The sequence below is a fragment of the Tetrao urogallus genome (genome assembly GCF_951394365.1).
Source record: "Tetrao urogallus genome assembly, chromosome: Z".
Taxonomy (NCBI): Eukaryota; Metazoa; Chordata; class Aves; order Galliformes; family Phasianidae; genus Tetrao; species Tetrao urogallus.
Window position 1 is genome coordinate 66,041,281 of NC_136816.1, and position 67,671 is coordinate 66,108,951.

Consider the following 67,671-nt stretch of genomic DNA (forward strand, 5'->3'; position numbering starts at 1 on the left):
GCCACTTTGTTTGTTGTCACCAACCTCCCCCAGCCCAAGGTGACTCCTTCCCTTCAGCCGTTCTGCAGACTCTGCCTTACCAACTGCACTCTCCCTCCCTCTGCAGTGGTCCTGAAGCTGCCTGAGTCCTTGGCCATCACGGGCGGCTACGCACAGCAGTACCGTGCCGTGCAGCTGCACCTGCACTGGGGCTCACCTTCGAATCCTGGCTCCGAGCACACCGTTGACCACAAGCGCTTTGCTGGGGAGGTGAGGAGTGTTCTGTCCTGCTGCTGGGCTGGTGGCACAGGACCGTGAGCTGCACACAGCCAGCTCGGGCTGATCTCATCCCTTCTGGTACAGCTGCTGTCCTCCAGGGCGGGTTGTCTGCCCATGTTCAGGGCAGCTCTTGGTGATCACTGCTCACTGCTATGGCACCTTTATCCCACTTCACCAGCAATGTCCCCCAAGCAGGAGCTGCATCTCTCCCCCAGAATATATTCTGTCCAAGGAAGTGAGCACCATCCAGGGGTGCCCATCCCACATCGGGGCTGTGTTTCCTTTCAGCTCCACGTGGTCCATTACAACACCAAGTACGAGAACTTCAAGGCAGCCCTAACTCAACCGGATGGGATGGCAGTGCTGGGGGTCTTCCTGGAGGTGAGCAGTCCTTGAGCAAGGAGGGGAAGGAAGAACAACATGATCTAGAGGATGAAGAAGGGGACAGAAGGACATGAGGCCCTTTGCCAGCAGCCATTCCTTCCATCACTGCTCTGTTGCAGGTTGGGCCAAGGGAGAACCCATATTACCAGCAGATACTCGAGCACCTGCATAGCATTCAAGGAGAAGGTAATGCCCTGCTGGCACTGCAGAGGAAGGCTGTAGCAGCTGTTGGCTCTGTGCACAGGAGAAGCTTGCACAGCAGCAGTTCACTGCTGCCCCATTTCTCCTCACAGATGATGAAGTCCTTGTGCCCGGGTTCAACATTGCTGGCCTGCTGCCTGACAACCTGCACCTCTACTTCCACTACAACGGGTCCCTGACCACCCCACCCTGCCATGAATCCATCAAGTGGACTGTCTTCAACCAGACGGTGATGCTCTCCAAGGAACAGGTCTGTTGGCCATGTGCATGCTGGATCTTGGCTCCTCAGGGCATCCCGCATCCCACCCCACTCACACTGCTTTCCTCCCAGATGTCCGTACTGGTGAGCAGCCTGCACACAGATGACCACCGCCTCCTCATGAACAACTTTCGGCAGGACCAGAGCCTGCACAGGAGATGGGTGCTGGCAAGCTTTGAGCCCAGCTCCTCCCGGGAGAGGCAGGTGCCTGCAGGTAAGGAGTGTGTGAGCATCCTGGGGGGAGGAGTGATGCTTCAGAGCTCTGCTTCTCTTGGTGAAAGGTTTGTGCATGGGTTGGCCCTGCTCCTGTCCTTTAGTTTGTCCTCAGAGCACTTCCTAGCACTGGTGGTTTCCAGCTATGACTCGAAATTCCTGTTTGCCCTCAGGTGTGACTATCTCTGCATCACTAAATTCGTGCCATTCTCAGTTCTCTGAACTCACTCAGGGTTTTATTTTTTTGCTGTCCAACATCCTGTTCCCTCTCCCTTTGGGCGGCGTTTCCGATGCCCTGTGTCACACTGAGTAACAGCACCAAGGCCTGGGGCAGTGCTGGGGCTTCCCCTGGCCATGGGCTCCCATCACTGCAGTGCCCGGGCAGCACCATGGGAATGCTTCACTGAAGTCTAGCAGATAAAATCTACCGCATTTTCTTTGTCTAGAATCTCACTTATCAAAGAAGGATATCGGGTTAGGCTGGCATTGCTCTATCTTTGGTAAACCTGTTGGCTGCTTTATCGTGTTCACCATTTACCTCCAAGCCTCTTGACACTTTCTGCAGAAGCTGCTCCCTGGCATTGTAGAGGTGGGGGTGGAGGTGCAAATACTGTTTTTTTTCTCTTATTTGCTATTTCTATCAAAGCCCTGAGCTCATACAAAGCCCTTGACCCCAAGCAGCAGTGGCACTGCTGTTGTCGTGGTGGTGGCTTCCCTGAACCATGGGACACTGCCACCGATAGTGCCAGCCGGCACCACACAGGGAGGCACAGAGGCGATAATGCAGCTGTGCGCAAGCAGCACCATTGTGCTGGGTAAATATTTGCCTGGCACAGCCCCGGCCCAGCATTTAGGGCATGGACATGCACTGGCCATCCTATGCAGGGAGCAACGTGAGCAGCCTGGCTCTAGGGCCAACCTCTTGTCACTTCTGGCAGAACCCATAATTGTGTTCCCCTCGCCTCTGGGCACCCCCTGACTGTGATGTGTCTCTTTCAGGTGATGGCACCTCAGCAACAGCAGGTAGGGGAGATGCCGGGGATGAAAAAGGGACTGGGGTGCCTGGTGGGGATGGGGTTTCTGGCAGCCTTGTGCTGCGCTGAGGGGCAAAAAGCCAGGGGGGATACTCTAGATCCACCCTGGTGTCCCTGCAGCATGCTCTCACACTAGTTCTTGTTTCTCAGCAGGACACACCAGCTCATTTCATGCAGGTAAGCATGCTGGCTGCTGGCTTTGTGTTGGCTGCCACCAGCCTGGCACCATTCCCCCCCCCCAACCAACCTTGTATCATTTTTGGGCTCAGGAGATGTGCTGGCTGTGCTTTTTGGAGTGCTCTTTGCCATCACAATGCTGGCTTTCCTGCTCTATGTCTACAAGAACCGCAGCCAGAATGCACGGTAAGTGATGGGAACACCAGCAATGGGCAGCAGTCCTCCCCAGGGATAGCAGCACCCACTGCAGGACAGCTGTTAGCAGGGCCCCCTCCTGCTCTAACCTATCCTCTTCCCTCCTGCTCCAGGCTGGACTCACCCACTAAATCCAAGGTCATCTACACAGCAGCCACAGCCGAGAACACCGCCTAAGCCACTCCCACTGAGCTGCAGGAGGACCTCCAGTAGCTGCATGGACTGTTCACCTGGGACAGCACCTAGCCTAAGGGGATATTTTTGTTACAAAAAGGATAAAACCATTAAAAAAAACAACAAAACAACTACGATAAAAGCTTTTTGCTCTGCCAGCCACCTCTTGCAGAGGAAGCATCAGCCTCCATCCATGCATACGGCAGAGCTCCAGAGCAAGCAGTGCAGGGCTCCTTGCACAGTCCCACCCTGCCCTACATCGCTCTGGGACTTCTTCCTCCTCTTATTTGTGCAGAGTGTTGGAAAAATATCACAGCGCCGTGAAGAAATGCAGAGGTGACGGTGGCAGACCCACCACTCCTGGCTAACCCCCGCCCTGCTCCCCTCTGCAGCTGGAGCCAAGAGCAACAGGCTGGGCATGGAGCAGGAGGAAGCCTGTGAGCAGCCTCCACCGCAGTGCATCAGTCAGAGCTCTATACAGGAGCAGGAGGAAGGATGCTTGCATGGCCAGCACACAACTTTTGCTCACCTCTGGTGCTTCTTTTATTGGTACAAAAGCCCACTGTGGACAAAACCGCCTCTCAGCCCTGAGCCCATTGGCAGTCCTCCCTGTCCTGTAGCAGGTTAACAGGGGGGTAGCTGCCTTAAAATCCCCTTTTGACTCAGTGAGAGGGCAGTGATCCCCAGAACAGCCCCAAGCCCCCCTCCCCAGGCCGTGCCAGCACCAGCTGCGGCCCACCGCTCACCCCAAGCCCTTGAGTGCATGTCCACCAACAATGGTGGATGCGTTCTGCCCCCATTCCTCCACATCATCCCCTAACCTTGCCATGCCAACCCCCATCTGCCCACCCTGGGATGCTCACTACAGTTCAGTGCAGGGGCTGCATCTCCCAGTACAGCAAGTCGAAATGGAGAAAGTAGCACCAAGCATTCAGTCCTGGCCCCAGCAGCACCTCACAAAGCCACTTCCCAGGAGAGGAGGAGACATTGTGTCCCCTGTAGGCACAGGGGACTGCAGGACATCTTCTGTACCAGGGGGAAAAAGTGAGGGGGCTTCCTGGGCTTGGGCCTCCAGCAGTCCAAGGAAATACTTCCCAGGTGATAGCTCAGGGCCAACAGAGCTGAGTCCCCCAGACTGAGTTGTCCCCAGAGGGGCAGAGGAGCAAGCCGGTCACAGCACCGCTGCTGCAGCCGGATGGCAGCATCTGTCCCTGCTGGGGCTGGCCAGGGTCCCCCGTTCCAGGAGAAAATGTATTGCAGAAAAGGCGACGGCCAACCTTGCCACTGACAGGGGAGGGCAGGGGCAGCTGGGGATGGGAACGTCTGCAGGGCCTCAGGATGCTGGCTGGGGGCTAGCTCCACTCTGTGCACCTGCAGGAAGCAAGGGGTCAGTTTTTACCAAATTAACTTCCTCAGAGAGGCAACAACCCAAACCCTGGAGTCTCTTCCTTTTAGCTATCACCTTGCTTCAGTCTCCAAGACACCCTGCCCCACCTCAAGACACAGTAACCAAAGAAAACTCCATTTGGGTGACTTACAGAGCAGGAAGCGGCGCAGGTTCTGGACAGAGCCCCCTGACAGCATATATGCCCAGACAGCAGCAATGGCCATCAGCACATAGGAGGGCACCAGGCTGCCTACATAAAGCGGGTTGCAAAATGTCTGCAGAGAGAGGAGAAAGGGAAAGGGTGAGCAGGATCTCTCATGGCCTAATTGTCACACACAGACACAGTGTCCCCCTCTTAGTTCGCCTCAGCGCTCTGGGGAGTGGCTGGAACAGGATGGGGACAGATCAGCATCACTCATGGTTCCAGGGGTAGGAAACTAGCTCCAGGGTTTGGTTAGTGATGGGCACAGCCCATGGGGAACTCCTAGTAGGGAGTTATGGTCTCTACGTGCTTTGCTGGTGCACATCTAGTGAGGATGTATCAAGCTGTAGCCCAATATGTAGTATGAATTTAGCATAGCATAGTAGCAGGAGTAGCTGCTCCTCCACAGGCACAGGCACCAGCATACCCCACAGCCACCCCTAGTGGCAGCACTGAGCTCTGCTCCCGGCTACTTACCGACCCTGAAACAGCCAAGTGCATGACAACGACGGCCACGACCTCCCACCAGTGTCGGTTCTCACAGCCGTGGAAAAAGAGGATGCCCCAGAAGGTGTGCAGGAAGATCAGCACCATGGTCATGAAGGCTGCCGGGACAACAGTGGGGAGGTAATGGAGATTCAGTAATGCTGCAAGGTCAGGGCTGGACAAGGTCACAGGGGACTACAACACCACAGACTGGGGCTGCAAGTGGCTACGATACAGCTATGTGTCTGCCACCCCTGTGATGAAGGCTCAGGGCACAATCCTGTCCTCACCTGAGGTCAAGAAATAGAGCTGTGAGTCCCCATGGATGCCCACGGTGCCAGGTCCCAGAGCATCCGCCAGGAGGTTGATCATGGAGAAAGCACCGCTCATGAGTCCGAAGCCCACACCAGCCACTGCCAGGACACAGAGAGGCTGTGACACCCCAAGGACACAATCCCCCCCCACCCAAGCACCTCCAAGACCCCAGGAGACCCAACCTCATCTTCCCCATGCAGCACTCACCATATGCCATTTGCTGGATGGAGATGGGGGAGCAGCCGTCCTCGCTGAGGGCCACCAGCCCCTCGATGGCCTTCCTGCAGGGGACAGTGTGATGGGGCACCACATGGCACCCTGGATGGATGGGGCAAGGGACTGGGGACTGTCCTGCACCAGCCCACGTCTCTCATGAGTGTGCAAAAAGGGTACAGTTCTGCTGCTGGCAGGCACCTGGCCTTGTCCTAAATGACCCTGAGGTTGATTAATGAATCAACAGGCACTCTGAATGTTACTGAGAACCATTTAGGACTCTGCTGACAGCTCCTGGAGTGCTGACCGAGGGCAGCATGTGGCTGCCAAGCTGGCCGTCACTGCAACAAGCACCATGGGACCTCCTTGAATTTTTTTCCAGAGAGCAAGACAAGCACACGCCAATGCTCAGACACCGGCTGGTGGGATGCTGCAGGCAGCAGCACCCCTGGTTGTGAACACAGTTCAGGCATCAAAGAGCTGAGATCTCAGGAGTTGTATTTTCTATGAGGTGGTGAAAAAATGCAAGGAAGTGCAGAGAAAAACACTGAAAGCTAGAAAAAAATAAATTTTGGGCAAAGAAACACAGAAAGCTAAGTGTCCTGAATGTCACTGTGCAGCCAGGAAGGCAGTGGTGCTGGCACTGCCGTGGCTCTGCAGGGCGAAGCACGGATCTCTGCTACCCTCTGCCTGCCTGCCGCAGTGCTGCCAAGAGGAGCGGCATGAGCCCTCCTCCTCTTCCTCCTCCTCCTCCTTGCTGCTGCTGCAGACACCGTGGGGCTGGGCCCAGACTTTGCCCTGTCCAGGCAGGGGTGTGCCACCCACAGCAGCCTGGGCTGGGGGAAGGCAATCCTGCACTCACAACACTGCTCCAGATTGGGCAGACTGCAGTGTTGTGGAGCCTTAGAATCTCCTCCAGGCTCCTTCTGCTGATGCAGAGCTATTCCTGGGAAAGGGATAAGGCTTGCGACAAGGGCTGGTCCCTCACCCTTCTGCAACCTCCATGCAGCAAAGTGGGAACCTTCTTGTCTCTGGCATCCCACAGGCATTTGTATGAGCTGCAGGAGCACCACCCACTCCAGTCACAAGAAGGGCGGGCAGTGAGGATGCTACAGGAGCTTAAAATCACAGCCAACTCACACTGAGATGACACTACCACACAGTCAGCCTCCAGCCCTGCAGACCTGGGGCTGCTCTTCACTACGCAGACATCCTCCACCTTAACCCATCTCTGTGCGGCGATTTTGCCCGTAAGACCTTTTGCCTCATAAAACCCCCTGACTGGGACCCCGAGCAGCAGGATGATGTGGCACAGGGTCAGAATGGCTTCTCCTGGCACCAGGCTCACCGACATTACGTGCCCCCAGCCCGGAGCCAGGCCAGAGCTGCCCTTACCTGAGGAGCTTGTAGTAGAGGAAGCGGAATGCCTCCTGCAGCAACACGGAGAACATCACCCCGAAGATCAGGAGCCCCTTCTGCAGCGGCTCATCACGTGGGTCGCTAGCCTTCACAGCAATGAACCAGATGAGGGAGGAGAGCAGCAGTGAGACTAGCCAGAAGAATGCCCTAGGGAGGTGGGAAACAGCAGCTGAGCTGTGTGGGCACCAGCACAGAGCCATGGTGGGGCTCAGTCCCTGCTGCAGGAGGGCTAGCACCAGTCCTGCAGTGCCGCTGGCTCCCATGCTCCTACAGACCCCGTCCCTGCCGTGCCACAGCTATAGTGGCACCAGTGCAGTGGTTGAGCAGACATTGGCACCAGTATGAGTAGTGGTACTGGTGGTGCTTTCATGCTCACAAGGTGCCCACCAGCACCCAGAATGGTGCTCAGGCACCTGAACCAGCACTAGTACTGTGCCAGCCCCCTGCATGCACTGCTATCAGTGCCATAGTGGTGTCCAGGCACCAGATCGGTGCCCTGGCACCAAATCGGTGCTCCACCACCCCCACACTGGTAACGCTACAGTACTGGTGCCGTGACATCTCTGCACTGGTACCAGTGCCATACTGGTGCCTGAGCTCCCCACAATGGTACCAGTCCCATACTGGAGTCCCAGTACCAGAGCCGGTACCACACCAGCGCCTCATGTCCCCCCCCCGGTACAGCTCCTATAGAGATGCCCCGATGTCACCGTACTGGTAGCACCCCCACACCAGCGCCCTATGTCCCCCACCCCGGTACCACTCCCGTCCCGGTGCCACGACGCTCCCATACCGCTACCAGTGCCACAGCACCGTACCGTGCCCCGACATTCCCCAGCCCCGCACTGACCCCGCGATGAGGATGATGATGCGGAGGGGGTCGCGGGCGATGGTGAAGAGAAAGAGGCTGAACGCGGGCCCGAAGGCGATGAAGGTACACCCGAAAAAAACGGCGAGCGTCATGGCGGCGGGGCGCGTGGTACGGGGGTGGGGCTGCGGCGGGACGGGACGGGGCCCGACGGGGCCCGGCGGCGGCGGCGGCTGCTCCCGGCCCGCGCCCTTCCGGGGCCGCCTGACGTCACACGCCGCGGCGCACCGCCGCCCGGGCCGGAAGAGGCGGGCGGGCGGGGAGGGGGGAAAACGGGCGTGACCACCCGAGGGGGGCGCGGTTTGCGGGTGGGCGTGACTGGGTGCGGTCTGACTGCGGGGGCGGGGCGGAGCTTCGGCGTGGGAGGGGTCTGCGCTGCGGGCGGGGCCTGATGGAGGCGGGGCCTCCCGGGAAGGGAGGATGCCGTCATGGTGGTGTGGGGTTGTGCTTTGGCGTGGCCGCCGGCGTGGGCGAGTTGAGTGCAGTGTTGCGGCTGGGGCAGAGCAAAACCGCACAGCTGCACGGGCTGGGCGGAGAGCGGGCAGAGCAGCCGAGCGGTTTGGGGCTCAACACGAACTGACGTGAGTTCTTGTGGCCCAGAAAGGCAGCAGCATCTTGGGCTGTCAGCAGGGGGGGGCAGCAGGGAGATGGAGGTGCCTGTCCCCTCTGCTCTGCAGTGCTCCGCTCTGCTCTCCTTTCATGAGGCCCCGTCTGCAGTATTGCGTCCAGGACAGGGGCCCCCGGCGCAGGAGGGATGCAGAGCTGTGGGAGCAGGTCCAGAGGAGGGCACAGGGACAGTCACAGAATCGTGTGAGTTGGAAGGGATCTTCAAAGGTCATCTGGTCCAACTCCACTCCCCTGCAGTGACCAGGGACACCCGCAACACCCATCAAGTGCTCAGAGCCCCCACTCTGACCTTGGGTGGCTCCAGAGATGGGGCATCCACCACCTCTCTGGACTACCTGTGCCAGTGCCTCACCACCCTGAATATGAAAATCTTCCTTATATCCAATATAAATCTCCCTTCTTTCAGTTTGAAGCCATTTCTCCTGTCCCATCACTACAGAGTCTGTCCTCTCTTAGATACAGGCAGGCCGCCCTCAGGTCTCGCTCAGCCTCCTCTTCCCCAGGCTGCACAGCCCCAGCTCTCAGCCCGTCCTCACAGGGAGCTGCTCCATCCTGACCATTCGTGCGGCCCTCCTCTGGACGCTCTCCAGCAGGCCCCCGTCTCTGCTGTGCTGAGCACTCCAGCTGTGGACGCAGCGCTCCAGGTGCGGTGTCACAGCGCAGAGCAGAGGGGCAGGATCCCCTCCCTCGCCCCGCTGGCTGCGCTGCTTTGGGTCTTGCAGTGAGTTTCTTATCCATCAAACAGTCCACCCATCAAATCCACATCTTTCCAATTTGGAAAGAGGGTTGTTGTGGAGAACTGTAATGGAGATGGAATACCTCTCCTATGAAGAAAGGCTGAGGGAGCTGGGAGCTATGAAGAAAGGCTGGGGATGTTCAGCCTGGAGAAGAGAAGGCCCCCGGGAGTCCTTATTGCAGCCTTCCAATGTTCATAAATAGGAGAGTGACCAAACTTTTTCCATGGACAGACAGTGATAAGAAAGAAGGAATGGCTTTAAACTGAAAGAGGAGGGATCCAGATTGGATGCTGGGGACATTTTTCATTGAGAGGGAGGTGAGGCGCTGTCACTGCTGCCCAGAGAGCTGTGGTGCCCCATGCCTGGACGTGCTCAAGACCAGGTTGGAATGGGGCCCTGGCCAGCCTGAGCTGGTGGAGGCAACCAGCCCGTGGCAGGGCGGTGTGGCATGGATGTGGCTCCCAGCTGACTCTTGGCCAGCACCAGCCTCCTGGTGCTTCTCCTTCTTGAAGAAAAAAGGGGAGCAGAGGGTGAGCGAAAAGCAGAACTGGGGATCAGCTGGTGGTCATAGGCAGAGCATTACTCTGGGAGCAGCTTCCAGGGCCTTGCAGAAATTGAGAGTTTAGAGGTGAAGAAGAAGGATCTGGCATAGGGATGTAAATGGTTAAATGGACCGACCCAATCCAGGAGGCTGGAATGGGGAAAATCACTGGGTGTGAAAGGGCTCTTTGTCCCAGCAGGAAGGGACGCCCAGAGACTGAGTGGTGGGGACGCACCCTGATAGGAAGTCTGGGCAGGCTTGTTTGCAGGATAGGGTGCTGCTCACAGGGAAAGGCTGTGGTTTTGACTTGCTCTTTTACAGCAAGACAAATCCATTTCAGGAAGGTGCTTTTACCTAACACCACTCAACACAGTGATGTGCTGTAGGGAAGCGAGGCAGACCCAAAGAAAAACTCCAATCCTTGCACAGGACAGGCTCTGCTAGGAGAGCAATGTCTCCCTTCCAGCACATCCTGGGATGCCACAACCCAATCAGGAACAAGCACCAAGGCAGGGAATGGAGAGTCCCTGTGTGAAAGATGCCTTTTGCGCATTGCCAGATGCAATTCAGAGTTGCAAATATGATTTGGAGACCATGAGGAGGGCAGGAAGCCAGCTGTACCTGGGTAGGAAAGAACTTGTGTCTCCGCCTTTCTTCTGTGAGCCAGGAGGCACAGCAAATAAAGGAAAGTGGATGGGAAAGCTCTCCCTGTTGCTTGCTAGGTTGATGGCTTAAACCAGCAAGGGGTCAGCATGAATTATGCTTCCTGGCCACATAAGGCTATGCTGTCAAAGGGATATCCGCCAAACAGTGTGAGACAGCTGGGCTCCATGCAAGCCACAGGGGGCCCAAAGCAGAGGGTGGGACTGGATGATGGCTTTAGGCATCCCCAGGGAGTCCACCCCCATTTGGTGACAGCGATGAGATACATCCTGCTGCTCTTCTCTTTGTGTTGGAGAAATTACAACAGAGTGGGAGGAAACTTCCTGAACGCTCTGGGAATTGGTTGCCTGCTGTATTAATACTTGCTAGTTTATATAGCTGTCCCTTAGGCAGGCGTACAGACGTACAGGCGTACAGATACTGAGCTGGGTGAGACACTGGAAGGTAGTAGTGTGTGTATGTGTGTAGTCATGCACTTGTACACGTGCCCGTGTGGCACTGTTTGCATGGGTCATGAAGCAGAGTCAATAGGAGAGAGCCAAGGATCCTGTGGCTTCCCCAAGTGCCAGGCAGATAATGTACTGGGGTGGAAGGGGACAGGCTGGTGACATATCTCTGTCACTGTGTGCTTGAGGAGGATGCTAAGTTTGGATTGCCCTTGAGACTGAGGTTTCCTGTGCATCCTAAGGAACTCCTATCATTCCCATCCAAACTGCTTCTGCCACATCACAAGGTCCCTGCAGAGGTCTCAATGCCCATTCCCACCCACAAGGACCATTCACACCCATCCTTCTTGTTAAACTGCTTTAATATTTGGACATGAAGACAGGACAAAGCCATTCAGGCTGTGCACAGACAAGACGCCCCCGAGCCATGGTGCAAGGCTGCAGGGTTTCCCTTCTCAATGGATGTGTGGATTTGGCCAAAATGCAGTTCAGCTGGTGACGTCCTGAGCGTGCCAGTGGGGTGCATGTGTGGGATAGGGAAGGGGGATGAGGGCTCCCCAGGCAGCTCAGAGGTTGTTTAGCTCCAGCAAGGTCTGGTCCAGGACCTGGTGTATCCCCACATTCTCCTCTTTGGCACTGGCCAGACTCTCTGTGAACACAAGGGACACCCAGCCACACAGCAAGATGCACACGCAGACACAGCACAAGCATATCCAGGCACAGCCAGACCCACGCACACCACACCAAGCACAAACACACACACACAGAAGACATCTCAGTGTGGTGCCAGCAGGGATGTGCCCAGACCCTCTGGGACCCCCAGGGACAGGTGGTCCCTGCTCTTTATCTTCTCCATCCTCCCACAGTGCCCAGTTGCCCATGGACAGCCCTTCTGTGGCATGGGCACTGCTGACAGGTACTACTCCAGCCAGCCATCATCACATCCCCATCTCCCCATCCTGCCATCACCACCAGCCACAATGGGCACGTGCACAAACCCTTGGCTGCAAAAGAGGAGAGCCAGCGCCTGCTGCACGAGCCACGTGCTCCGTGAAGAAGAGGAGCGAGACAGCAGCCCAGAAAGTCAGGCGGAGAAGACAGCAGAGAAGGAGCAGAACTAATGAGGCTGCAGGGATGAGCTCACTGCTGGGGCAGCCTCCTTCAACGCTCGCTTGCAGATGGTATCCTCCTTCCGTGAGAGGTGGGGATGGGGCAAGGGTTCTGCCCACTCTGCTGCAAGGGCATCCTGCTGTGAGGGCATCCCCCTGCTCAGTTTAGAGTGACCAGAGGGATAGGAAAGAGTTGGCTGCCTGGGGAAGGGGAGGAAGGCAGATACACAAGGCACTGTGTCCCTCCCCAGTGGGGCCAGGCGGATGCCAGGGGACAGCCACCATCTGACGGACATTCTGGGACATGGCAAAAGCTCTCATCCCTCCCCCAGGATAATCCCATCAGCTCCACAGGGCTTTCCCATACCACTGAGCAGGGCAGTCACCCAAGGGGGGTGCGGGCAGGGCTCACAGCCTCAAGCCAGCCTGGTCAAAATGGGGTGGGAAACAGCTGGGGCTGGGGGCATCCCAGGGGCTGGGGCAGGAGCTGTCGCAGCTCAGTTGTTAAGTTCGGTAAGGATGACCCGCAGCTCGTTAGTGAGAACCCGGTTTTTCTCGGCCTCCTGCCGGGAGCGCTCTAGAGAAAACAGACATCAGCGCAGCAGTGGGAAGAGAAAGAGAAATGAGGGTTAGCAAAGGGACAGCACTGCCCACGAGAGCCTTCGCTGGGCACCCCACGGCTGCTTGGGGGGCAGTAGGGGAAGCAGGAGGAGGAGGCAGCCAGTCATAGGGCTGCTGGTCCATCAATTCCGTGGCTGTGGGGTAGGGTGGAATGCTCAGGGAGGACTGGGACCAGAAATCACCACGGACAGCCCCTGCGGCCAGGGAGGGTGGTGGAGGACAGATGCCAGTCAGTGCTGAGAGGATGTTGTGATGTCTGGGAGCACAGATGAGGAATGGACAGACCAGGTCTAGCCCTATGAATTTAGGCTGAAAGAGTCACGGAGGTGGGGTCTGGAAGGTGGCACAAAATAAGGAAAGCCGTGTCCGAGAGCCAGGGGTGGTGGGGACACCGCTGTGCTGGGGTCCCTGAGACCACCCCCGGCTGCCGGCACCTGCATGAGATGGCAGGAAATGAAGGATGAGCGTGGAGAACCAGAGCAGCATGAAGAAAACAAAGGAGAAACCAAGGAGAGAAAACGCTTTATTGAGACCAACTCAGTAACCCAGAGGGACAGAACAGAAAAGAAAAAGTCATGAAATGCAAAATGCAAACTGAAAAGCAATGTGCAAAGGACAGAGGCAAGGCAGGGAGGGGAGCGCGGGTGGTGGGGGTGTCTGCCTGGGACCAGGACCACCCCCCTCCATCCCATATCCCCCCTGGCATGCAGCACCGGGATGGCTGCGCTGGAGGGGCAAGTCCCTAGTGCTTGTGCTGCTGGGGGGAAATGCGGGACACAAGGCCCCTGGGCATAGCTCCATCCTCCCACATCCCCGTGGGGTGTGGGGTCCCGGGGATGCACCCCTTCCCCTTTAACACCCCATAGCGCCTACACCTCATCTTGTGGGAACACAGAATTAATAGAATCACAGCATGGCTGGGGTTGGAAGAGAACTTAAAGAAGAGGGTTGGAAGAGACCCTGCCATGGGCAGGGGTGGCACCTGCTATGAATACCCCAGGCCGACTCCTGTTGACCAGTGGCCATGGGCCAGGAAGGACAGAGAGGGGACAGAGTAGGGACAGAGTGGGCAGTAGGAGTGGAGAGGGTGCCGGGCAGGCAAAATGGCAGAGCTGGGGGGAGAGGAAGGCAGGCAGGGGTGCAGTGCTGGTGCCCAGTGTGGGGTTCAGAGGGAGGTGATGTCATTAAGCGCATTGTCCAGCTCCTCGCTGATGGCTTTGTACTTCATCTTCTGTGCATATACTTCGTCTGCAGGTGGGGGGAGTGGGGAGCAGGTGGTGGAGCAGGGAGGGAGTGAGTGGCAGAGAGAGAGAGAGTGGCGGTGAGCAGGAGGCAAGGGTGGTAGGAGCATGCAGGTACGGCACCAGGCACAAGACAGTGTGGATGAGGCCATATTTCCCATGTGGGACTCCAGCACCTCCACAGCATCCCAGCTTCCCCCCTCCCATCACCCATGCCCACCCCCAGCACAAGGAGACCGCATCCCTGCCTGCCCATGAAAGAGGGACACAGGGCAGCGAGGACCCTTTTACCTTCTAAGTCATCAATGGTTTTCTCCAGCTTTGCCACAGACCGCTCAGCAAATTCTGCCCTGGTCTCAGCCTGCAGGAACACAGCAAGAACAGTGAGCGTGATGGGAATGCCCTTAAGTCCACACCCCAGACATGCTCTGTTCCCCAAAACTGTCCCATTTGCTGCACCTGGGCTGGTGACCATCTCAATTTGCCTCCAAGGCAGAGGGGTGAGATGTTATTTTGCTGCTGCCAGTGCATGTCCCGGGAGCAGAGCATTGTGAATCCAAGAGCCTTACCTCCTTCAGTTTCTCCCCTAGAAGCTTGATTTCCTCCTCATACTTGTCCTCCTTGGTGGAATACTGCAGGGACAGAGAGGATCTTAGCTCCAGAGGACACCTCCAGTTCTTCACCCCAATCAGGGACCCTCCTCCCCTCAACCCTGCACACTCTGCCCAGCCCCAGCAGCCCCACTAGGTCATACCTTGTCAGCCTGGGCCTCCAGAGACTTCAAGTTGTTGGTGACAATTTTCAGCTCCTCCTCTAGGTCACCACATTTACTACATCCCAAGCAGGGGCCACCAGGCAGGGGAGGGGGTGGTGAAGGGGAGAAGGGGGGAGCGGAAGGAGCATGGGGAAGGAGGAAAGGAGAGAGAACAAGTTGAGAGAGGAGAAAACTCAGAGTGAAGGAGCAGCAGAGCCACTGGGCACATATCCCTTCCTCGCATGTCACTGCTGTACTCCTGCATCCATCTGAGGAGGAGGAGAGTGGACATGGAGGAGCATGTGCTGCCCACAGAGGGACAGGCGAGGTGAGGGCTGTGGCAGCAGTGCAGAGAGGAGAGAGGTGGCTGGCGTGGCTCAAGAGACAGCGATAGAGAGAGGGGGGCTGCTGCATCTTGCCCCACACCCCTGCCCCAGTACCTCTTCCTCTGAGGCAATGAGGGATTTGAGGCTCTGGTCCATGGTCCGCAGCTCCTCCTCCAGCTGTCTCACTCGACTGGGGTGGAAAAGGGGCACCCACAGATTGGGGCCAGCAGAGAGCAGGTCAAGGATGTGCCGGGGGCCAGCATCGCTCCTCCCTCCTCCCACCTAATGGGTGACTGGGATGGAGATCCCCGTCCCCATGTCGACACACGGACATGTCCGCAGCTCCCACGGGCAAGAGAATGGGACAGGGGTGGTATGAGAGCCTCATGTGCCTGAAGCCCCGCTCACCTCTCCGCCACCTCTGCCCGCTCCTCCGAGCGCTCCAGCTCTCCCTCAAGGACCACCAGCTTGCGGGCCACCTGTTGGGGACATCCAGAGGAACATGTCAGGTTGGATATTAGGAAAAATGTCTTCTCAGAGTGGTGATTCACTGGCACAGGCTGACCAAGGAGATGGTGGAGTCACCGTCCCTGAAGGTGTTCAAGAACCATGGGAAGTGGTTAGTGGGCTTGGTGGGAATGGTTCGGGGTTGGATTGGATGATCTTAGAGGTCTTCTCCAAACTTCATGATTCTAGGAGGCTATGTCAAATGCAGACTAGGAAGCAGGGCTGCAGGGCACTGCCTTTGATGAAACCAGGGATCAGGGGACACAGTTGGTGGCACACACCTCCTCATATTTGCGGTCGGCCTCTTCCGCTATGTGCTTGGCCTCCTTCAGCTGCATTTCCTGGAGTTCCATTTTCTCCTCATCCTTCATGGCCCTGTTTTCAATGACCTTCATGCCTCTGAGGAAAGTCAGAACAAGTAGGTTAGGAAGAATTTATTCATGGAGAGGGTGGCCAAGGATTGGGCTGCCCAGGGAGGTTGGTGGAGTCCCCATCCCTGGAAGTGTTTAAGAGATGTGAGGACTTGGCACTAAGGGATATGGATTAACGACGGATCTCAGTAGGTTGGGTTGGTGATTGGGCTAGATGATCCTGAAGATCTTTTCCAGTCCACACGATTCTGTGATTCTATGAGGTTATGGCTGTAGGTGGAGGTGGTACCTGCATCTCCTTCCTGCCCGCTGTACTCTGATGTGTCCATCCTCATGCTCCAGAGACACAGTGCATTGCCAAGGAACACAGGCACCCTGCGCAGTAGGGTCACATCAGCAGTACCCTGGGGATGCACAGCTGAACCAGCAGAGATGCCCCATGGCAACCCAGGAGATGTGCCTCTCAGCCAGGCAGGTCAAACTGATCTTTGCCAGTGGAGGCAAATGGCCAGCTGCAAATTATTCATTGCCACCTGCCCAGAAGGCATTGACATGTCTGCCCTCGCTTGCATGGCTCCTGCACAGGAAATGTGTGTGCTGAAAGCAGGTACTTCACCAGAGGGTGAGCAATGCCCCGTGTGTGCTCTGCAGCCCTCTTCAGGATGCTAATGCTTCATTCCCAGGGGCCAACCTCAGCTCCTGGGCTACTGCTCAACCCTCAGAATCACAGAATCACAGAATGGCCAGGGTTGGAAGGGACCCTAAGGATCATGAATCTCCAACCCCCCTGCCAAATGCAGGGCCACCAACCTTCCCATGGGGCACAAAACCAGTTCTGAGAGAACCCTCTGGCTCCAGGCACAGCTTAATAATTTGTACAGGCATCAGATCAAATTGTTAGGGATTTAATGTGTGCCCTGAAAATTTCAAAGCGTGCCACAAATGCCTGTAGCAAAGGGAGCTGTGTTGTGCTCCCTCCCTACAGAAAAAACAATGCAAACTCCCATGGGGTCAACTCAAGGGCTCCCCAAGCCCTGCTGCAAAGCCAAGGGATTGTCTGCTATCGTGGACAACCCAAAGCTAACCCCTGTTGTCCGCCACTCCCCCCCCACCCCATCACACCTCTCGCTCTCATCTGCCGCCTTCTCAGCCTCTTCCAGCTTCTGCAGGGCGGTGGCCAGGCGCTCCTGGGCCCGGTCCAGCTCCTCCTCCACCAGCTGGATGCGGCGGTTCAGAGAAGCCACCTCAGCCTCAGCCTGTGGAGCAGAAACCTCTTGGTCACCACATGGCACACAGACATGTATGTAGCACTGTCAGGAATTATTTTAGCTGGGACACCCCTTTGCACCGTGCACCAATCACTTCTGACCCGCTCTGACACTTTGCAGCCCCATCACTCTCTGCAATGACATGGGGTTCCTCCATCCCTAACACTGTGCTTGATGCCAGCTGCTCCTTAACATGCGTGCACTGTGCCCAAACCCAATTCTCGCACCCCCTGCCCAGGAGACAGAAGAAACGCTCTCAATGGGTACTCAGGGCTGTGCCTTCCCCAGGCCAGCATTGGGGTTTTGCAGAGCAGTGAGTAAAGGAGGAGGAATGCCTTGAGCTGATCCGCTCCCGAAGAGGATACGGGAGCCACTTGTCGATTTCCTGTTTACGGAGGCGGTGTAGCAAACCGGCCCCATAGAGCCGAGCCCCCTCTTGGGGTCACGCGGAGTCCCCCTGCACTGCACAGCCGACTCACACAGCCCGGCCGCGGGGCGATGGAGCGAGCTGCCCTCGGACCAATGGCGCCCGGCCAGCCTCGCACCGCAGGGGCCGGAGGCAGTGGGGCCCCCCGCGTTCCCATGCTCCCCTTGCGCCGACGGGGCGGGCAGCCAGAGCCGGCCGGGAGCGGTGGCTCTGGACCCCCGCCAGCCCCCGGTCGCCTGGCCCCGTTCTCTTTCCATTCTCTAAAGCTTCCCTGCTCCATCACAGCCGGGAAACGCTGCCTCAGCAGCTCCCGACCCCGCGGCGGGGACAAAAAACCCAAAACTCAAAGGGATGGGCTGCGGTGGGAGCGCCCTGCTTCATCGCCGGTACGTGGGGCAGAACGAGCGGGGATGCCCGAAACAGAGGTCCCGGTCATATGTTCAGCCTCACCTCGGCGTGAGCTTTTTCCCAGGGAATGACCCCCGAAGTGGGTCAGCGCTGCCCGAATGGACGCTCGGGAACATGAGCTGCTGAGAGGGGAACCCGATCTGCGGCTGCAGGAAGGGGCCGCTTCCTCTGCCCGCGACAACGGCGCGGGTACCGCACCCAGCTCTGCCGGCCCCGATAGCGGGAGGATGCGGGAGCCGGGGGAGGGCAGCGGAAAAAGAGACAAAAAACCTCCCCACAACAACAGCACGAAGCCAAACCGGGAACGACCCGCAGCCTGTAAAAGCCACAGAGCGGAAACATTGGCCTGTGCCAGCGCGCAAGGATGGTTTATCCCTACGACGGGGTGCAGAGGGCTCTGCGGCCGCTCCCGAACCAGGCAGCAGCCGCTCGGGCGTGGGGAGCTGGGCCGCGATGTGGGGCCGTTCCCGAGCTGAGCAACCCCGCGAGGCCCCGGCAGCGGGGAGCTGCCCGCAGCCCCCGCCCCGCACCGGCACCCGCGGGGGGCTCACCAACGCCCACCGGGACGCGCGGCCCAGCAGCTCGCCCGTGCCCCTCGCTCCCCGGTGCGCAGCCCCGAGGGGCGCCGCCGCCCCAGTCTGGGGGTCGCGAGGTGCCCCCAGGAGCCTTACCCGCTCCCGGGCCTGCCGCTCGGCATCGGCCTCCCGCTGCAGGTGCTCGGCGCGTTCCTCCGCCTCGTCGGCCACCTGCTGCAGGCTCTGGATCTTCTTCTTGACGGCGTCGATGGAGCTGATGCCGGCCATGGCCGTGCGGCCGGCGGGGAGCGCAGCGAGGCCGCTCCGCTGAGCCCTTTGTGGGATCCGCCTGGCTCGGGCAGGAAGCGCTCAGGCGGCGGCCGCTCCCGCCCTGCCTCCATCCCTTCCTGCTCCTCCTCCTCCTCCTCCTCCTGCCGCACACCGACCCGCTCCCGCTGCGCTCCCTGCGCTGAGCGCATGTCGCCCCCGATAAGGCGCATGGCTGCGCCATGGAGGGCACACTGTGCCCCCCAGCATTAGGGACGCAGCTCCCCCAAAGCAGGGCACAGAGTGCCCCCAGTAGGGCTGCATGCCCCAGCCGAGCCTCCGCAGGCAGAGGGGAAGGCGGTCGGGGTGCTTGTTTTCCTGGGAGGAAAAGGGCCAGCAGAGGCTGTGAGCCCCTCTGCGTAGAGTGTATCCAGGGGTGCTCCCCAGAATCTCCATACATCTGCTACAGAGACGGGAGGCACGGACTTTTGTCCCACAGGTGAAGCAATGAGAGGGATGGGGATGCTCTTGGGCATCCCCTGGGTACAGTCCTTGGCCACACAAAGGCCCCCAGGGCTGATGCTCCAGAGTACAGGCATATCCAGCTCTGCACCCCAGCCACAGCACATGCTTGGGTCCGTCAGAAGGGCAAGGTGTGGTGGCATTCAATCCTCCGTCAAGGAGCTCTGTGAGCTGCCGGGCCGCCCCAGCCACACTTTATGCCTGCTTCCAGGGATGCCATTTCCCAGGATCTGGGGCTTCCCTGGAGAGGCAGCATCTGGCCATGCCCCCACAGCACCGAGTCCCAAGCCAGATGGCAGCAGTGTGGCAGCACATGGCTTTGGGCTTGGCCCTAGTCCCAGCCTCATGCTTGGGCACAGATCAGGGCATGGAGGGCAGGGCAGAAGGGGAGTCTCAAGAGTAAAGGGAGCAGGCTGGGGGTAGGCACCCTGGTCCCATATCGGCCAGAGCAGGGTGCCTCCTGCTCTGGCCCCACCCAGGGATGCAGTCACTTCCCAGCAGCGCCCGTTCCCTCCCACCGGCTCAGGGAATCACCAAATAAGAGCAAAGTCTCAGCTTGGGAGAGTGCTGGGGCGGGAACTTGGGTGAAGCCTTGTGGGACCGTGGCCTGTGATCGTGGCCTGGGAACAGCAGAATGTGCGTGTCCCTGTGCTCGCAGTTCGCTGGGACAGGCCGGTGGCCAGAGACAACACAGGGCTGGAGGGGGACGTACCCTGCTCCAACCACCACGCTGTCCTCACGGGATGTCTCTTTGGGAGACAAGGAGGGAATGGGGCTGCAGTGACCTTGCTCCGCACTGCCAGCACTCTGATAATCAGTGGCTACGAGAGCAGCCTGTCCCCAAACCCTGTGTCTGGGGCATCCTGCACCCAGCTCACCCCATCCTGCATGAGCCTGCTCAGAGCAGCACAGAACCACACACAGCACAGTTGCCCTCTGGACAAGATAAACAAACTCTTCCAGGGAATTCCCACTGCTTTGACAACTTGGTCAGCCTTAAGGCAGCCTGACTTTGGGCAGCCTTAAGGATTGGGAATCGATGCCAGAACCTTTCTCAGGACAAACTTGTAAAACTTCCCTACAAACGCAGCCTGGCACTGGGGCCATTGGCATCCAATGAGGCTCACTGCCTGCTCTGCCCACATCCCTGACCTGGCAACCCCTGTTCCCCTGTAGGCTGGGGTCCCAGTAGGGGACATGGGCACCTCCAAGGACTTTGCTGTCGTTGTCTGTCCTCATCTGCTCTCCCTTGTCCTTGGCGGCCACCTTGGACTTTTGACGTATCTCCCCCATTTAGCTCCATAAACCCGCCAGGATTGAATTTTTGTTCTCAATCCTAAAAAGCCTGGCCATGCCCCTGCTGGCCATGCTCCAGACAGCTCCCCTTTAGCTTCTCCTCCAGTTTCCAGGGTTGGTTTTCATCAGAGAAGGACTGGCTATCAAAAGGAGCATTTATTTATAGGGTGCCAAATACCCCGTGTGGCACTGCGGGTTGTTATACCCAGTTCCTAAGCAGGCTCAAGCCACGCACAGCTGTTCCACCCTTCATCTCAGCCAGGCGCAAGCCAATTTCAACACCTTCCTAACATCTCCCCACTGGGATCCATTTCCCAGGAGTAGCATCAGTCATGGCCCTAAATAAAACTCTTCCCAGCCTTTCCCTTCTCAGGGTACAGGGTGGCACGTTGAACCCCTAAAGGGCTGTCCCCATGCTCCCTGAGCATCCTTCCCAACCAGCGCTCAGTGCGGGCAAGAGTTTTCCTATTTCTCAGTTTCTTTTCCCATTTTTTTCTAACACATTTTAGCAACTATTTCCAAGTTTTCCCTACATGTGCATGTCGGCGCAGTGGGGATGCTCATCCCTATGAGCTCTAGGGCACTGGGCCAAGTGATGCCCCGTTACCCTGGCACCTATATGGCATCCACAGCCAGAATGGGTCCGACACCCTTCCCACCAAGGCTGACCATATAAGGTTCCCCTCTTCCTTCACCCCCCCGGGGTCCAGTGCCTGCTCAGGGGAGGGGTTGCCTACGTACGTCCGTGGCTTTCTTCTCCGCCTGCTCCAGCTTCTCCTGGGCCTCCTTGACAGATTCAGAGTATTTCTCCACCTCATCTTCTGTGCCCTTCAGCTTCTTCTGCAGGCCCTGCTGTTCCTCCTCCAGCTGGGGAAGGGATAGAGCACGGGTGTCATGGGTGGTCACCCTGGAACACCCACCCAGCAAGAGGCAGCCATCCTCACCCTGCGGTGACCGAAGTCTATTTTGGGGCCCCAGGACTTCAGGGCTGGGGACAGGAGAAGTCCTGACATGGAGACACAGCTTTGGGGCACTGGGAAGGTCCCTGTCCATATGGCTGTGGTGGAAGTGCGTTGTCCCCCAGGACCCCGTGCAGAGGGGTAGGGAAGTGGCAATAGGGGGTCCAGCAAGACATAGTGAGTTTGGGGATACTGAGGTCAGAAACAACAGGCACTGGTCCCCATGGTTGGACAGCCCCAGATTGGAGATCCCTAAGGTTGGACACCCAGCAGGACTACTTCCCTAAGACTGGCTATCTCCAAACTGGGGATCCCAGAGGTTAGAAACCCCTGAATTGTGGATCCTCAAGATTGGACACCCAGCAGGACAAGGTCCCAAAGGTTGGACAACCCTAGGATGGGGGGGTTCCCACGTTGGACACCCATTAGGGCAAGGACTCTGGGGCCAGACATCCCTAGACTGCGGGTCCTCAAGGGTTGTACACCCCTATAATGGGGGCGGCCAAGATCGAACACCCAGAGAAGCGGGATCCTCAGGGCCAGATCCCTTTAGGGCCGGGATTCCCAGCACTTTTTTGGGGAAGGCTATGGGACACTCACCTGCTTGCAGCGATCCTCTGCCTGCTTCTTGTCAGCCTCCGCCTGCTCGGCACGGTCGATGGCATTCTCCTTGTCCAGTTTGAGCATCTGCATCTTCTTCTTGATGGCCTCCATGGTGGCGGTGGGGCGGCGGCAGCGGTGGGGCGCGAGGCGGCGGCGGTGGGGATCGGAGCACCGGGGGCAGCGGCAGCACCGGCACTGCGCCCACCGCCCCGCCGCGCCGCCTAAGAGCCGGGGAGGGGCCGCGCCGGGAGGGAGGGGGCCGCCCCGGGACCTCCCCCGCCGCCCGCCAGCACCTTTTAGGGACAGACTTCGCCGCAGTCCGCGGCACCGAGGGAGACGGGGGGGTCGGCACCCGGCGGGCAGCCCCGGCACCTGGCACCGAAGGGGCACCGGGAGAGGGGCGTAGCGGTGGCACTGCGCTGGGGACACCGGGGTCTCTGCGGTGGGGGTGCCGTGGTGGCACGGTGCTGGGGACATCGGTGACAGCACGCTGGGGACGCCGCGAGGGGTCCGATTGAGGGGACACACTGCTGAGAGCACTCCTGGTGGCACTTCCACGGGAACACTGGCGGCGCTGGGCTTGAGGACACCCCGCTTTTGCCCCTGTGCTGTTATTGTCACCTGGGGACACTGCTTGGTGACTCGCCGATGTCAGTGACCCACCTCTGTCCGCAAAGCTGTCCCTGAACGAGGGGACACCCTGCACTTTGTCACTGTGCCTGTGCCCTGGGGAAGGGGGACCCTGAGGGCTGGCACTGCTCTTGGGGACACCCACGGCAGTCCTGGGGGTCCTGGGGTGCTGCAATGGCACTCGGACTCCTACAGGCTGTGACCACCTGGGGACACCCCATAGGCCAGCTCTGCTCCCTGGGGCAGAGGGACACTCCATCAGCTCCAAAAGGAGCAGGGGATGCCCAGAACCATCATGATACTGCTGTGCCCCAGGGTCCCCTGTGTTGTTTGTGTCTCTGTGCCTACAGCAGGACACTGTTCTTCTGGCACTGCAGCCCCCCATATAGCCCCGTAGCAAGGGTGCCCCACCAGCCTGGCACAGCTGGAGATCGGGGTCATGGCCCTAAGCCAAACATAGCACCCCACTCCCAGAGCCAGCAGTGGGCACAGGGATGCTCTGTGGAGGTGGCCGCAGTGAGACCCCCCTGTGCCACGCAGGCTCCTCCTAGCACAGCCACCCCAGGACCCTCCTCCGCACCGCCCCAGTGTCCTCTGTGAAAGGCCTGGCAGCAAAACGCATCGGAAAAATCCTCTGGGACTGGAGAGAGCCAAGCACTGACCCCCCCTTCCCATCCCACTGCTGCGTCACAGCACCAGCACCAGCACTGCCCCACGTTACCACCACTCCAGTGCCATCATCCCCAGCAGGAGGGCACCTCCAGTGGGACAGTGTACCAGGGTGACTTGGGGCATGCAGGCTGCCTTGCTCCTTCTTTCTTCTCAAAATAAACCTTATTCTATTGGAAAAAAAAAAAAAAAAAAAAAAAAAAAAAAGAGCAAACCCTTCTGATCCCAACTCCTCCAAAAATACCCCATGCTTGAATACCGCTCGTAAATGCTTCTGGTGCATTCCCAGCTGCAGGGTGGGTTTGGAGCTGGGGGGGTCAGAGGGGATGGGGTGGGATGGGATGGACGAGATGAGGGACTGTGTGAGCTCCAAGGCCATCCCTTTGCACCCACATCCAGCAATGGGGAGCACACTTGACTTTTTGGCACAGAGGTGCGGTGAAAATGGTTGGAGGTGAGAACTGGAGAAAATAGTTTTATAGGAGCAAGATGAGGATGGTTGGCTCTGGGGAAGATGCTTCAGCCCAGAGCAGCCCAGTGAACTCAGAGGTGATGAGTACAATGTGAGCAGCTGGGGGAGCTTCCTATGAGCCCCCCTAGGGATGCAGGTCCCTCTCACTGCACTCTCCATTTTCCCAGTGGCCACATCCTACAGGAACACCTGGTGCCATGCAGGTGCTCCTGTCCATGGCTTTGCCCTCAAAGCTGAACTGCAGGACAAGGGGTTCTGGGGTAGGCACCTTTCTCCAGTATGTTCCTAGGGAAGGGACTTCTTTGGTTGTCATCACTGCCCAGTGTTCCCCAATGAGCCAGGCTGCAGGTCATCTGCCCACCCCAAATTCGGGGCCATGGTGGGACTGCTGGCACCTTATGATTGACATATCCCAAACACCACTTGTGCCTGCTGGAACCTGCATGCAAAAATAGCCCCTCCAATCCCAGCTGAAAGATTTATGGGCTCAGGGCTCCAGCCATGCTAAACGCTGCCTTGCGTCCCTCCAACACGTATTTACAGCTGGCACCTGTGTCCCAACCTTTGCCTGAGAGATGTGGCTGAGGGTCCCCACTGCTGCAGCCCACTGCCCTGGGTGGTGGAGCTGGGCTGTGCTTGTGTCTGGTACCTGGTGCTGGGTCAGGCAGTGCAGATTGTCAGGGGACAGCTGGCAGGGCTGAGATTCCTGGGGGAGGCGCAAATCTGCCCTGGAGCTGGGCCATGGCACAGCGTCACGGGGGGCTTAGTGGCCCCTCTGCACTTCGACACCCGAAGATGCTGCAGGACACCACAGTGCTGCAGGGAACGGAGACCCCTCCCCCCCCCCCCCAACAGTCCCATGGCCAGCCTGATGGACACAGCTGAGAACTGCAGAGTTGTGACATGTCATGCAGTGCAGTTCAGCCTCCAGGCTGCTTGCTGGTGCTGGCCCTGCAGCATGGGTACTTGGGGTGCAGGGACAGAGGTATCCCCACTGCATCCCACCGTATCCCTCGTGTCCCCAAGCTCTGCTGAGTGACGGGACGGGGTGGCAGCAGGTGGGGAAGGGGCCATGCTGGGGCAGCCGGGGTGACTATTTCAGGGCCTGAGCTTAGCCCAGGCAGCCAGAGGGGCTCCAGCCGCATTCCCGGCTGCTGCCCCATTGGGGGGTCAATATATAGGGGGTGCCCCACCTGCACCCCCTCCTACCACTCTGCCTAGGGATATTTTCGGCTGCCTGTAGGAATGGGGCCAGGAGTGCAGAGCCTCAGGGGCAGGTGCTACACTGGAGCTCAGCCGGCCCCCAAATCCCCCTGCAACAAAATCCCCCCCCCCGCCCCGGGCAGCACCTGTGAGGCTGCCAATGGGGGTCTGGGTTGCCGGGTGCTGCTTTGGACATGCCTCAAATAGTTTCCATGCTGTATAAGCACTCGTGCTGCTTTCCCCCTGCAAGGAGGGCTGGCAGCCCCGTGCTGCCCACAGCGGGGTCTGCAGCACTCCTCCCTCCATAAAGCCCTGCTCCTTGGGGGCACCTAAAGTTGGAGGTCCCTGCACTCCCCCACGGACACGTGCTCCAAGCAAGCAGAAAAAACACTTTTATTGATGAAAGCGTCTTTCCAAAGAGCCATCCGCATCCACCCACCCCGGAGTGTCGGGGGAGGTGGTTTCCTTCCATGTGTAATATGGGATGCTCAAAGTATCAAAATAGTGAGAAAAGCCTCAGCGAGTGCAAAGGGGAGGGAGGGAGGGAGGTCCCAGAGCCAGGAGGGGTGGGGAGCTGCGGGCTCCGGGCCCCTGGGCAGGCACTGGGCTCTGGGGGTTAGTGGGGGCGATGTGAGCGAGGGGATAAATGAACTTGGAAAGCTGCAGGCTCAATACTACAGAAATTTAAAAGTTATAAAAAATACTGAAGATCTCAGAAAACAATGCAGGCACTTGGGAAGGAGGAGGAAGGCAGAGCTGGCTGGGAGGCAACAAGATGGTAACAGCAGCTCCTGGGGAAAAGCCATGGCACCGGCCCCCAAGTGGAGGCACTGAGGAGGGTGCACGGTGCCTCCTGGGAGACTGCTGCTGCGGAGTGTAGGGGCGTTCAGCCAGCAGTAAGGCATAGAGGTGAAGGGAGGCTCTGTGCGAGGCACAAGGGAAGGTGCAGAGATGATCCCCAAACAAGGGCAAGGCACAGGCCTCACCCGCTCCCACCTGGAGGAGGGAGAAGAAAGAAGCAAGAGAGAGGACAAGAAGGCACGAGGAAAGTCCTGAAAGGTGTGAAGGGCCAGGCCCCAGGCAGCAGGGAGCCTCGGGCCCCAGGGGCACCTTGAGCTGCCCCAGGACAGGCTCCCAGCCCGGTGTGCTGCGTGGAGAGGCGGGCTGGGTGGCGAAGCAGCAGCGCAGGTGCTGCACGGTGTCTGGGTTAGTCCTGGTGCACCGGTGCGGGCAGGGCACTGGTCTCGCCGAGGCAGCCCAGCGTTGTTGGAGGTGGGGTGTCTTAAATAGGAGCCGGCGGCAGCAGTCTGTGCAGTGAGTGGCGGGAGGGCTCTGCCTGGGCGCAGCGCAGAGGCGCGGGGCTCAGTTCTGCTCCTCGTCCCGCAGCTCCGTGGGCAGGAACTTGTACTGCTGCTGCCGGATCATGGCCAGCTTCTTACGCGCCTCCTCCAGCTCCCGCTCCTTGCGCAGCATCTCCTCCTGGGCGGCGATGATCTGCAGAGAGAGCAATGAGATGCTTTGTCCACCTGTGGCAGGGATGGGAGCACATCTTGCTCTGCATCCTCCCATCGCAGCCACAATTATGGCTAAGCACCCTCTGTGGTCGCAATATGCACGGTGCTCACGAGATACAGCCCACAGTGTCCTGCAGACAGGTCCCACATCCAACACACGAAGCTGGGACTTGTGCCATGCCACATAGGGCTGTGCCTGTCCCTTGAACAGCGTTCTACCCTTCACACACCCCGTGGCACTGGGATGGTGCAGATGTTACACCAAACACATCGTTACATTTTGCTGGCTGTGCCTACTGCTAAACAGTAGGAAGAGTATCAAGCTCTGCTGTGTGGGACGGGAGCAACTTCCCAGCTTGCAGTGCTGTTCAGTGACCCATGTTGGCAGATGACAAATATGGCCTTGTAGGCAGCCAGAGCCACCCTGCCCTATGGAAGCAGCCCCACTCCTCACCTGTGCAATTCCTCCCACCATCTTCTCCTTCACCACCACTGTCTCGTCATGGTCCTGGAAGGCGGCTGCCTTCTGTGCTGCCTTCACCAGATTGTCCGATGCTCTCTTCACAGCATTGCCAGCAGCCTGGAGTTGGGGAAAAAAGGGGAGTATTACACTCAGCCAAGGGTACAACTGCTGCCTTGGGGGGGGAACCCGTGTGCCAGATGGGCTTGTGTGCAGAAGAGGCAGCTGGGAGAAGGGGACATGCCGGCAGAGCTTCCTGCTTATGGCTTGCTGCCACCACAACTGCTCATGACCATTTCAGGCACTGCTGCTCCTGACTGAGAGCCCATGGGCTCCCTTGCTCTGCTCCCACATGAGCAATGGGGCAGGGACTGTCCCATCCCAGCCTTTGGCCCCAGATGACACCTCCGAGGTCCCATTGTGATCCCTCCTGCAGCACGTGGGCATTCACCTCTGCCCTGCAGCCACGGAGATGGCCACATCAAAACATGTCCCCAGACTTTAATGCCAGGGATCTGGTGCATACATTTCAGGCATTCCCAAGCCAGGCCATCAGCCATGAATGTCCCCAAGCTCTGCGACCCCAGCCTGGTGGACAGGAGCCCAGGATTACACATGCAAGCAACTGAAGTCCAAGCTATGTGGAGCCAGCATCCCACTGAACCACCAAGAGCAGTGCCACAGCCCCATCCCATGATCCTAGATGCCTCCCTGCTCCCATCCACCACTCAAGCACAGAGGTGAATCTTCAGGAACCTGGAGAAGGCAGCTGGGGCTCTAGGGACTCACCTGGAGCCTCTTCATAGCCTCTGAGTCATGATCAGCCTTCACCTTGCAGGCCACCAGTAGCTGTGCTGTGGAGGCAGCCACCTGCTTGGCTGACGAGATCAGTTTCTCCTCACTGGCGTGGCCCTGCACTGCCGCATTGGCAGCTTCGCAAAGGTTGTTGGTGGCAGCAGCCACCATGCGTGCCTGCAGCGAGAGAGGGTGTCAGAGAGGTGCAGGAGAGGGTCCCAAGGAGGACATGGCACATAGGATGGGGACAGTTGGCTTCCATGCCACACCCCAGATGGTGGGAGAGGGAGTAAGCAGTGGGGCTACTTCTTTTAGAGTGCAGAAGCACGAGGACAGAGAGCATCTTGCCCAACACGAGATGTCCCCTGCCCCTATGCGTCCTTGATACTCACAGCTGAAATGAGTCCTTGGGACCACTGTCCATCATCCACTGCATTGGCCGGGATGACTCCCACCTGTTAAGCACAGGAGGTGAGTGAGGCACAGGAGCTGTCGGCAGCCCTTGGAGAATAGGACCAACCACAGGCCCAGATCCACCTTCTCCTGTGAAAGCTCTGCATCTTGATGACTTCAACTCTCTTCCCTCTTACCTTTCCTTGGGCCACCAATTCTCGCTGGGCTGCTGAGGCCGCTTTCACCAAGGCACTTGTGGCTGCAGCGATTGATTTGGCAGCCTCCAGGATCTGCTCCTCAAAGTCCAGGCTCTCATCCGCTTGCTGTAGGCAAAAAATGGGCACATTAATCCTATACAGGAGGGCAGGGAAGGTGGCAGGGAGCTGGGGAGGTGAGGTGGGGCTCAGCACTCCACGCTACCTTGGGCTTGGCCCTTGGTTTCAGCTGCTCCAGCTTCTTGGCTGCAGCCTCGATGGCAGCTGCTGCACCCAGCAATTCATTCTCAGCAATGACCGTGGGATCTTCAGGGTCAACCCACTCTGTCCCTGCAGAGATAGGAACCAAGAGAAGTTAAACCCATGCACAGCTTTATTTCCCGCTGACTCTACCTCCTCCCATCAGCTGCTGAACCCCAGGTGCCAGCCCAGGGGTGGATGTGGCCGTGGCACTCACCCTTCATGGCCTCGGCTGCCTGGATGAGCTCGGTGACAGAGCTGGCCACCCGCTTGGAGTACCCGGCCAGCTGCTGCTTCAGCTCGTGGGTTGGCTTCTGCAGAATCTGCAAGAGCAGGAGTGAGCATGTTAGGGAAACGGAAGCAGGAAATGGTCCCTACATGGCAGTTCCCTGCCCCAGAATTTGCCTGCTTGGAAAAAGTGCTTTTTGGGGCTCAGACACCCTCATTTCAGGCTACGGCGAGTGCCATCACAAGGCACGGGTCCCACGGGTACACCTGAGATGTTTTCCCAGAGAAGGAGGGGGGAGCCCCCACCCTCCATGTGCGTATCAGTCATTGTTTGCCATCCTGTCTGCAGCAACGCTGGTAGGTCTCCTCCTGCACAGGGACAGGATGCTCTTCTAGGACATGGCACAACACTGAGGTTCTCAGCTTGACCCCTTCCACCATTCAGAGGCTGTCCCCTTGGATCTCCTCCCCACCCCAAAGTACTCCAAGCTCCAGAACCCTTCCCTCCCTTGCTGTCCCCCCCTTGGAAACTCATCTGCAAACACAATCTGGGCAAGGGAGGACACGGAGCAAGGTTTCCCAGCCCCTGCAGGACACACATCCCCTTTCTAGGAGCCACCCTGAAGGGGGTGCTCTGGGGGACAGGCATGCACACACCACGGCACACCCGAGGCCACACGTCAGCTCGAGCAGGAGTGAGTGCAGGCACGGACCGCGGGGTCCTGCTCCAAACCACGCAGACGCAGCTTCACCCCAGCGCTGGGCTGGGCAGGCGGACGCGCCGCCAGCAAGGCTCATGCGGAGGTTAGACACTGGCAAGCACACCAAGTGTCGCCTTACTCACCGGCTGCACGGGAGGATGGAGAGGAGAGAGAAGGCAGTGAATGCCCCGCAGAGACACACGGGCAATGGGATACGCGCAGGAAAGGGTGAAGAAGGTGAGACAGAGAAGTGGGAAGCAAGGTTCAGAGGCTTCCTGGAAGCTGCCATCACCACTTCGTATTTCAGCCCCAGCACATTTTCTGCTGACCGGACCCAAAGGCTGCAGGGCTGGAGGGACCACCCATGCCCAGAGCAGCACCTTATTTCTCCCTGCTCCTAACTGCCTGACTGCAGTTCTCAGCCTGAATTTCTCTGCTTTTGGTGGCAGAGACCTATTGTTACAAAATACCACATCCCTGAGGAGGTTCAAATTCCTTCCCCTCCCTGGTGAAATATGCTGCTTGCTTACTCCTCTGCTGGGAGCCACGTTTTCCATCCGAAGCTAAATAACTCTCTTTCTTGAACTACAACCACTCCTGTTCACACTCTGTGAGGCGTTGGCTCCCAAAGGGACCAACCCAGCATACACACAGCAAGTCTTGCTGTATCCTGTTGGTATCAGGCAGTATCCCGTCTATAACCTCCCCTTCCACACCCTTTTGTATGGGAAGGGACCAGCACTGCACTCTGCCCCATCAGCACCTCTGCATGCCTTCTGCTCACTGCTTTCCAGGAACCTGCTGCCCTCCCACCGACATGACCCTGCACGCACAGATTGGCACGCTGCTGAGGCTGGGAGTGCTTTTGACTTTATTCTGGACTTGTGTGGGGCAATCTCAGGAAAGTCACAGGAGCTCCTGAGCTGACAGCATACAGCAATGCCCGGTTTGCCCTCATGAGCACGTCTGGACAAAATGCCATACTGTTAAGTCTGTTGTCTGCTCTTCTGACATGTTTAAAATTGCTAAATGGTCTCTAGAGGACATAGCCTTCCCAAGATGTACCTCTGGTAAGTATCTCACTGAATGTACTGCATGTGTGATATTCAGGAGACATCACAAGGCAGCTGGAAGGTTACACCCAAAATGCAGTGGAATAGCATGCTTCTGCGAGTAGACTGACCTTGGGCACTGCCACAGTATGTCAATGCCCAATCATCTGTGAGCAACAGGTCAGCCAGAGAATTTCATCTAGCACGTCAGTCTTGGCTGTGATGTCTTATGTGTGGCCACAGCATCTTCCAGAAAGACATTTGATCTAGAGCATGCAAAACTCACTGCTCCTCTTGGAACTGTATCCTGGTGGTTTCCTCCTTAAAGCATAATCAACCATCCCTTGATTTCCCCTGCCTCTCTTCAATTTCTAGCCCTTGGCTCCTGCCTGCCTCCTATTTGTTCTGCCAGTGCTGGCAATTCTCTTCTCCAGGGAGCTTGACTTTCCCTGAGCTCCACCACTTCACATCTGGTGAATTTGGACAACATGATTTATCAGTCCATTTTAACTAACCCAGTGAAACCATGTTGCGTAACTGACCCACACTTGCTCTTTTTCCCTGCTCCTGGTCCAGGGCTATCAGCAGCTCCAAAGGCACGCGCCCTGCACATCCCTGCAGCAGGGTCAAGTCTGTCACTATGTAATCTTGCCAAGAATGCAAACCACTGGAAGCACTTCACTGAATCCTTGCTTTCCATCTCCTGGTTAACCCAGATTTCATTTGTTTCAAGCAAGCCACATTGATTTTGTAAGACAGCTAATTAAAGCAGCCAACTGAGAAGACTGTAGCAGCAGCAGTACCTGAAGTACTGTAAGTACTGTACTATTCAGCAGTAAGCTGAATAAGGTGCAGCTGGCCTTTGCAGCCAAGACCTCTGCCACCACAGGCATTGTCTGTCTCACACTCCTCTGTGAGCTTAACAAGTTCTGTTTGCACCCTGACTGAAGCTTCTCCCTCCCACCACTTTTAATGGAAGCTGCTCTAGGATTCTGTTCCTGTGTTGTTGAATTTCCAGCCTCCATCTGTTTATGGCCAGTTAATCTCCATCTGTTGTTAGCCAAATACTTTTCTTGAAAGACTGTTTATGGCTCTGATATCTGCTTCTGTAAGTAACTACAGGCAGCACTCCTACCCCTCCTCACCTTTTATTTGCCTGTCTAACCTAGGTACAGGGACAAGGAATAAGACAGGAATCCAGCACCAGCTCCTCAAGGATCATTTTGACACTGACTGTCCAGCTCAGGTCAAAGCAATTATAGCAGCAATACCTGAGAGCACTGCTGCAACAAATAGCTGCAGTCTCAAGGCAGGGACAGGTCTCTCTTTTATGCAGGACCTGAAAAACAGGCATTGCTACCTGTTGTGCCACTGGCCACTGCACACCATCTTTTGCCCTGCACTCACCTTGGGCACTTTGAGTACAGGCAGTAAGGGTAAACTTGCTAAAATACCTCAGTGAGGGTAATTGCGGGGCTCAGGGGTAACTGGGGATCTGGGGAACACCTGGTGACCACGGGCAGCCTCAACAAACCACAGGACTGGGGACACTCACCACCAGCACGTGCTCCAGCAGCTCCAGGTAGCCGTCAGCGCATTCCTTGCCGAAGCGCAGCGCCCGCTGCCGCACATCTGCGCTCACCTCCGGGTGGTAGGCAGCCTCCTGCAACCCAGAGACAGCATTTTCATCCAGACATGACACTGGGGCTCGTGCCAGGGTCCGCCCAGCCCTGTGCCAGCCCCACGTCCGCCGCCCACCCATGCAGCACCTTGCAGGCGCGCAGCATGTCGGCAATGGCACGGCGGCTCAGGTTGGCAGTAGCGATGACATCCTCCTGCCGACACGAGTTACCAGCGGCCACAGCTTTGGCCGTGGCCATCGTGATGCCTTTTGTCATTCGGATGAAGTCCTCTGGGGTCGAGACCTGGGCAGGAGGCACTGGGGAGGAGAAGACCTGCGAGGAGAAAGGCAGGAGTGAGGCATGGGGCAGCGGGTGGGCAGGGCGTCAGCTGTGACACCGCAGCGGTGCTCACCGCCAGTTCTTGGCGGATATGCTCTATCGTGGCCTCCAGTGCTCGTGTCCCCTTTGTGGCCTCATCCTCAACAGCCTTCACTGTCTTCAGCAAGGAAGTGACATTGGTGACCATCACCTGTGGAAGGGAGAACAGGTAAAGCCCTGCAAAACCTCCAGGATGCTGCCAGCACCATCTCTCCCTCTAGTTTGGTGCAAAACTGTCCCTTCCCCAAACTCCACTCACACCACTTCATTTTGATCTCTCACCAGTTCATGTGTGCTGTGCCCCACCCTTCACATGCCTCTCTGCTCCATTCTCCCAGTTGTCTCACAATTCTCCCTGTGCCCCTAGACATGCACAGAAGTCCCCCAGCTCTTTCTCCAGCCCTCCTGCCCCAACTTTTCTTCTCCATTGCAGACCTTGGCAGAGTTCTTCAGCTGATAGACAGCAGGATCATCCCCAGCTTTGCCAGCAGCTGCTTTGGTGGAACCGATCAGGTCCCCAAGTGCTTTGGCCACATCCTTCACAGCATTGATCAGAACCACCTGCGGAAAGCAAGGCCAGGGTCAGGAGTGTGATCTGCTCACACTCAAGCTGGGGTGGCGCATCTCAGTGATAAAAAACACAGGCGCTGTAGGATACACCATATACTTGGAATTTAGCTCAGCTAGAGTGCCTGACTAGGGTCAAAGCCCAGTCAACCCTCTTCAGGGCACATGGAGTCCAGCCCACACCATACACCCTCAGCTCCATTCCATTCCTGCAAGGCTTGAGCACCCTCCATTCACTGCAGGTGCTCCATCCTACCTGAGTCTCTGGGTCTTCAGATCCCAGGCTGGCAGCACCCAGCTTCACCACCTCAGCCAGGCGGGTGATGGTGGACACAGAGGACTGGGCAGCCTGGGCTAACTTCTCCTGGCTGGCAGTGGCGTTCTGCACCAGCACCTTGGTGTCTTCTACCAATGCCTTGGCTGTCTTCAAAATGCCTTCCCTGGGGAGAAGAAGAATGTCAGAGAGAAGGCAGTGCTGCAGAGGTGTGCTTGCACAAGGTGCTAAAGAATGACATGCAGGTTTCTGTCCCTCTGCATGTGCACATGCTCTTTGCTTCCTGCTTTCTGTCTGTACACACTGGGTGTGAAAACAGAGCCAGCATGAATTTGCAGATTTCTCTGGGGCTAGCCCACGGCTTACAAGGATGTGAGATGGTAGGATAGAGCCTGACCCTTCACCTCCAGCTGAGCAAAGTGTCCTATCCCCTGATACCTGTGGTCAGCAAAGGTTTCAGAGTTCTCCCGATTGAGAGTCCCTGCTGTGGCAAACATGATGGTGGTGTCGAGGTCAGCAATGATGCCAGAGACAGCACTGGCTGCAGTGATACAGGCTTGAGTCCCACGGTTCCCAGCCTGAAGGGCTGCCAGCACGTGGGAGACCTGTGGGGTACAAGTAGGTTGATTGGAGAGGCAGACACATGCAGCCCCCACCACGCACCTCTTTAAATCAAGGAGGGGAATCAGGAATTATATCCCTTCTTAGCATTCAGTAATTTTTATCTCACATCTCTCACTTCTAGGATTGCATGTACCATTGGACTGTGCTAATCTCCAAACAAGCGAGGCGTGCAGTTTATTACACGTTATAGCTCATTCCTTCTGTAAGTGCTAAATCCAAATCCTTCACTCTGCCAAGCACTCTCAAGACAGAAGTTTTCCTGATGGAAAGTAAGCTTGGAAAGGAAGAATCTGCAGGGGGCCCTGAGCATGCTGATATGTGCCAGACAGTACAAACCAGTGTCTGTTTTGCTTTTGTAATCTTGCTTCAGAGGACTGCAGCTCTACTTTTTTTAACCCATGTTTGCATCTGTTATTAACCAATGTGCTTTTAAATGGACAAGGTTTTCCACCATGCCAGTAGAAGGTGCAGAAGAGATTGATCACCCAAAGTGAGTTGCAAGCTCATTAGAAATGCAGCAAATGCTACACACATCTCAATAAGGGCAGGTTTACAGAGCCCTGAGCTGCCATGAGAGTGTGATCAATACTCCTTGGTAGCTCAGCATTTCAGCAGTGAGCACCCAGCTGTTGCACTGCTCCAGTCACAGCACAAGTTGGTACAGTGTCAGGAGGGAACTGGGGTGGCTCCTCCACTCCAGTTGTGCCAGGGCAAGCATGGCCAAGAGCAGACAGAGTCCAGGATGACCACCGGAGAAACCAGATTGGTGGCATAGGACATGGGGTTCAACCCAGCACTCCTCCCACCATCTGAATCCCCCCCTCCTATTACATGCTCTGAGACCCTCAGGGCTGCTTACCTTCTCGGAGACCTTGCGTGCACTCTCTATCAGCTCCTTCTTGGTGTAGGCATCGCTGGGGCTACATTGCAGGGCTCCAGCCTTGGTCACCAGGGCAGCACAGCCATGGCCGAGCTCCTGTACCCGGCGCTTAATGTGGGAGCCAATCTGCAGGCAAACACGTGCATGAGAGAGCCTGAAGGGCATTAGCCTTACACCCAATACACCCAAAGGGAAATGCCAGTCATCCAATGCAGCTCCTCCAGGCCCAACATCTTACCTCCTCATTTTCAGCAGTGAGCGCAGCTGGCTTGGCCTGTTGTGCCAGCTGCCCATAGTCATTAGTAAGCTGGTTGGCCAGTATGCCCAACTCATCTGGGTTAGTGGTGGATTTGGTGACCTGCCAATGAAAGAAGGGCAGAACTCAGATGGGCCCTGTAGTAGGACAGGCAAGCAGCAGTGGCAGTTGCCTTGCCTGGGTGAGACCACAGCACACTGTCTGCTTTCTGCCTCAAGCAAGAGAGCATAGGAGAGCAGAGACTGGGCCCTGTACGCACCATCTCCTGCACAGTCACTGCAATAGCCTTGGCTGTCTTCACCATTGTGGTCTGGTAGTCCACAAATGTCCCCTCTGGCTCGCCCATTGGTCCCTCATCCAGCTGCAAGAAAATATATCAGGAGAGTTTGGCTCCAGCCCCAGCCCAGAGGCCCTCCTTGACTACAGCAGGGCAGGATATTTGTGCTTCCCACAAGGGCTCCAGATGCTCCTCCCTTAGACCATCCCCCAGAGCTCCCTCAAGGGAAGATCTGAACAACTTCCAGCATCTCTCCCTTCCTCCTTGGCTGCCTAAGCGCAGTACCCTGTTTACCACTCCTCAAGCAAGACTCAGTGGCAGCATCCCAAGGAAGACAAGAAATGACTAAATGTCACACACAGAGTTTGACTCTGACTCCTCCTCTCCCACAGCCCTCTCTGTGTTCCCTTCACCTGGTTGATGGCTTGGGTGATGGAGTCCACCATGCCCCCAACAACGCCTGCAGCGCTGGCTGCCTCGTTGAGCGTGGTGGTCAGGTCCTCCACTGCCTCCTTCATCATCTGCACGGCTTCCTCCAAAGCCTCCTGTGTGTGGGCAGCTTGCTGCAAGGACATGACAGAGTGAGAGAATGAAGTTACTCCACTCCAATGCAGACACCACATGCTTGTCCTGAGTTTTGGTGTCAGGCGTGCACATATGACACACGACACACATCCAAAGCTCACGGTGTCAACATGTCCACCTCCTGCTCACCTTGGGGTTCCCACCAGCCTCCTTGGCTGTATACAGCATCTGCAGGGCAGACTCAGCCAGAGTTTTGGTCTGGTCCAGGAGGTTCATCTGCTGCTGGTGATTGGGTGTTTTGGAGGCAGCACCGATAGCTGCCAAAATGAGGGGCTCGAAGTACTGAGCCATCTGGGACACCTAGGGAAAAGCAGAGTCAGTGCTGGCAGGTCCTAGTACCCGCTAGCCTGAGCCTCTCCTCATGGTGCAAACTACTTGACACACATTTGGTGGCTGATCACCAGCTCCCCATCCCTGCCCTTCAGTTACCTTATGTCCCAGCTGTGAGGCTTCAGCCCGTGCTGCACTGGCCACAGGCTCTATCAGGTTGTTGATCTCCTGAACAGCCGTGATCATCTGGTTATGCAAAGCCTGTTGTAAAGAGAGTATCTTGCATGAAGCTACAGCAGAGCTGGTCTCACCAAGCTCTGGTGAGAAGGAGTTAACCTGCTGAGGTAAGCAGGACACCAAGGTGCTGGCTGCACTGCTAATCAGATCTGGGTGCAGTGGTGGCCTGAGCAGACCCACTCCTCCGTCCCACTGAACCAGACAGGCAGCACGGACACACAGCTTGAAGCTAGGCTGTTCTGACAAGCACTTGGCTAGGTGGATTTAGGACTCCTGCTAAAGACACAAGAAGGGCTGCAGAAGCCCTTTGTGAAGGCAGAGGGATTCCAGGTAAGATCCTGGCCCCGGGAGCATGTTCCCACTTACCTCCTGGGAGATACCTTCTCGGGGGGCCAGCTGCTGGCTGATGGCTGCAAGGGAGGCCTGGTCCACCTCCCGCATGCATCTGTTCAGGACCTCAATGGCCTCGTCACACTCCCGCTGTCCAGGAGCTTTGTCCCTGTATGACAACCATATCAGCACCGTGCAGGGCTTACCATCGCTTTACCACAAACTTCCCCTGGTGCTGGAGAGGGGCAGGACCCCTTTCACCAAGCAACTTGGTGTTGGAGCCAGGCACTGCAGCTGCACCACATGCCCCTCAACACTTTTTAGTGCCGCAACAGGGGCAAGAGGAACAACACCTTCCTTGCTTCCCCATGGCAACAACCAACTAGAACAAAAGCAAGATGTGCCAAAATATTCCCAGCATGCTCGGAAGTGCACCCAATACTGGTCAGTGCAAAGGGGCCCTGGCCACACACACAAGATTGGCTGAGATGTTCCAGTCCACTCTCACCTCATGTTGGTGATCAGCTTCTTGATGGAGTCTGAGACAGTCCGAGAGTGGCCGGCCAGCACTGACCACTGTGGCGGGTCCTTGGGGTTGACAGCCAGGGAGCGGGCAGTCTGAATGAGTCCAGCAGAGCTCTCCAGCATCGTCTTCGCAGATATGACAATGGGCTCCATGGCTCTGCGTCCCTGTGCGGGAAGGCAGTGGCCTTGTGAAACAGATGGACTGGTACATGTGGGCAGCAGCTCCCACCACAGCCAGGCCACCACCCCTCCCCGCCCCAATGACACCCCACCTCAGGGCTGATCTGGGCAGGAACGGTGGCAAACTCCGGGTTGGAGGCAAAGGCTGTCAAGTTGTCCACAGCCTCTATGAGAGGAGCTGTGGCTGCGCGGCACCGCTCCCGGTTCTCCTCATTGAAGGCACCATCCAGGGCCTGGTGTGCAGGAGAGAGCAAGCAGTTATCTAGCCCTGAGCATACCCGAAAACCCAAGTGCTCTCTTATCTATACCCTGCCCACACTGCCCCAACAGGAACCGCACCTTGATGGTCTTCACCAGGTTGGCTGTGCTGTTGGCCACCTCCTTAGCTGACTGGACGAACTGCCGCTTGGCGACAGGGTTGGCGGTGCGGGAGGAGGCCAGGCGGCAGGTGTTGCACAGGGCTGAGGTGTGCTTTGCCACAATGGTGGCTGCTGACAGCACCTGTAGAGAAGAGCAGAGTGAGGCAGGACCCACAGCATCTCCCCACTTCTCCAACACTCCCTTTTAGACAAGAAAATGCCCACCACAGCAGCCCACTTCATACTCACCTGAGACTGTGTGCAGGCAGGATCCACCAGGTTCTGGCAGGCCATCTGGATGGCCTGGTTAGCTCTGGCAAACTGAGTGGGGTCTACCAAGCCCTGCTGCCCAGCCTGGCTGTTGGGATCAGAAACTCCCACCAAGTAGGCAGCCTGTGAACATGAGAGATGCAATGAGGGACTGCATGGGGACAGAGGCAGGCGATAGCTCCCAGCCCCAGGAGTGATACTGAGGCTGGGAATGAGTGTATCTCACCTGGGCTGCTGCTTCCGTGAGCCCACAGAGAGCTTTGGAGGCTGCGCTGATGGACTCTCCAAACTCGGGCAGCTTGCTGTTCTTTGCATTCTGGGAGATGCCAGCCATGGACTCACCCAGCACCTGAAGGATACACAGCCACCAGCTAGAGACCACCTCCTGTTTGCACTGAGTGCTCCAGATTCAGAGCTCACCAAGTTCCACCACATGAGAAGAGAGGGAGGAAGCCTCTTTCCCTCTGCCACATTTGCCCTCATATACTTTCCTAAACCTCCCCATCCTTCCCCAACCTCCATCCTTTGCTCTGCTCCTGTCTCACCTTGGAGTTCTCCATGACGCTGTCCAGGCAACTGAAGTAGGACATGTCATTGACAGTCTGGGTGGGGTTCTCCAACAGCTCCTTCACCGTCTATAAAGACAGAGATGCCACATAAAGGGAAGCGCATTCCCTGCATCCCACCCTGTACCTGTAGCTCTTCTCCCCCCACTAGACATCTCAGCATCCAGCCAAGCCCATATAGAGGAGGGCCTGGGTCACCAAGCTGCTGTTTCTCACCTCCAGCTCCCTCAGAGCATTGTCACACTCCTTTTGGCCTGGTGCCTGCTGGGTGCACATGGTGATCAGCTGGTTAATGCTGTCAGTCACAGCCCTGCCAGGACAGGGGAGAGGCACACATGGAGAGGATCAGTGTTAGCTTCATCATCCAGAACCATCACTATTGCGAATGCTTTAACTTGGTTTTGGGGGACATCTTGGTACAGGAAATTGACAGAGGCTTTGGTTATGAGACCCTCATTCCCCCCCAGGGTCTATCTCTTTTCATAGACTGCAACAGCATCCAGTTTAGGAGTACATTAGATAAATGGGCTTAGCGCAGCCCCGTAACAAGCTGAGTCTCACACAGGCAGATACCTGGCCTAAACTGAGCTGTCTGCAGCCCAGCACAGCACTTGGCATTTAACCACCTCTCCTCATGCACTGCAAGCAGTTCTTCCTACCGTGCTGCTGCTGCCAGTTGACTCTTAAGGTTGGGGGCTGTGGGGTCAGCAGAAAGCGCCTTCGCTGCCAGCAGCAGCTTGCTGGAGGACATGGAGATGCTCTTCAGGTTTGATACCACCTGCGCCTGATCTTCTTTGTTCTGCAAAGAACCAAAAGAGTCACCAACAGCAGATTGCCAAGCTCTGTGCCCACCCTCAATTTCTTTGGTGCTTTCCAGACTGTGACAGACCCCTTTGCTTACTTTGTCTGCCAGCTGGCAGCAGCAAGGATCTGGTGAATTTGCTGAACCAACCCTTGCCTCTTCCTACCCCTCTACTGCCATTTTGCCCAGTCTTGGGCTCTCCAAATGGGTGTTTGCACTCACTGGAGAAAGGCTGGCCATTTCCACTCCCGCTTGCAGGAACTCATTGAAGTCCTGTCCAAATTTGCCAGAGGATTTGGCCAGGTCCTGGGGTGTGCCGCGTGATGCTTGCACCAGCTCGTTGGCAGACTGGTTGAGCCCTGCAGCCGCCCGGTTCAGCTGGCTCTGCGCCTCCTGGAAGGTCTTGTTGCTGGGAGGGAACTGGAGGCATAGAGGGTGTCAGGAGCTGCCGTGAGGTGGTGGCTGCTGGATGGGCATTCCACAGCCAACAGCAGGGAGAGCATCCAGCTGTGCCCACCTCAACACTTCATGGTTCCCTTTAGCCCCAGGCTGAGCTCACCGAATCTGAGAGCAGCCTCTTGCTGGCCTCTCCCACCATGCGGATGGCAGCATCCACGTCCCGCTGCCCAGGCAGGCAGTTCACGCAGCGATTCAGAGCCTGTGACACCGCCTTGGCCACCTGCAGAAGATATGAACAGAGCCTGTTCAGCAGCCATCCCTGGTGGCCCGCCCTCATCCCACAGCCATCCAGGGGCCCAGACCCACCTGCACCAGACGCTGCTGGCTGTCAGGGTCCCCAGGCTTGGCCACAGCTTTCCGTGCCTCCTCGATGAGGTTGTTGGCCTTATCCATCACGTCGCTAGCGCACTCCAACATGGCAGCCTGCACCTGAGGGTCCGAGCTGTTGGCCGCCACACCACGGGCAGCCTGGCTGAGTGAGCGCAGGGCCTGGGCCACCTCCCGGGCAGCAATGCCTGCCATAGAGGAGAGTAGTCAGTCAGTGAGGGCCTGGCCACAGGCTGCAGCCTGGCTAGGGGCTGAGGGCTAGTACCTGTGTAGTTCTCATTGCCCTGGGCCACCTCGCCCAGGAGGTGAGCGATGGCGGAGGTGACAGCCTTGGTGCTGTTCCCCAGGTCCTGCGCACACTTCTCCATCTGCAGGGCAAACAACATGGAGGGGTTCGGCCCTGTGACAACACAGAGGGGCTCGGCCTCGCCCAGGCCTCCGTGTCCATCACCCCACGTGCCCTCACCGTCTCTCCTGGCAGAGGCTTCAGCTTGCCATCCCTGGCGGCTGCCTTGGCCTCCTTCAGGTCCCTCTCCAAACTCTGCACCAGGCCCAGTGCCGAGTCGATCTCCAGGGGCCCGCAGGCCTCCTGTGCCTGCAGCGGGTGGAAGGACAGACAGCATTACACAGAGCTCAGCCCATGTAGAGGGCCATCCCGCCCGCCTGCCCTCTGCAGCTCCTCACCTTCTGTGCAGCTGTGCGGAGCTCAGCCAAGGCTGCGGCCAGGTTCTTGGCGCACTGGCTGAGCTGCATGGCTGAGGCCTGGTCAGTGATGGTGGGCACGGTGGCCTTAGCCGCAGCAACCATCTTCCCACCGGGCTGTCAAAAAAGAAAAGAGTGAGACATGGCATGGCACATAGTTGTCTTGCTGCCTGCATCCAGCAGCAGGTTTTCTGGTACCTGCAGGAAGTTCTGGCTGGCAGCGATGAGAGCCAGCTGGGCGCTGGGGCTGTCTGGCTGCGACTGGCTTCCTCGCACGCCCTGCACCAGCATGGGGATCTGGTCCGCCACCACCTGTGATCAAGGGAGAGCAGGGTCACAGCAGGGCCATGGAGCGTGTGGGCATCTCGATAGCTGCAGCTGCTCAGGCTCTGAGGGCAGGAGCTCCCCTCCTCAGCACTGGCAGCTCAGCCACGCAAAGATCTGACAATCAATCCCACGCACAGATCCCTGACCACTGCACAAGGAGTGCAGTGATGGGACAAAGAGTAGGTGTGGATGCCCCATCCCTGGAGATGCATAAGGCAGGGTTCAATGGGGCCCTGGGCAGCCTGATATGGTGGGGGCTGGAGCTGGGTGGGCTTTAAGGTCCCTTTTTCACAGCAGCTTTTCTCAGTTTTGCCTAGCGGCCTGCTGACACCCAGCCTGTGTCCCCCACGTCCCTCACCTTGCAGCTCTGCACCAGCTGCTGTTGTGCAGCAGGGTTCTTGTTGGAGGCAGCAGCATGCTGTGCGGCGGCGATGGTCTGGGTGGCGGAGGCGGCTGCCTGCTTGGCTGCGTGCTACCAGGGAAAAAGCACAAGTCAGATGTGGGGAGCCCAGCACAAGAGCCCTCTGCCACAGACCAAGGTCCTGCTCACCAGTACCCTTCTGTTCAAACACTGTCCCTCTTTCCCCTCTGCAGCCCAAACCGCAGCCTCACCTCCAGCTTGTGCACCAACTTCTTCTTGATGGCGTTCTGAGCCGCAGCGTTGGTGGCCATGCGCAGCCCCTCTGCTGCCTCCCGCAGCCGCTGCTGCTGCTCCTCGCTGTCGGGATGGGCGGCAGCCCCCTGGACAAAGCAGAGCCATCGTATCCGACATGACCCTCAGTTCTCCTGTCATCCTGCCAGAGGTCGCTGTGCTATGCCCCTGCCTCCAGCGGCTCCTCCCGCCTGCCACCAACCTTTGCAGCCTCCACCATCTTGGCGGTGGCATCAGCCAGAATTTTGGCCGCGCTCAGCAGCTTGCGTGAATTCTCCAGGTCAGTCTCTCCCTCTGCGTCAGCTTTAATAGCATTGACAAGGTCGGAGGTGGCCTGGGCCAGAATACGAGCCTGCCGCACCATTTCCCCTAGGAAGGAAGGAAGGAAGGCTGTCAGCAAGTCCTGAGAATTACCCTGATTTGCTGCTTTGCTGCACCAGCCCTCCATCTTTGGGGAAGCTCCAAGCATGAGCCCCCAACAAGGCATGACTCCAGAACCTGCTTCATCTCACCGTGCCTCTCAAGCCCACCATCCCCAGGTGCCACCAGCCACTCACTCTTACCTGCATCGCCCATGGAGCTGAATATGTTCTCAGTGACGTTGAGGATGGTGTCAGTGGCCTGGTCGTAGCGCCCGATGGGCTGCCCACCTGTGGCGTGCTGCTTGATGTGCTGCAGCAGGTCGTTGAGGGCCTGGGTGACGGCGGTGGCTGCCACCCCCACCTGCTTCAGCAGCTGGTCATCATTGGTGGCTGCCTTAGAGGCCTCCACACAGCCCTCTGCTGACTTGGCTACCAGCTTGCCAGCCTCGATCAGCTGCTCCTGGCACACTGGGGAGCTGATGGTGGGAGCCACCACCTGCAGGACAGGAAAAAAGCTGGGCAGCGCTGCCATTCTGCAGCCCCCACTCTCTGTCCAGCATCCCACGACCCCAGTGACTGCTGTCCTTGACCCCCAAGGAGGATGTTCCAAAGAACCAGGGTCAGAGGAAACAGAGACTTCAAGTCTGAGCAGAAGCAAGGTGAGTGTTGGTGCTTACCTTGGTGCAGGCCACCAGCTGGGAGGTGGAGAGGGCACACTGCGTGGCAGCTGCAATCACCTGCGTCTGCAGTGCTGAGTCTTCTGTTTTCTGAGCCACGTTCTTGGCCTTCAGCACCAGCGCAGCAGCGGCGCTGGCCACAGCCTTGGCCAGTTGCATCAGCATGTCCTGGGAGGACGGACAGCGTCAGTCCTGGAGCCACCACAGAGCCAGGCACAGCCGCCTGCACGGCTCTCGTGAAATATTCAGCAGGGAAATGTGAGATCAGGGGGCCTTTCCACCACCCCTGCCTTGCATCGAACTCCTGGTGTGTGGCTGGCAACACCTCCAGCAAATCCCTACAGCTGGGTGCTGTGGCACCTACCAGCACCAGGACACTGTCATGGACAAAATCACTGCCTGGAGCAACTCAGCAGCACCACCCACGATGTTGTCACAGGGACAACCCACGCAGCACTTCTGATTACCCCACAGCCAGAACCTGCAGTGAGGCCCCATGCTGCCAGGAGGCCCTGCAGCACTCGGCAGGATCTTCCTGGCAGAACGCCCAGCACACTGCAACCATCTGGATTTGCTCTAATGCCACGCTGCTGGATGCCAATAACAGTGCTTGGGACAGGGAGCTCGGGCAAGGTGTACAGGTCACAGCTCCTCCCATTGCAGACAGCAGCTAAGCTGGCTGCCAGGCCTGTCTTCCTTCTGAGGGCATGCTTGCAGAGCATAAACAAGACAAATACACCACCACCAGACTCCTGAATGAGCCCTAAAGCCACACCCTGCTACAGCAAAGCCTCTGGCCACCAAGCAACATCAGAGTATCCCCACACCTACTGCAAGCCAAAGCCACTCCTGCTGCTGTCCATCACCCTGTCAGACATGGCAGCAGGCTGGAGAGCACATGCACCAAACTCTGGAGCCCACAGTTCCCATAAGCACAGCAGCTGCCTAAGGCAGGGAAGCACTCTGTATGAACGGTCTGGAGAAAGGAAGAGAATACACTCGGGTCTGGTTGTGATGCAGGCTATACATCCCACGATTTCTAAACCTGTCCCCTGCCCTGTGCTAGTTGCATATAGGATTGCTTGGTCTTTAGTGAGGGCCCCCAGGAAGGAGCTGCCCCCTCAACTCCTCCTGCTAGCTCCTCCTGTACATGCTGCTTCTGTCTCACCTCCCCCCCCAAGCTGTTCTGCTCTTCTTGGTGTTCTCTCCAGGCTTTGCTGACCATATTGAGGCCATGTGGCTGCAGTGAGCAGAGACCTCTCATTTCATGAGCACATTTTGGTCTACACTAGGTCAGGTTCCCTCTGCTGCCTCTGCTGTGCTGAGCAGCTACAGGAAACCAGCTTGGGAAGAGCTCAGTTCAGCAAAAACAACCACAGGTCTTTGGCTGTCCCAGATCCCTGTTCTGGGCAGCCAGGCACTGCAGGCACAAGGTGGTAGCTGGGGCACTGACCCGAGTGCATGGACTTCTGAGAGCTGATCACGAGAAAAGCAGATTTTCCACCAGAACCCATCTCCAAAGAATTCAGATGATTGTCCCCAGAGGAGCAGCCCTGATATCCAAGAGGAGCGGACACCACCAAGCCATGCCTACAGCCCCCTTTTACCGTCTTTGGGTCTGAGGAGGGCGGGATCCAAGCACGCCGGCTTTCGGGCATCTACATGGGAATCCACAAGATAAGAGGCATTACATGACAGCGGCTCTAAGGGCAGGGATGGGAATTGGCCTGTCTGCTCCCCCAGCACTGTGCTTGGGTCAAGCTTCAGCACGGACCTCTCCTGGGGCTCCTGTGCAGGGCAGAAGGATTTTCCAAGCGTATGTCCCCACGCACAGCCAGAGCTGCTCACCTGGAACCGAGGGTCAGTGTCGCTTTCCCCGATCTGCTGCAGCAGCTCTCCGCTCGTCTGGCCCACAAGGCCAGCAGCCTGCAGGAGATTCTGGCGGGGCTGCAAGAAAAGAGGCAAAACCACCAGGTTGGGCAAGCCAGGTTGGGCGCACCAAGCTGCTCCCATGGCTCCCATGCATCCTGGTTCAGCTCTCTAGTGCCCGCCAGCCCTTCCTGCTCCTTCACACCTCAGCACTGGCGGGCTGTGCTGTCTTCAGCAAGTCCGAGACGGCACTGGCCAAGTTCTTGGCTGCCTGCAGGAGCTGCCTCCCATTGCCTCCCTCATCCTCCATCAGGGCAGCCAGCAGCTTCACACCCTTGGACATCTCAGTCAGGTTAGAAGATATGGTGGTGACAGCGCAGCCTACAGCCGTGTAGTCTGTGTCAGCTGGATCCCCTGCATAGAAAAAAGAGGGATATGGGGACCCTTGGAGAAACATCAGAAGCACCCAACCCTGTGCCTGGAGTAGAAGCGCCTGAAATTAGTGTGTGATTCATGAGAAGCTCCCTGGCTCCTTCATCAGTACAGGAAAGCTGGAGCACACTTGTGGCTGCTATCACAGGTGAAAATGGACAAATATACATCAGTGCGGTCTAGACTCAGCACTGGCTAAGCCAGGCTGCCACGTTTCAGAAGGGAGGAACCCCAACCTTCATACAATCATACAATGGGTGGGTTAGAAGAGACTGTAAAGTCCACTCATTCCACTAATTTCCATCCTCCTGCCATGGGCTGGTTGCCCCCAGCAGCACAGATTACCCAGGGCCCCATCCAACCTGGCCTTGAGCATCTCCAGGGATGCGGTACCACAGCTGCTCTGGACAGCAATGCCAGTGCCTCACCACCCTCCCAGTGAAAAATTTCCCTGATATCCAATCTAAATCTCCTTTCTTTTAGTTTAAAGCTGTTCCTCCTTGTCATATCGCTGTCTGCCCATGTGAAAAGTTGATTTCCCCCCATATACATGCTCTCTTTAAGGAAGGCCAAAGGTGAACAATGAGAGACCAAAGCCTTCTGGCTGAGAGGTGCTCCACTGCTGCCCTACCTGCGGTGAGGTTGACCACTGAGGCTGTGCCGGCAGTGATAGCATCCACCTGGGAGTGGATCTCATGCTTGGACTCATCCATCTTGTTTTTGCGCCAGGCTTTGGAAGCCTGAAATGAGGAGAAGAGGGTCAGGAGGTGGAGGCAGTGGGGAGCTGCAGTGAGATGTGAAAGGAGACAGGAGGTAATGGAAGAAGAGCTGCCGCCACCCAAAACCCCTCACCCCTAAAACCCCAAGACTGAGTGTCCCAAATTCATTCTGCAGGCAGCAATCTTCCTGTGAGCTGCTAACACTTCTCGCCTCATCTACCCCACCAGCAAACTTCTAGCCCCAGCAGCCTGGCACTCCTTCCCCAGGCACTCACGGCATCCTGCCCGAGGGGCGGCAAGGTCTCGAAGTCATCCAGTGTGGCCTGGGCTGCATTCACAGCTTGCATGCTGGAGTTGATGGTACCTGTTAGTGCCTGTTGTGCTGAAGTCTGCAAGGCAAGAGCAGAGTGAGGGGGCTGCTTGGGACAGTGCTCTAGGCAGGTGCTGACTGCAGAGCCCCTGCTCTCCATGGCAAGCCAATGCCAGGCCAGAAGGATGGGTCTGCATGAATCCCCTGGCCACCCTGGAAGCACCTACCAGAGGAGGCATGTGCCCTCGATGCATCTGGCCACTGGTGATTTGCAACTGGGCCTGGGGCATTGTCCCCACCTGGAAGTTCTCTGGGCCCCCGGCCCCTGTGCGCATGATGGCCGGCAGTGCAACCGAGCCCAGCTCCGCCTTGCCCACACGGTTAAACTGCTGCTGCAGGACGGTTGACCTGGAATGAAGAGGAACAGCAGCAGTGAGATCCTCCTCCCTGGACCAGCACTTTGGCTGCTCCCCACAATGCTGCCCTGAATACTGAAGGATGCCCAGGGATGCCAGGGGCTGAACTGTGGTATGCCACTTGGCAGCCAACTTGCTCTTACTTACTTCTTTGGAGACACCGAGTCTTCCAGCATGGTGGACTCCTCATCTCCCTCCAGACCGAAGTGGTCTTTGCTCTTTTTCTGTTAAGGCAAAGAGAAAATGCATTGGGTCAGTCCACAGCTCACAGCCTCCATGCTGCTGCCCAGGCTGGGGAAGTCCATGGGATATCCCCATCTATCCCCAGCAGAACCATGAGCCCAAGAAGCACCTTGCACTTTGCACTTCTCCCAGGAGAAGAGCAAGGTGCCTTTCCCTGAACTTGCCTTTTTCAGGATGATGTCGATGTAGCCAGCAATCAGCTGGGCAATCTGCTCCCCTTCTGTTGTCTGCACTGAGTAGTAGCCATCCTGGTAATCTCCAAAATCCTACAAGGGCACAGCACAGGGTTGCACCAAGGCTGGATGCTGGCACATATCCTGAGCCCCTCTGGTATGTGCTAAGCACCATGGCCAGTTTCTGCCTGTTCTTGGGGCCAGGAGAGGAAGGGAGCAGGGCACAGAGGGCTGAGAGCTGGGACTGGCTCCTACCAAGGTGAAGCTCTTGGGAGAGGCTGCCCAGCGCTTGATGTTGGTCAGGCTCCACTCCTGAATCACTTCCTTGGTTTTCTCATCCACACGCATCACGCATTCCTTGGTGATCCCCAGCAGACGTGGCACCAGTTTGTTCTTCCCCTTCATTTTCTCCTGCAGGACATGACAAAGTTATGGGGGTTAGGAGGCTCATCAGAGAGCCGTGTGGGCAGCAAGCAACCCTCGGGCCACAAGTCCAGGTGTGATAATTATTACATGGATCTTGAAAAGGATATGGGGAAAAGCAGGAACCGAGTGTGAGGGCAGTGCAGATAAAAATCACAAAGTCTTTAAGTTGGCCATAGGTTGCACCAGAGGAGGTTCAGGTTGGATATTAAGAAAAGTTGCTTCTCAAAAACAGTGTTAAGGCACTGGCACAGGCCAGGGAGGTAGTGAAGTCACCATCCTTGGGGGTGTCCATGAACCGTGGAGATGTGGCACTGAAAGATGTGGTTAGTGGGCATGGTGGGGACGGGATGGTGGTTGGACTAGATGACCTTAGTGATCTTCTCCAACCTGAACAGTTCTACAGTTAGAAGAAGGGCAGGCAGATAGGAGGGATACAGGGAGAGCTAGGGGAATGTGGACTGAGAAGTAAATGGTGGGTAGAGATGGGAAAAATGAAGAGATGCTGAAAAGCAGCAGAAGAGGTAGAATTGCAGAGCTTCTGCTCTACCTTGACTAGGAAGAAGGAGACCCCATAGGTCTTGAGGGAGCGGGCCAGCTTCACGTAGCGAACTTTGGCCTCGATCTCGCTCATGTTCCCGCAGTTCTTGTGGGCCTGTAATCACCAGAGGACATCAGGTCAGCTACCACGTTGCCACCACCACCTTCACAGCTTCTCCAGGCTCTCCCCCTGCCTTACTAGTGTTCCATTCCCCACCATTCCCACCCAAATCATCCCTCTGACCACCTGGAACTTCAGATTTGTCACATACGCCCAACTACAGCCACACACTCCTCTTCCTCACCTGCCAGGCTGTGACGTGCTGGGACAATAGCAGCCCAAACCTTTGGCAGGGAGTGACAAGCCTGATCTCAGCACAGCCCCGCACTTACCATAAAGATCTTGCGTTCCCCTTTCTGCTTGATGTACTCCTTTGGCAGGAAGTCCTTCAGCCTGCCAAGAGACAGCAAACTCAGCTCCCACAGCACAGCCCAAAGCCAGCATTTGTGTTCCTCTACGAAGACGCCCAGCACAGAGCCTTGCACAAAACCCCACCAGTGCAGTGTTTTTGGTAACAGGAAGGATGTGGGAGAGATCATCGCAACTAATGACAACTCCAGGACCCAAAACCTTGGAGCCACCCTCTGGGATGATGATGCCCTGGGGGATGGAACTTGGCACATGCGCAAAGGGACACCCTGGGACACTCACTCCAGAAAGCCGGGCTTGTGCTTCTGCTCGTTGTGTGACCCAAACTGGATCTGGCACTGGTAGCCAGCAAACTCACACGCTTTGTCAAATGAGACGGGATGGGAACCGTTAAGGATGTCATCGCGTGCCTAAATGGGAAGAGAAGACACTGCGGTCTGCTCTGCTCCCTTCCACATCTGGTGGGATCTGTGCTGGCACAGAGGAGCTAGCCAGGCACCTGAAATGCCCCGGGGCTGCTCCTGACCAAACACCTGATGGGTTGTCACAGGGCAGCATTGCTGTACCTGCACGTAGAGCAGGTTGAGCTGTACAGGATCTCGTGAGTCCACGTTCTGGTCAGAGTAGAAGAACTTTCGTCGCAGCAGCAGCGTCTCATTGTCATCAATGCCTTGTTCACGCAGGGTCCGGCCGTGGTCCAGCCAGTTCACTGCAGGTGATGGCAGAGTGTGAGCAGGGACAGACATACAGAGACACACAGACAGACAGGTGGCCTCACTGCCATTCCCACCACCCTCAGCACGGGATGGCTCTGTCCCCAGAGCTTGCTAGCACATACACTCGTCATCAGTGTGCAACTTCTGCTTCAGTTTCTCCATCTTCTTCTCATCCCGCAGCAGGGTCTTGTCCTTCTTGAGGGTGCCAGTGACTTCCTCCTTCTTCTCCTCCATGATCTCCCGAACAAGTGAGTACTCATCATAGTTGGTGATGCCTGCAGGAGCACATACCACTGAGCCGGTGCTGCTCCCCTGACACTCCATATTCCTCCCTGCCCCACGTTGCCACCCCTCCTCTCACCAATTCGAGCACATATTGTCATCAGCATGTCTGTGACGGTCTTGGAGTCATCAACCATAACTGTTTTCACAGTCCCATCCAGCATGCGAATCTTCAGGGGCCGCTGCTTCTTCTTATACTCCATAGTATCCTACAAGTACAACCAGCACAACTCCAGCAGCCATGCTGAATACATGGCACCACATCCCCCTGACTCCCAGCTCCTCAGCAGGACCGTGGGGAACACAGTGCTGGTTGAATGCTTACCCCATTGCGAAGCATGTAGTAGTCCAGTGCCTTCCCAGCCTCCAGCCAAATCCCCTTCTTTGGGTCTTCATCCGAGAGGAACAGCCCAAAATCATTGGCTGGAAAACACAGAGAGATTCTGTCTGGTTGGATGGGGCCACTGGGATGTGCATGGCACAGCAGCACCCCTGCACGCTGCTGGAATTGACTGCAGTGGCCATGAGACCAGGGAAAGCCTGAGTGGGCAAAAAGCTGGCAAACAAACAGCAGGGTGGGTGTTTCACATCTGGTTGTCTGCAGGAAAGCTCATCTGAAGCATGCCCACACAGTACTAACTGGGAAGTGGAAGTCACAGCTGACAGATGAGCTCGGAGTGGTGGCTGACAGCTCTAAAATGTTTGATGCAAAACATAACAACCAAAGGATGATGATAAAATGCTGAGCATTGCCAGGAAGGGTGCAGGGAACAACGCAGAGTTTGCAAACACATCAAGAGAGCAGAAGTAGTCATGGAGCAGGAGGGGCAGCTGCTTGCTGTGGGGGATTGAAGAAGGATGTGGTGGAGGATTACAAGGTGAATTTGTGCAGAATTTTGATGTTCTACAATCCTGCCCACTAGGGTGGGTCTGCTGCTGCCCAAGGACAGCCCTGGCACTGCTGCTGCGAGAAGTGCTGCCCCGGGAAAAGCCCTTCTGCTCCTTGCCAGCAACCTCTGGTTGTGTAAGCAGGCAGGGAGGGGGAAATTCCTGAGCTGCCCTATGCCTGCCCAGCTCATGCTGTGCAGGGGATCCTGCTGAATGGAGCAGGGAATCAGTGAGACTGCCCTTTGTTGGCTTTTGGAAAAGCAAGCTATTTCCAAAGCCAATTCTAAAAGGCTCATTCTAAAGCACTAAGAACCATGCAGCTCACTCAGATCTCTGCAAAGGAGGAGAGAGGCACTACCCGGGGCAAGGCAAGAGCAGGGCCAGAGCTCAGCACACTGCTCAGGGAAGTGGCATTCAGCCATAAAACTCAGGCAAAAGGCAGGGAAAAGGGCAGCACCTGCCCCAGCAGCTCGGGACTCCTCTCTGGGGCAGGAAAGCAGGCTCAGAGAGGTTTGCTGGGAAACGTGCTCAGATGAAACTGTAACAGCATCCTGGAAGAGAAGCAGGGCAGTTCCAAAAGAGACCCACAAATGTCACTGGGTAAAGGCAACAAAGAAAAACAAGAGAAAATGGTGAGCTCTGCGGCAGGGATGAGGTAAAGGCAGGTAAGTGGAAGAACTGCCTTGGGGATTCCCAGCATTGCAGCCTGAATGCAGGGACCCAAAGTCTCCTTTGCAGCAGGGCTGAGCTTCAGCTGCTGCCGGCGGAGCAGAGGGCAATGGTCAGAGCTGGGGCTGAGCAGCTCCCTTTAAGGCTCTCTCCTCGCGCTTTATGAGCAGCCTGGCACGGACCCAGGGGCAGGAAATGCAATGGCTGCAGATCCGAGTAAACACCCCGTCCCCCTCCGAAACCGAAAGCCATGGTTGTGCAGAGCGAGAAGGCATTTCCTCTGCTGCACCAGGAATCTGCTGCTCCCAGATGTCGCTGCCTTCACCCCCCTCCTCCCACCTCCTGGAGCTGGGGGTGCCTGTCCCTGGGACGGCTCAGCGTCCTGAGGTGCTTTGTCACCCACTTAATTTTGAGTCTGACGGCAGCAGGGAGATATTAGAGCTGACAAAGCTCAGCACAACGGCAGCACGTCACGGCCCCACACAGGGCTGCAGGGGAGGGTATATGTTCCCCAAGAAAGGAAAAGTTAACTTATATGGTACAGGAACGCCCGCTGGGAGCACCGCAGTTGTTGGAACCCACCGAGTCCTGGCCAGCTTAAGGCATGTAGGAGGGGAGATAGGAGGCAGGGAAAAGGCTCACAGCAATGGATACATATTTCATTTCCAATGCCTTTTTCCTACCCCCCCTCCAAGTCCCCAAAATTCTTCCCAGGTTACTGGGAGGAATTTTTCCAAGTCTCGCTGCGTGCAGATGGGAAGCCTAGAGCAGATCAAGGGCAGCACTTGCTGGGCTGCAGGAACTATTGCCTGTTCTCATCTATTACTTATTTTCAAGCGAGTGACCTTAGCAGACGACAGCTCCGGGGCTCAGGTAAAGTCTGCTCCTCTTGGAGCTCTTTTGTGCCACTCTGTGTGGCTGGGCAATTCCTTCATGTCTGGGAGCCTGAACATCTCGCTAGAACCAAGGCTCATAGAAACAGCTCTATCAGAGCAACCCCTTCAGTTCCTGCAGAGAGGGACCTGTGTCCCTCCGTGCGAGTGAAGGTCTAACACAGGAAACCTGCCTAGCAAGGGATTAGACTAGAGATTCCTTCAACCCCTACAATTCAGTGATTCTGTCCACAGATCTCCAAAACAAGCCTTAGTGCAGTGACAGACACTTTCCAGCAAGATAACACCACCGAAAGCTCCAGCAAAGCCCTCATTTTGCACAAAGCTTCCCAAGCTCACAATCAAACTTCTTCATCCAGGGCTTACAAGATGCCTTGAAAAGAGCTCTCCCATCGCCATGCAGCACCCAGCAAACGCCCTGTGGGTGCAGAAACCCAGGAACAGAGGGTCTCGGGGGACAGAGCAGGAAAGGAAAGCTGCGAAGAGCCATTACACATATATTTTAGAGATGCAAACAGCAGAGCAGAGCAGGCCATAAAGCACAGGCTGAAATAAGATGGGCTTGTCCGATGCTGCAGGAGCGTGCTGAAACTATGGGTGCTTAAGGGTGCCCATCACAGGCAGATGAGAAGCAATGAGAGCAATTCCAGGGCTGCCAGAAGAGAAAAAAGGAGGTGTATCCGGGGAAGCAGAAACACACTTGCAAAGAGCAGGGGACAATCCCCAGACCGCACACTTACGCTGTCCCATCTGTGCCTCGGGTACGCGCTCCCGGATCATGCGGCAGGCGTCGTACACCATGGTGGAGGGCTCGAACTGCATCGTCTTCACCACATTGCCAATGCTGATCTTCAGCGAGAGGGCAACCATGGTGGCGGCCGGGCTATCCCCACTTCTGTGTCACCTGCTGAGGACACAACACGTCAGATCCCACCACCAGGCGTCAGGACACGATGCTGGGTGGGATGTGATGGTGTTCACCCCTCTGCAGGTGCCTGGAGGTGGTGGGGGATCAGAGCCCAGAGCTCAGGTCCCAACCCAGGAGCAGGTGAAGGTGGCGGAGAATAGCGTACGGACAGAAGGGCTTCAGATGGAGTTCCCAGCCTGGCCTACTAATGCAGAGCGCTGGGGCTGCTGTGCCCTCGTCGTGCACCCAGTGTCCCTGAGCGGGCTGCGCTCGTGCACAGCTGTCAGCCACAGCACAGAGGAAATGTGTGTCAGTAGTGTGTTGAGATAAGGCAGCACTGTGCAACGGAAGGGGCTTTAATTAAAACTGTGGCAAAGCAACTGCAAGAGGAAAACCTCACGTGGTGCGTGGTCCAACACCACTATCGAGGTCCAGCAGAGAACCCTGTGGGGACCCCAGGAAACGCACACGGCGCTGCTCGAGGAGACAGGGGCTGGGGCAGCACCCAGCTCGCCGCAGTCCGCTCCGGGGGGCTCTGGCGGTCCTCCCCATCGGATCCCGGCGGCCACAGGGCTCTGCTCGGGAGGAGCGCCGTGCCGCCTCCACCAGCGCGTGGAGCCGCTCCAGCTGCGCATTCCTGAGCCGTTCGGCAATGCGGCGCAGGAGCCCCGTCGGAGGCCCTCGGCCCCCGCCGACGAGGAATGCAACGCGAGCGGGACGGCCCCGCACGCAGCCGCTCCGCAGCCCCACGGCCGGGAGCTGTGAGGGGCCGCCGGGGATTTGAGGGGACGGACGGGAGGGGCGGCTGCGGCCGGCGGGACGGAGATCATCCTCTTCCCTAAATCTAAAAATACCCCGGAGCGGAACGCTGAGCCTTTTCCATTCCCTCCCCCCCCTCCCCCCCGCTTCTGCCCGCAGGGCAGGGTCAGGGAGCGGGGAGGAAGAGGAACGCAGAGGCAGGCGAAGAAATTAAAACAGTCCCAAAGCAGGACAGTACTGCAAAGAAAACACGGGATGCCGCACCCGGCCGCCTGAGCGGCCCGGCTTCACTCGTGAATTTCTGCAAAATTGGTGAACTCGGCCCCTAGCTGCAGGATGTGCCGGGGGGGAAACTGCGATGGGACAGGGGCAGCTCCGGCTCTGTGGGGCCATCAGCAGCCGCGCGTGGCCACCGCCCCGCGCCCCAAATAACGCTGTGCCCCAAATAGCTCTCTCTACGAGGCGCTTAAACCATGAAGAAGCCGGAGGCTCGTTGCTCTTTCTACGTTCCGAGGAAATGCTTTGTGCGTTGCTCTCCACCAGCACGTTAAAGCAGAAGTGGTCTCTGCTATTTAGAGCAGTGGCGGAGGGGCACAGTGTGAGGGTTGAATCTCGGCTGCCGCTTCCCACCCCATGGCAGCACCCTGGGGTGCAAGGGAAAGACCTGAGTGCATTTCCGCACTAGGGTATGCACGGGGACACGGGGGCATCGGAGGGCAGCGAGAGCCCTTCTGCGAGCTTTGCCGAGGCACCGGTGCGGCAGGAAACAGATCTGGGGCTCTGTGCTGATGACAGCAGCGCCGTGTTCCCAAGGCACCGGTGCAGAGACAGCACCGGCAATAAGGGCTGCACTGTGACGGTGCCACTGAGGGCACAGACAAAGTGCAAGAAGCAACTGTCAGCCCCAGGTTGCCCCACCGGGAGGTGAAAAAAAAAAAGCAAAAAGCCAAACGATGTGATGAATGCACACCAATTTTCAGCACTGGCCGCCCTCCAGGGAAAGCAAACAAGTCAGCAGTGCTCGCTGGTAGGCGAGGCAGATAAGCCAGCACAGCAGCAGTGCAGCGGCTGCGGGCACTTCTGCATTTCTCTTCCCCGCGACGCCTCGGCCGCCATCCCCGGGGCACAGAGCGATTTTCCACCCCATGACGTCGCCGCTGTATTTATGTCTCCCGGCTTCAGAGCAGCGCTGCTGCGAGCACGGGCACAGAGAAAGTTTTATTTTTGCAAAGAAAAAAAAAAAAAGAGAGAGAGAGGCAAAAAAAAACCCAAAGTGGAGCCCACCCGGGTTCTGCCTCACAGGCTGTGCCTGCAGGCAGCCGGCTTTTCACGCCGGTCCGTGGCACGCGTTCAGAGGCCGCAGAGATTTCCCGAAGGAACCGAATTCGCTGCTCTCAGCCCGGGGGAAGGGGCAGCAGTGCGACCGCACTGCAGGAAGTTCCCGCAGCCCTTCCGCTCCTGCGGGGAGCACCCCGCTCCGCAGCGGAGCACTGGAAGGACTTAAACTGCTTTGTTCTAGATTTCTTTTTTTGTGTGTGTTTTTGTTGTGTCTTTTTTTCTTTTCCTTTTAATCTCAGAAAACGCAGCGCTGTGAGTTCTCATGCTCCGACGCTTTCCCCCTCCTCCACCGAATGCAGAAGTTAATGTTTTAACCCAGAGGCGTAGCGCCGGCCCCGCACGCCCCGCAGCACCGCGAATCCCGGGAGGGCAGCTCCGCCGCGCAGTGACTCAGCCCCACGCAGTGCGGCTGATTCACGCCGCTTCCTTCTCTCCGGCGGCCGCGGCCGGTTCATGCCCGCCGGGGATGGGCGCCGGGTGGCAGCGGGCTGACAGTAGGCCGGTGGTGACTTCGTCCCCGGTGAACGGCACCGGGAGGGCCTGCAACACGGAGCCGCACACCGCGCCCCACCCTCCCCACCCGCATCCTGAAGTGATGGCGTGGACAGGGGATGCTCGACTCTCCCACGCCCCGACTCGCGCTGAAATACAGCCCCGCAGCGCAGCGGCACCCACGCCCGCCGGCCCGCGCGCGGTGTCCCGGTCTCGCGGCATCGCTTCCAAATATGGGGCTGGAAGCGATGCAGCCCCGGGGCCGGGCGGGGGCACGGAGCTCCGGGGCCGGGCGAAGGCTCCTTTCTGGGGACCGACCGCCGCGCTCCCCAGGCGGTACCGCGGCCGCCCCGCGGGTGCGGGAAACAGGATGCGGCCGCGCTCCTCCAGCACGGAGCGCCCGAGGGGCGGCGGCCGCGCCGGGATGGGGCGCGCTTCCCTCCGCACCGCTCCGCACCGTTCCGCCGCACGCGGGGTCTCCGAGCGGCGCTCCCCCCCCGCGCCCCGCGGCAGCAGCCCCCAGCCCACCCCACCCCACGCCGCGCGCTGTCGCGCCGCGCTCCGAACGGTCTCCCCTCCCCCGATCCACCCTCGGCGTCGCCCCGCGGTGGCGGGGCCGCGCCGCCCACTCCCGGTGCCGTACCTGAGCGCGGCCGAGCAGCGCGCCGGGGCCCGCCGAGGCTGTGCGGCAGCGCGGCGGCACCGCCCGCTTCCCGCCCCGCCGCCCCCCGCCGCGCATGCGCCGAGCGCGGCGCGGCGCGACGCTGCCGCCGGGCGGAGCGGATCAGATCGGCCCGGCCCCCGGGCTTGCGCCGCGCTGCGCCGCGCTCGGTCCCCGCCCACGCCCGCCCGCGCCCCGGGGCCGCGCCGCACGGATCCGCCGCCGCCGCCACGCCCGCGCGCGCTCGCCGCCCACGTGCCGCGGGCCAATGGCAGCCCGCGCTTTCCACGTCACGTGGAGGCGGGGCCGGGCGCGGCGGGCGGGGCCTCGCGCGGGGGCTGCCGGGCGGCGGTGACGGCACCGCGGGGCGGTGGTCGCGGAGGGGCGGGCGCGGCAGCGGGTTTCGGGGCGCGGGGCGGCGGAGGAGCGGCCCGTTCCGGCTCGGCGCCCCACGGCGGCCCTTGCGCTCCCTGGAGCGGCTGCGCTGCGCGCCGAGCAGCGTCTGCGGCCCTTCCGTTCTGTCTCCTCGCGCTGCTCGGGCCCCGAGGCCCGGCCCGCCCCCCGTCCTCCCGGCGCCGCCCAGGCCCGGCTTCCCCGCCTTGCGCTCTTACCCTTCGTGGCTCCTTCCCGCTGGGGCTGGGCGCTTCCTGGCTCCGATGGCGGGCCTGGAGCCTCTGGCCGCGCTGCCGGACGGGGACCTGCTCGACTTCCTGCTGAACGATGACGCGCCGGCGGCGGGGAGCCCCGCGGGGGACAGCCCGCCGCTGGGGGACTGGATGCTGCCTGAGCTCGAGGTGGGTCGTGGAGGAGCCGCTGCCGAGTGCTGGTGGGAGGGTTGGCTCCTGTTTAGCTGGAGGTTTTTCTCCGCAGCTCCTGGACAAGGAGATGGACAGCTTCATCAGCTCCCTGCTGAGCCCCTCTGAGGACGAACTGTGCCCGCTGCAGGGCTGTTTCCCTGCTGACAGTGATAGCAGCACTTCTGAGGATCAGAACCTGTTCCACAGCTCAGGCAGCGATGTTGCCAGCAGCCCTCAGAGCTCAGACATCGTGCAGTTTGATCACAACTATTCCCTCCATCAAGATTGGCAGGCACTGGAAAGTGTGAGGTCTGACATGGCAGAAGGAGACGTTTCCATTGACCTTGGTAAGTGATGCGTGCGATCCCTCTGTCCTAGCTGCAGGCAGTGCTGTGCCTGGTGTGGAGATTTGGTGTAGGGACACAAAATAATGTTGGAGAAAGATGAGCATGGTGGCTTTTCACTGCCATATAACTGATTTCATGCTGACCAAATCTGGTAAGTTTTTTGTGCAGCTTTATTAAGGCCCATTCTGCCTTTATTACCAGAGACATGGATGTGTTTGGAAGGCACAAATGAGACGCTGGAACAGGACTGCAGTTTTCCGATCACTGTTGCTGTGGATGCTGGACCCCAGCATATTCCTGGAGCCCCCATGCAGGTACTGAGTCTTGTGCCTCAGGAAGTGTGTACTTCTGGGCACTCTGTTTGCTTTTGCTCACATCTCCCTTTCTGGGCACGGCCACTCGAGGAATGTTTTATAGGGAGACAGTGGTGCTGCTTTGGGAAAGCAGATTCTGGTTCTGAAAAGTTTGCACACTTTCTCTACCTAGTAATAAAGGACTCCCTTTATTATGTGCTCTCAGTAGATGTATTTTTCTTGCTTGGCTGTTTTCTTTTTTCTTCCAGTCTAACTTCCCAGAGCTGGTCCTGACTGAGGAGGAGAGGCAGCTTCTGGAGAAGGATGGTGTTTCCTTACCAACCTGTCTGCCACTGACCAAAGTGAGTCCTCACTGCAGCCTGTAACTCCCAAACAGACTTGGATTCCTCCTACCCTTCAGTGCTGAAAATGCAGGACGATGCTTTGGTGGTGGGACAATGTGCTCTCCTACACCACCAGTGCTTGCAGCCTTTTTCATCCTGCTTACTTGGTGCTTCCTGAGTTGTGTGTTTTCCATCTCCCTCCAGTGTGACCCAGTCCTCTGGTATGCCGTGAAATTGCCAGTCTTATCAGCAGACCAGAGTTTGCTGTGCAACCTGTGCAGTTTGTCCAATGGTCTGAAAGGGACAGAGGACAAAAGTACATTTCTTTCTGCTTCTCTAAGCAGGGCTGAGTGCTACACAGGATTTGTAAAGACTGGATTGCCTTCACCCAGGGCTGGCTGCTAATGAGAAATGGTTATTGCAGGCTGAGGAGCGACTTCTGAAGAAAGTGCGTCGGAAGATCCGGAACAAGCAGTCAGCCCAGGATAGTCGTCGCAGGAAGAAAATCTATGTTGATGGCCTGGAGAACAGGTATGAGCACACAGTACTGTGCTGTGCTACTGCTGAGGTCTTGCCACTGTGGGCAGAAGATAAGCAGACCCTGGAGGGAGCTCAGTAGCTTGGGGCATAGTCTGCCTGCTCTCTTGCACTTGGAGAAGACCCAGAGCCTTCTCGCTTTGAGCCAGGTGCTGACCTGCTAGGTCCAGCATGTTCTCAGTGTCAGGCTAGTTTGCAGTACAAACTGGTATCTCTGAACAATGGTGCTGCTGTGCTGCCAGGAGCAAGCATCCTTACAGGTTAGTATGGCGCTTCCCTGAGGGACTCAGCAAAGACTTCATCTCCCTCCCAGCCCTTTTTTCCCATGTCCTGTGTGAGGTATGGTCTGTGCGCTTTGCCCCACTTGATGTCCAGTAGACTCCAGAAGTGCTTTCATCTGCCCCAGCCACTCAGGGGCGATGGCTGGTCCCGTGAAATGGGATGCCAGAAAAATTCCTGCTGTTGTCTAACAAATTAAAACCTTTCTGTTCTTCTCCCTTGCTGTTTGTCTGTCCTGGGCAGGGTGGCAGCTTGCACAGCCCAAAACCATGAGCTGCAGAAGAAGGTGCAGCTCCTGCAGAAGCAGAACATGTGAGTTTTTGTTGTTTGACGTGGCAGGAGATGTGATGGGGAAGGTTGTTCCTCTGCAAGGATTGTATTCTGCCACTGGCTGTGAAGGAGGAGAGCACAGTTCATGCCTCAGCTGCTACATTAACCTTCACTGTTTGCTATCCTGCAGGTCTCTGCTGGAGCAGCTGCGTAAACTGCAGGCCTTGGTGAGACAGTCCACAACCAAAACTACCACAGCAAGCACCTGCATCATGGTGAGCGTCTTCAGCCCCTGTGTTTGTGATGGAGGAGTTTCTGCTGTCCCCATAAGTTTGGCAGGCAAGCATTTATTGCAGCTCATGATGCCTATTCACGTCTTTTGCTGAAGGCTTTGCTGTTCTTTGTTTCCAGGTCCTTGTCCTTTCCTTCTGCCTCATTCTCTCACCCAGCCTCTACTCGTTCGGCAGCAGAGGGCCACAGCCAGAGTTCAGAGGTGAGTTCCCCAAGCATGATTCCATAAAAAATGTTGTCTGCAAGAACAGAGCACTTCCCACAGAGACAGCCTGAATTTTGGGGCACTTCCAACCCAAGAGCCCCTTGCCTGATACGAGCATTGGTTTTCCTTCCCTTTCTTAGCCTGTCTCCAGATTCTTTGTCCCTCTCACCCAGGGCTAGGGGTGATACCACCAGAACGGCAGAGTTCAATGTTCTTTCTGTGCCTCACTGGGAGGAGGCAGCCCCAGCTGAACAGTTTGAGTTTATCTTGCAGGTTCTGTATTGACCTGCAGGACCGTGAGAGGTTGATGCATCCTGCTGTCAGGGTGGGAGTGTTGAAGCTGGCTCTCCCTCTTTTGCAGTTCTGTCACGGCAGATTCGTGAGTTCCCAAACAAGGTCTGGCAGGCAGCACCTGCTGTGCAGGAGGAAGTTGTACTGGAGACGTTCAGTCCAGAGCCTGAAGACACTTCACTGTTGGGCAGCCTCAATCAGTCACGGGAAGAGGGGCAGAGTCCACCCAAGCCTGATCCAAGGCCTGCATTCAACAGCAACTCATCCTCTGACCCTCCTGGGACAGCGGGCTCTGAGCTGGGTCCTCCGCAGCCGCAGGAGCAGCACTCCCAGAGAGATGCCTTGCAGTCGGAGGTGCTGGCACCATGGAAAGATGAGAGTCAGGAGTGGGTGGAGCACACCACCAGCGTTGTCATCCAGCAGCACCGCACTGATGAGATGTGACCATGAGATGTGACCGTCCCCTCCTTGCTGCCTGACAGGGTGAGGCTGGGCACCCTGTTGGGAGGGTCAGCCAGAACTGTGTTAACAGATAATCTGTAAAAGCAAATGCTTTTATGTAGTCTCCTGATTGCTGGCAGCTCAGAGGAATCATTTTAGAGAGGAATCACTTTAGAGATGATCTATCCTTACATTCTGCTCTGTGTAACTGTAACAGAGGCTCCTATCCAAGATGTGGTAGGAAGCTCAGGGAGCTTTGTTCCCTGTAGCCTTGGGCAAGCCTTCAGACTCACTGGGGATGGGCTCTGGCCCGGAAGCTGAAAGCATCTGGGCCTGAGGTGTGAGTACCTGCAGGCTGCTGCTGATGATGAATGCCATTGCCTTGCTTCTCCCTGCCCAGATGGAAGTGAACAGGCTGGGTCCTGTGCTTCTTACTGCATCTGGTGGCCACAAGCACATGTCCCTTGTCCGTTATCTTTAGTCCTACAGTGATTTCTGATTTCTCAGTGTGATGCTTATCTTTAGTGCCCTGACAGGGAGTCGTCCCGCCCTTGCAGCAGACCCTGCACTTCCCCTGTTCTTGTTCACTGTTGAGCCACGGGTGCAGCTTTTGGCGTAGCTAGCGGAGATGATGGGGAGTTCTTTCCATGTTGTGCATGCCCATTTCTGTCACAGAGCCTGAGCCACTCCTCTCCCAAAGCTCTGGGAGCTGGGCTTCTGCCCAGGGAGATGAGGAAGCTTTCTGCTAGACTATTAACTGCAGCAGAGAGCTCAGAGAAGCTGAGCCTGTTATTCTGAAGGTTTTCCTTTCTGCAGCTGAGGTTCACAGCTGCACTGTGAGCTTGAGCTTTCCTGCACTGACCAGTGAGGTTTTTTGCTGGCTCTGGTTGCTCTGTGAGGCTGAGCAGAAGCGCTTTGCACTGGGGCTTTGTGTCTTTCCTGGAATACAGTTGAGTGGTACCTGTTGAACATATCTTCTTGTCTTACTTTAGATCTAAGCAAATGACATTTCCTTGTTAATGATGGGAAAATAAAACATGCCCTCTGTGCAAACTGCACTCCATAGTCTTTTCAATCTGGGGCTGGGCTGACCAGAGGAGGACGGGGCTTGGAGTTGGGGCAAGGGGTTGGGAGCATTGTGAGAGTACCCTGAGTGCAGGAGCCCTGCTCCCAGCCCAGCAGAGGCCAGGGGCATGCAAATACCTTCAAAATCGTTCAGGACGAATTTATGTTGCCAGCACACATGCACAGTGACAGTGCTCACAGCACCATGCCACACAGAAAAGCTGTTACCACAACGGAACTAAGCAGCTTCCCTTGTAGGAAGCACAAGCAACTGCTATCTGCCCCCACCTCTGCTTTCACAGGAGAAACTGCCCAACTGCGGGAAGGCTGCGAGTCTGGAGTGGTGCAATAGCCCCATTGCTGGGGGGAATTGGAGGGCCCTGACTGCTAGGAAGGTGATGGTTACTAGATCAAGGCTATGTACTGGAGTCAGGCAGGATCACTGGATCCACAGAGGCATCGGTGGCTGTGGTGTTCAGGCTGCTGAGCCCTGGACAGGGTTTGGGGTGCAGGAACTTGGAGAGGCAAGCAGCACACACTTGTGGTATGAAAAGGTTCTTGTGCAGATGGACAAGAAGTCGAAGTGTATGCCAGATTTCATTGTGGAGGAGAAAAAGTAAAGAAGGATGTCTCAAGCCTGGGTCATGTCTCTGACAATAGCATGCTTCTAACAGGATGAGGCAGCTCATCCTGTTAGCTCAGAGCCCCTCAGTCTGGCCTTGGGAAGGCAGCCATGCTCACCCTGGGAGCCACTGCATCTCCTGCCCCAGGAGCCCTGCTCAGTGGTGGGGAGGTGTAGGAGTCTTGGCTGGATTTTGTTGTGTTTTTTCACAAGTCAGAGCTAAGATGTGTAATGGCACTGATGCAACCTGCAGCCCCTGGTGCTGGCCCAGCTCTACCCCAAATCCCTTTGAGTGATCCGCAAGCAAAGCAAAGGGTGGTGCTGCCAGCAGTGCTGGGAGCAGACACCACAGTGGCTCTGGGGCCAGAAGCATGGGGCTCTGGGGCTCTGCTCAAAAAGCACTGGACCTGGTGCTGCTGGCACGGGGTGTTGCCATGCCAGCCAGCACAACCCTTCTCTGCAGAAAGATACTGAGACTGAGGTGAAGAGTCTGGAGCATTTCCCACAGCTGTACTAGGTAGAATAGTAGGGGGCTTCAGGGCTGGCTGATCTGCTCTCATAGCCTGTTCTGCCCTAGTACTGCTGTTTTTTCTGCTTACTTTCTTTGCTCTCACTTGTGTGCCACAGCAAGCAGCTGTAAGCCAGCAGGGGAAAGGAAATGCAGCCTGGACCTCCCACTGTGGGATGAGGGGCAGTGATGATAAAAATGCCAGGAATGAGTCCTTCGGTCAAAGAGGTTCATGTTTTATTCCTGCAAGGCAGAGGACCAGGAAGTGTGCTATTTCTGCAAGCTCCTGGCAGAGCTGTCCCTGACAGCTTTCCTTGCATGCTGTGGGGATTGCAGACCTCCCTTTGTGCTCTGTGGGCCCGTGCACACGCAGCCCCTGCACAGTCTTCTGTTCCCTTTCGACTTCTTAAGCTTTCTTCCCTACCCACTTCCCAAATGTGTGCGGTCTCAAAGGCATTGAGCAGTGCCTGTGGAGGCACAGGGGACGTGGTGTCGCAAGTGTCATTGCTGGCACTGCCACGCCATGGGGTGGGGGACAGGTGGGGGGAGAGGAACTGGGATGTGACGGGGGGATATGGGAGCCAGAAGTGCAGACCAAAGGGACATTGCAAGAGCCAGAGTGTGTCTGATGTAAAGCTTTATTGGGAGGAATGTCACAAGCAGAGTCAGCACTCCAGCATTATTGCTGACGTGGGATTCGCAGAGCCATCCTCACTCCTTCACTGAGCGCAGGCGAGTGAAGATATTGTTGCCAACCCTGTGGGGAACAGAGGAGAGATGTAAGGTGGTAAGTGCACAGCCTCTAGGTCACTGCCTGGGACACTGTGCCTCTGCTCTCGGCTCACCTGGTGGCTTTCCAGTCATCGCCAATGTCATCAACGCTTGACCGCAGCAGCCACATGGTCTTCAGGACCTCCTCGCCATTCCTGTCTATGAAGCACTGACCCGTGAAGACAGTGGTGGAATCTGTGGGAAAAGGGGCAGATGAGGGGAGTGGGGTCATGAGCTCCACACAGAGCAGGGCAGTGCCAGAGCCATGGTCCCTCTGCCCTGGGGACAACTCATCTGAGCTCTCCCTGCCCCTTGGGGACATCCCCAGCACCTCCCCTGATCCTGGGGACGAGGATGGTGACAGCAGTCCACAGTTCTGGGAGAAGAAAGGGCTGCTGGGAACACAGCAGGGATGGAGCAGCGCTGGGGCCATGAGAGGCAGGGCATGACTGGGGGGACTACGGGTATGGGTAGGAAATCGTCACGGGCATCACAGAGAGGAGGAGAGATCATCAGGGCCACCATATAGAACTGGAGGAGACCAGTGGGGACATCGTGGGGAAGGGCAGGAGAGCAAAGGGGTGTTGTGGGGAAGAGCAGTAGAACAAAGGGGATGTCACAGGGAAGGGCAGCAGAGGAACAGGAACATTGCAGGGAGGCTGGGGGAGAAGTACCTGAATACTTCCAATTGACAGTGAAGCCAAAGGTGGGCTGGGTCTTCTTGTTGATGTTGTTTTGGGTCCCGTGCAGAGGTGACAGTTTGATGGCATTTGATGTGGCTGTTACAGCTGTGTGGTAGGTGCCTGTGAATTCGCCCCTGTGGTTCACGGCCCCGATGGTCATGTTGGAGCCCAGGTCGTTGATCCATTTTCCAGTCAGCGAGCACTGGGATGAAGGGGAGGACTCAGTGCCGGGCAGGAGGCAGGGGTGGGCACCTAGGGGCACCCTCTCCGAGCCCCATCCCGTTACCTGTTTGGCGGAGTGTCCGGGAGCCAGTAGAGCCAGGCTGAGCAGCAGCAGCAGCAGGGAGGAGGTTGCGTGCACCATCTCTGCAGCAGGTGGACAGCCGGGTGTGCTGCTGGCAGGACTTATTCCTCCTGCACGCTCTCTCGCCTTTTTATTGCTCCCATCTCTGACTCTGCCCAGTGTTATGCAATCGGGGTGAGCCCACATTTACCGTTCCTGGTTGCAAACATTCCCAAAATAGTGTGCTGAAACTGACCCTCCTTGCTTACAACTCATGTTTGTGCAGGACCCTTCAAGGAAGCTGTCAGCAGGGTGCTCAGCTGGGGAAAATCCCTTTTTCACTGGTCAGTCTTCTGCTGTCTGTTGATCACAGCGCAGCCATGCACATGGTGTCTGACATCATTAATGCCCATCTGGGGATGGCAGCAGCCAGGCCCCATCCCGTTCTTGCTCTCCTTGCTCAATCATGCATACTACTTTGGGACCAGACTGGAAGGGTCTGCAGGCACACAGCATGTGTTCCCTACAGCTCAGTCCTGCGTGCGGCCAGGCTTAGGGTTCCTGCTGCAGACCCGATGGCTCAGACCTGCCCCAGGACCCCAATGCACTGCAGAAGGCAGCCAAGAGCACAAAGCCCAGCCGCATCCCGCCTGCTCCTGGGCTCTTTTTGCTCAGAGCTGGTGTGCAGGTTCACTGTTGTTTTATCAAATTGGCTTTTGTTGGAGGAAACAATATTGTTTATGGAAAAACAAACATTCCATTAATATCTTGGATGTCATATTTCATTGCCAACGAATATCACAATTGTCCTGGGGTCTAACAGTTGCTTTTCTTGTGTATTTTCATGCTTCCCCTTCTGTAACATTTTTTGCTGGCCAGGGAGGCTGATGTAACTTGCTTTTCACTGTTTTTTCTCATATGCTCCTTCGCAACATTCCAGGGGTCTGTTAAAATAAGAGTGTTTTACTTCTGTGTTCATCACACTGTAACCTCATGGTGACCTGCATGTCAGAAAGCACTCCCTATTTCTTGTAAGGGAAACAGAAAATTGGCTGCTGTGGTCAGTTTCTCTTTCCCTTTAGATTCACTTCTGAGCTCCGATTACAGAACTGATCCCTGCCCATAATGCTGAGCACCGCACTGCACAGCTGCCCCAGTGCCATCTCAGTGCCACTTGTTACCATCAGTCAGTGTCAACTTGTTACCACCACCTGCAGACCCACCAACACTGCACTTCCATGAGGGGCCACATCCTATGGCTCATTTCCTGATGGATTTCCCAGCCCCTGTGCTCCTGCTGCTCACTCCCCACTCTGTGACAGCAGCCGTGCCTGGCTGGCCCTTCCTGGCTGCTCTTCTGTAGGAAATTCCTGCCCCAGTGTTTACTTTGCCTTTTTCTGGGAATTGGCTGCACATTAAGTTTCCCTTTCCCACAAGGCTGCTGAGTTCACTTTGGCTGCTCAGGTACAGCTCGTTTACACATAGACGGGCTTAATCCAGCAGAACAGAACCTACAACGCTGCCATTACCATTGACCTTTAGAGTCACAGAATCACAGAATATCCCAAGTTGGAAGGAACCCACAAGCATCACCGAGCCCTGTGGTGCATCTCGTGTCTTGAAGGTGGATTTGTTGGCAAGTCTCAGATAAGGGTGTTAAGCAAAGCGGGAGCCAGGAGGAGCCCCGTGGCTGAGTCAGCCCTGGGAATCATTTCTCCACAAACAGTGGAGAAAATGACTTCTCTTTGGTTGCCCAAAGTAACCAAAACCACCTCAGCCTACAGACGTGTCCATATGAACCTTTCCAAAAGCCGACTCTTTAAGATACAATTTTAACTGAAGTGCTTGAAAAGTAAGAAAAGAAAATTGTGGAATTGTCCAACAACACAGTACCACCAAATTTCCCAGCCTTTGAATGAAAGCCTGTAGGCAGCTCATTGTATAACCTTAAAGAGCGATGCCAGTAGGTCACAGCAATAAAAGCAGCCTCTAAGAAAGCGTGACGGCTTTCACAGCTGTTTTTGTTCTTTGCCTGTTTGGATCAGGATGTGGTTATTGTGGTGATGGCCAACGAGGGTGAACGGCTTGTTCCTTGGCAAGGAGCAGACACCCCTGTCCTGGCACCCATTCTTCAGTCCTACAAGGGGGGACAATGGGCACAGGTGGCAGGGATGCAGGCAGCAGCGTGACATGGGCACGGTGTCCCCAGGGTGGCCAGCACTGTGCCACCACCCACACACTCTGGACCCACAGCTGAACTCGAGCCATGGCACCTGTGGCTGTGGGAAGCTGCACTGCACTGTGCTTCCAGTGTGAATGCAGGGCCCTGGCTGGGATGTCCCATTGCAGTGTCCACGTGGAGGCAGCAAGGTGTTGACAGGTGAGGGCTGAAGGGCACCTCCCTAAAACCAGGTAAGTGCAGCCACCACATGAGATTTGGGCTTGGAATAACAGTGACAACTAAGCAGGGAGTCCAGCCCTTACTCCATTAATCAGCCTTACTGCTGATTAACCAGTTGTGGAGCCAGCCGTGGAAACCTCCCAAGCAGCCTGGTGTCATTTCATAGAATCACAGAATGGCTTACATTGGAAGGGACGTCGAAGCCCACTCAGCCCCAACCCCTGCATGGGCTGATTGCCCCCACCAGCTCAGGCTGCTAAGGGCCCCATCCAACCCGGCCTTGAGCACCTCCAGGGATGGGGCACCACAGCTGCTCTGGAAAGTCTGTGCCACGGCCTCACTGCTCTCTTACTGAGCAATCTTCTCCTGACATCTAACCTAAATCTCCCCTTTTAGTTTAGAGCTTCCTCCTTATCCTACCACTATCAGACTGTGTAAAAGTCAGTTCCCCTCCTGCCTGTAGGTTCCTTGCAGGTACTGGAAGGATGCAGTAAGAGGTCCTCTTCTCCAGACTGAACAAGCCCAACTCACTCAGCCTTTCTTTGCGGGAGGGGTGATCCAGCCTTCTGAACATCTCTGTGGCCCTCGTCTGGACCAGCCCCAGCAGCTCCACATCCCTCCTGTGCTGAGGGTCCAGACCTTTACATAGTACTGCAGGTGTGGCTCATGAGAGCAGAATAGAGGGGGACTGGGCCATGTTAAATCATTCATGTCAAGTCCTTCTCTGCAGGGCTGCTCTAAAGGAGTTCTTTTCCCAGTCTGTGCACACACCTGAGATTGCACTGACCCAGGTGCAACACCTTGCACTTACAGGATCAGAGAATCATAGAATACCAAGGCTGGAAAAGACCTACAAGATCATCCAGTCCAACCATCCATCTGTCACCAACAGTTCTCACTCGTGTGTTCTCACTCAACACAATGTTTAAACGTTCCTTGAACACCTCCAGGGTCGGGGCAGCTTGTTCCAGTGCCTGACCACTCTCAGAAAAGTATTTCCTGATGTCCAG

General features: G+C 57.0%; 6 protein-coding genes across 13 annotated transcripts in view; 2 read left to right on the forward strand and 4 right to left on the reverse strand.

Moving 5' to 3' along the window:
• The window catches only part of CA9 (carbonic anhydrase 9), a gene marked incomplete at both ends in the record, with an annotated part of 9,685 nt that extends 6,787 nt beyond the window's left edge, over positions 1–2,898 (forward strand). The window contains 8 exons of the mRNA XM_079548103.1: positions 107–249; positions 547–639; positions 762–828; positions 936–1,093; positions 1,175–1,323; positions 2,486–2,526; positions 2,619–2,712; positions 2,835–2,898. Coding sequence (XP_079404229.1) covers positions 107–249; positions 547–639; positions 762–828; positions 936–1,093; positions 1,175–1,323; positions 2,486–2,526; positions 2,619–2,712; positions 2,835–2,898 — 809 coding nt within the window. The remainder of the gene's footprint in view (positions 1–106; positions 250–546; positions 640–761; positions 829–935; positions 1,094–1,174; positions 1,324–2,485; positions 2,527–2,618; positions 2,713–2,834) is intronic.
• Positions 2,899–4,228: 1,330 nt separating this feature from the next.
• On the reverse strand, positions 4,229–7,880 carry LOC306956829 (gamma-secretase subunit Aph-1b-like; the record flags this gene model as incomplete). The annotated part of the gene is made up of 7 exons (XM_079548144.1): positions 4,229–4,266; positions 4,434–4,557; positions 4,962–5,089; positions 5,261–5,383; positions 5,493–5,566; positions 6,894–7,064; positions 7,768–7,880. The coding sequence occupies 7 exons, from the start codon at positions 7,878–7,880 to the stop codon at positions 4,229–4,231; spliced, it is 771 nt and encodes a 256-aa protein (XP_079404270.1).
• Positions 7,881–11,365: 3,485 nt separating this feature from the next.
• On the reverse strand, positions 11,366–22,104 carry TPM2 (tropomyosin 2; the record flags this gene model as incomplete). Of its 7 annotated transcripts, none has more annotated exons than XM_079548678.1 (9): positions 11,366–11,448; positions 14,062–14,131; positions 14,340–14,402; positions 14,525–14,600; positions 15,259–15,329; positions 15,639–15,756; positions 16,851–16,984; positions 21,173–21,298; positions 21,991–22,104. In XM_079548678.1, the coding sequence occupies 9 exons, from the start codon at positions 22,102–22,104 to the stop codon at positions 11,366–11,368; spliced, it is 855 nt and encodes a 284-aa protein (XP_079404804.1). The 7 variants fall into 7 exon arrangements, with proteins under 7 accessions (XP_079404804.1, XP_079404802.1, XP_079404806.1 ...); XM_079548676.1 differs by lacking the exon at positions 14,525–14,600 and adding an exon at positions 14,965–15,040; XM_079548677.1 differs by lacking the exon at positions 11,366–11,448 and adding an exon at positions 13,695–13,777.
• A 4,225-nt stretch (positions 22,105–26,329) lies between these two features.
• Positions 26,330–52,946, reverse strand: TLN1 (talin 1; the record flags this gene model as incomplete). 2 transcript variants are annotated; one of them, XM_079548513.1, is made up of 56 exons in its annotated part: positions 26,330–26,461; positions 26,936–27,061; positions 27,731–27,913; positions 28,129–28,191; positions 28,327–28,452; positions 28,550–28,674; positions 28,802–28,907; positions 32,121–32,228; positions 32,335–32,520; positions 32,600–32,716; positions 33,001–33,126; positions 33,389–33,572; positions 33,845–34,011; positions 34,890–35,036; positions 35,149–35,268; positions 35,426–35,527; positions 35,857–36,003; positions 36,158–36,328; positions 36,458–36,559; positions 36,902–37,034; positions 37,374–37,555; positions 37,663–37,803; positions 37,910–38,071; positions 38,179–38,322; positions 38,426–38,548; positions 38,745–38,834; positions 38,982–39,075; positions 39,425–39,564; positions 39,790–39,987; positions 40,127–40,246; positions 40,333–40,541; positions 40,619–40,721; positions 40,820–40,948; positions 41,038–41,172; positions 41,254–41,367; positions 41,741–41,854; positions 41,995–42,123; positions 42,237–42,403; positions 42,598–42,892; positions 43,074–43,241; positions 44,922–45,020; positions 45,148–45,356; positions 46,006–46,114; positions 46,369–46,482; positions 46,631–46,811; positions 46,967–47,043; positions 47,227–47,328; positions 47,491–47,646; positions 48,209–48,313; positions 48,592–48,652; positions 48,911–49,038; positions 49,195–49,337; positions 49,467–49,619; positions 49,706–49,835; positions 49,952–50,049; positions 52,817–52,946. In XM_079548513.1, 56 exons carry the CDS (start codon positions 52,944–52,946, stop codon positions 26,330–26,332), a joined length of 7,623 nt encoding a protein of 2,540 aa, XP_079404639.1. The 2 variants fall into 2 exon arrangements, with proteins under 2 accessions (XP_079404639.1, XP_079404638.1); XM_079548512.1 differs by having other exon boundaries at positions 35,857–36,006.
• Positions 52,947–56,889: 3,943 nt separating this feature from the next.
• Positions 56,890–60,486, forward strand: CREB3 (cAMP responsive element binding protein 3; the record flags this gene model as incomplete). The annotated part of the gene is made up of 9 exons (XM_079548952.1): positions 56,890–57,027; positions 57,104–57,377; positions 57,579–57,691; positions 57,940–58,032; positions 58,439–58,545; positions 59,074–59,142; positions 59,291–59,375; positions 59,512–59,593; positions 59,958–60,486. The coding sequence occupies 9 exons, from the start codon at positions 56,890–56,892 to the stop codon at positions 60,329–60,331; spliced, it is 1,335 nt and encodes a 444-aa protein (XP_079405078.1). The 3' UTR covers positions 60,332–60,486.
• A 2,662-nt stretch (positions 60,487–63,148) lies between these two features.
• LOC306957081 (avidin-like) lies at positions 63,149–64,341 on the reverse strand (the record flags this gene model as incomplete). Its single annotated transcript, XM_079548446.1, has 4 exons — positions 63,149–63,280; positions 63,369–63,489; positions 63,969–64,179; positions 64,264–64,341. The coding sequence occupies 4 exons, from the start codon at positions 64,339–64,341 to the stop codon at positions 63,235–63,237; spliced, it is 456 nt and encodes a 151-aa protein (XP_079404572.1). The 3' UTR covers positions 63,149–63,234.
• Between the last annotated feature and the right edge of the window lie 3,330 nt (positions 64,342–67,671).